The sequence below is a fragment of the Malus domestica genome, chromosome 08, assembly GCF_042453785.1.
Source record: "Malus domestica chromosome 08, GDT2T_hap1".
Classification (NCBI taxonomy): Eukaryota; Viridiplantae; Streptophyta; class Magnoliopsida; order Rosales; family Rosaceae; genus Malus; species Malus domestica.
This window is the reverse complement of record NC_091668.1, coordinates 11,451,052-11,521,317: the sequence shown is the minus strand read 5'-3', so window position 1 is coordinate 11,521,317 and position 70,266 is coordinate 11,451,052. Positions and strand designations below refer to the sequence as shown.

At 39.4% G+C, this 70,266-nt stretch overlaps 2 protein-coding genes and 3 long non-coding RNA genes across 14 annotated transcripts; 2 read left to right on the top strand and 3 right to left on the bottom strand.

Moving 5' to 3' along the window:
• The first annotated feature begins 485 nt into the window (after positions 1-485).
• On the top strand, positions 486-1,409 carry LOC139197971 (uncharacterized). Its single transcript, XR_011583402.1, has 3 exons — positions 486-658; positions 947-1,007; positions 1,121-1,409. It is a non-coding gene; the product is annotated as an uncharacterized lncRNA (long non-coding RNA).
• Positions 1,410-20,004: 18,595 nt separating this feature from the next.
• LOC139198369 (uncharacterized) lies at positions 20,005-21,317 on the bottom strand. Of its 2 annotated transcripts, none has more exons than XR_011583813.1 (4): positions 21,183-21,317; positions 20,769-20,880; positions 20,506-20,617; positions 20,005-20,436 (listed from the first exon to the last, which is right to left on the bottom strand). It is a non-coding gene; the product is annotated as an uncharacterized lncRNA (long non-coding RNA). The 2 variants fall into 2 exon arrangements; XR_011583812.1 differs by having other exon boundaries at positions 20,005-20,423.
• A 5,990-nt stretch (positions 21,318-27,307) lies between these two features.
• LOC139198183 (uncharacterized) lies at positions 27,308-28,746 on the top strand. The gene is made up of 2 exons (XR_011583450.1): positions 27,308-27,444; positions 27,719-28,746. It is a non-coding gene; the product is annotated as an uncharacterized lncRNA (long non-coding RNA).
• A 759-nt stretch (positions 28,747-29,505) lies between these two features.
• On the bottom strand, positions 29,506-35,042 carry LOC103410804 (putative disease resistance RPP13-like protein 1). The gene is made up of 2 exons (XM_070826452.1): positions 31,892-35,042; positions 29,506-31,528 (listed from the first exon to the last, which is right to left on the bottom strand). The coding sequence occupies exons 1-2, from the start codon at positions 34,840-34,842 to the stop codon at positions 29,779-29,781; spliced, it is 4,701 nt and encodes a 1,566-aa protein (XP_070682553.1). The 5' UTR covers positions 34,843-35,042; the 3' UTR covers positions 29,506-29,778.
• A 5,635-nt stretch (positions 35,043-40,677) lies between these two features.
• On the bottom strand, positions 40,678-61,793 carry LOC103424849 (uncharacterized). 9 transcript variants are annotated; one of them, XM_070826451.1, is made up of 11 exons: positions 61,543-61,793; positions 61,361-61,406; positions 61,122-61,170; positions 60,962-61,010; positions 59,504-59,574; positions 43,211-43,261; positions 42,494-42,551; positions 42,011-42,146; positions 41,872-41,895; positions 41,096-41,314; positions 40,678-40,829 (listed from the first exon to the last, which is right to left on the bottom strand). In XM_070826451.1, coding segments are annotated over exons 8-11 (270 nt in total). In that variant the 5' UTR covers positions 42,037-42,146; positions 42,494-42,551; positions 43,211-43,261; positions 59,504-59,574; positions 60,962-61,010; positions 61,122-61,170; positions 61,361-61,406; positions 61,543-61,793; the 3' UTR covers positions 40,678-40,828. The 9 variants fall into 9 exon arrangements, 1 of the variants encoding a protein (XP_070682552.1); XR_011583444.1 differs by lacking the exon at positions 41,872-41,895; XR_011583447.1 differs by lacking the exons at positions 40,678-40,829; positions 41,872-41,895 and adding an exon at positions 60,513-60,575 and having other exon boundaries at positions 40,929-41,314; positions 61,543-61,774.
• Positions 61,794-70,266: the final 8,473 nt, after the last annotated feature.

Sequence of the window (70,266 nt, the reverse complement as noted above, 5' to 3'; positions counted from 1 at the left end):
AAAAAATAAAATTATTTATGGAGTGAGGTGAAAGGAGAGAGGAGTGGGGGGAGGTGAAAAAAAATTTGATGTAGATGAGTGAGGTGAAAGAAGAGAAAAATTGACGGGAATATGGGAAAGAGGGAGAGAGAAAGAGATTGAACGGTTGAGTGAGAGAGAGTGTGTGTATGTGTGTGATGTGACGCATGGTCCTGCGAGTCATTATTTGTTGGTTTTTTATTTTTTATTTTTGTTATTATGTAAAACTTTTGTCCTTTTCATTAAAATTTGAATCTTTTTTATTAAAGTTTAAATCCTTTTTATTAAATAAAGTTAGTAAATGATTTTTGGTTAATTAAAAATTTTGAGAAACACTTCTCATTAAAGCTCCCTTTATTTAATATGTTTTACTTCGGATGAAATAAAAAAAAACCTTTTGTACGGTTTCTACAAGTTTCTACATATCTCATGTCATTTTCTCTCTGCTATTTTCTCAATTTATAATTTTGATCTTATCGTCTACGATAGAGATGACACCACCCTTGTGATCTATGAGGAAGTCAAGGCCTAGAAGAGTTCGAGAAGTTCAGGACGCTCCCAACCTGTCTTCCACTGATAACTACGAGTTCGAGCGAGTTCTAACAATCATCAGAGATAGCTTTAAAATGGACTCCAAGAGGTACTTTTGGTTTCGAATTTGTGAAAAAGTGTGGATTTGTTTTTCTCTATTTATTTTCTGCATATTTGGGGTCTTCTAGTTTTGATTATGTTGACTATTTTTGGGCTTTTGCAAATATTTTTTTTCAAGTGATTTTTTAAGAAGATGACATGATTAAGTGTTTGGAATTTTCTGGTTGCTTTTGATTTGTAGAACTTTTATTGTGCTAAATTAATAAATGAATTATTTTTGAAATGTAAAGATTGGTTGGGTTGCAGTAGAATTGAACATTTGAATCTGTTTTCACAGCTTGCTGCAAGAGAAGATAAATATGCAAGTCAAATTTGCAATCAAGAACGATGTCACCGAAGTACCATTTTTCTTCATGAAACTTAAGCATTCAATTTAGCTTTAAATATTTATTTTGTTTAATATTTTGATTTGGCCTATAATGCACTCTTATTGTCCTCTTGATTCCTGCAGCTAATTGGAAATACCCCGTTGGTATATCTCAACAATATTTGTTGTGGATGGTTGCGTAGCACGAATTGCTGCCAAGCTAGAGTCAATGGAACTCTGCGCTAGTGTAAAGGACAGGCATATTCACTTTTCCCTAAGGGATATTGATTTTGTTGTCCTTATACGAAAGAAATCAATACTCAAGGTTCATACACATTTGATCTTGAATTTGTATATGCAAGAGTGCATATTGTATGATCAAGGTTTTTAATTTTCAGAAATTGTCAATGTCCAGTTTAAAAAATAGTGATAATACTCGTGTTTAGTTTTCAGAAATAGTCCGTTTTCAGTTTCAGATATAGTGTAGTATCTATGCTAAGTTTCAAAAATAGTGCAGTATCCCAGATCAGTTTCAGAAATAGTGCAGTATCCGTGATCAATTTCAGAAATAGTGATAGTACCAATATTCAATTTAAGAAATAGTGCTATTACTCCTGGTCAATTTTTAGAAATAGTAAGGTCTAGTTTCAAAAACAGTGTAACACTCGTGTTTAGTTCAAAAATAGTTAGTGATCAGTTTAAAAAATAATGATATTATCATTGCTTAATTTTAGAAATAATGATAGTACATGTGTTCAGTTTCATAAATAGTCAGTGTTTAGTTTTAGAAATGGTGTAGTAGTTGTGTTTAGTTTCATAAATAGTAGAGTTTAGTTACAGAAATACTGTTGTCACGCCCCGATCCCGACATACGTCTAGGATCGACACGTGACATTACCAAATACCCGCATCTATCATACCCCACCTCCGGGATATGGGCATAGCACAATTCGATAATCGAATCGCATAATAATTTTTCTTATGCTTTATGACTGCATCTAACCTCCTTGTTAGACTGCCTACGTACCCTAAATAGGGATCAAGTCATTCGTAGTTCTTCATGCACTATAATTGACATATGTCATAGTCCATTTAAGCCGAAAGGCATAACATTTCTCAATCAATCAATAGAACTTGACAAACATGAAATTACTAGACTCAGGGTTAAATAACAAACCCACCTGAAAATCATGATTTTCCTTCCATCTTCTATATAAGTCATTATGTCGCAACTGTGAACACGAAAATTTCCTGAAACGAAAGCGACAAGAACAACGTGCACAAACAAAATATTTGTATTTGATGATTTTGGGTTACAATCTCTCTCTATTTTGATCCTCTAATTCGATCTCCGTAAGGTGTTGATTTGTGGATGTTTCGTTGATCCAAGGGCCGTCGAGGCTTGATTTTGGATGAACTGTTGGAAGTTTCTTCAAGGGCCGTGGGCTTGATCTTTGAAGGTGGATTTAAGCAAATCTTCAAGGAGCCGTTGGGGCTTGATCTTGAGGATGAGTGTTTCTTCAAGGGCCGTTGAGGCTTGATCTTGAATAACGGTGATGAGCGGATCTTCAAGGGCTTTTGGGCTTGATCTTGAAGAACGGTGGCTTGTTGATCCAAGGGCCGTCGGGGCTTGATTGGAAGAACGATGAACGAAGAACGAAGAACACTTTCTTCAAGGGCCGTCGGGGCTTGATCTTGAATTGGTGGATGATTGTTGATCCAAAGGGCCGTTGGGGCTTGATCTTGGAAGAACGATGAACGAAGAACGAAGAACGAAGAGAGCTTTCTTGATTCTTCGGGAACCTGGATGTTTGAGAGCTTTGGAGTTTCAGAGCTTTAGAACTTCAAGAATTTTGCCTAATGATTTTGGTTCCTTTAAATGAATGAATTAGCCTTCTATTTATAGAAATTTCCAAGGCCTAATTTTGAATATAATATTCCAGATGAAATAAGTCGTTTCTGCCAGGTGTTGACACGTGTCCTGTTTGATGACTTTTCCAACTTATTTTGATTTTGTGTTTAGACACACGCTACGTGTAAAATTTATGTAATACATGAGTGTTGAAACTTTGATTTATCGGTCAACGTTTATTTACTGAAATTTCGATGTCTACAAATGCCCCCACTTCAAGACGCATTGTATACATGTGCTTGTCGCATGTAGGAGATGCGTTTTGAAGTCCCTTAATGTAGATGTCGATCGAAGGGCCATCGAGGCTTGATCTTGAATTGGGCTGGAGATTTCTTCAAGGGCCGTCAAGGCTTGATCTTGAATTTGTTTGGAATTTCTTCAAGGGTCGTCGAGGCTTGATCTTGAAGGTTGAAATTGGACCACAAGGAGCTTCATGTGGTAAATGATCTTTGGCTTGGGTAGTGAATGAATCGGCACGTATTTGTTTTTTGCGCTTTGTTGACTTTCCACAGCTTTGATCTTGAACTGGGTTGGAGGATTTTCTAGATTCCTCCAATTGTTGATTTTCCACAGCTTATTCTTGAACTAGGTTTTGATTCAAGAGTGGTAGACACTTGATCTTGAATCAGACTTGTGATTTCTTCAAGGGCCGTCGAGGCTTGATCTTGAATTTGGCCGGAAACTTCTTCAAAGGCCGTTGAGGCTTGATTCTTGAAGGTTGACTCGAACACATGGCAAGCAGGCACGAGGTGAAGGTGACGACTTGTTGCTTTGTTCAATCTTTCTAATTCACACCTGAGCAGTTTGGTCAACGGTATGATCTTCAAGATTGATGGGCTCTTCTTCCAGTTGGTGACTTGATCTTTAATGATTTGATTCAAGGGTGGTGAAACGGCACATGCAGCCCACAACGCCTAGCAAGTCGACCCAAGAATTTGAGGGTCAAAACGAGTCCTCCACCAAGAGTGATTGCAAACCTGATGATATGAGATACTTTTGATTTTGAAGAAGTAGCGGATGAATCAGCACGTGTTTTGTTGTGCTTGTCTCCACATGCTTCAATGTATCATTTTCCCTTATCTTATCTATTCTTCTGGCAGAATGTAGCATCTTCTCGAGTTCTTCAACTCAGACTCCTTCTGCTGAGCTGACTGTGCAGCCTGCATTATTTTCTGCTTGTTTCTTTAGGCAGATGTGGCAGCTTCTTGAGTTCCTCAGCTCGGATTCCTTCTGCTGAGCTGACTGTGAAGACTGCATTCTTCTCTACTTGTTTCTTCTGCACGTTGTCTCCACATGCTGCAAGGTATCATTTTCACTTGCCTTATCTGTTCTCCAGGCAAATGTGGCATCCGAGTTTGAGTGGAGGTTCCGGCATATTGTTTTCTTTATCCTTGTCTTTGTAGGTAAGAACAAGGACAAAGGAAATGATAGGGAGAACGCATGATATGAGATACTCTTGTTTTCTACCCTGGTGATATAAGATACTTTTGCTTTGGTGTCATTTGTTTGCAGAGGTACCCCAAGGAATAAGAAACACTGAGTGACTCGAGAGGCTTCGTTGGGAAGGCATTCTTGGAGATGAAGAAAGGTTCTCGAGAGGCTTCGTTGGGAAGGCATTCTCGGAAATGAAGAAAGGTTCTCGGAGATGAAGAAAGGTTATGTATGTCTGCCTTGCTATGGAGGGTGAAGGTGGACAGTTTTAGGAAATTCTTTAATACCTGTAGAGGTACTATTCTTTTACTCGTGTCGGCAACCCATGCGTGATTGATCGGTATGGCTTCACGTGCCTTCTTCTTTATCAGAAATCTTCGACAAATTATCCATAATTTTTGCCAAGCTGAGTGTGCATGGGACATGTGTTAACGAGGCTGAAAAAGACTGGCGCCTCTTCGATATCTGGGATCGGCGCTTCGACAAATTGCCCGTGATTTCCGCAAAGCTGAGTTTGCTCGTGATGAGTGCTGACGAGGCTGAAAAAGACTGGCGTCTCTTCGATATCTGGGATTGGCGCTTTAACAAATTGCCCGTGATTTCCGCAAAGCTGAGTTTGCGTGTGACGGGTGCTAACGCGTCTGGAAAAGCAAAATGCTTCCCTGATTTCTAAGTTTGCCTCTTCGATTTTTGAATTGGCATTTTCGAACTCTGAGCTCACCTCTTCGATCTCTGAAATCCCGCCGAGTGCTGATTTTTATAGAGGCACGCAGTTCGTTTCAAAGCACACTTGAATTTTTTGCTTGTAGAAAACTCCCTTCTTGCACTTCTAAGATCTTGATTTGTCCGACCTTTTCTTTCTTCAACACCCTTTGAAAATGTCTGGACCCTCCGACCGTCGTTTTGATTTGAACCTTGGTGAAGAGGCAGTCCCTTCTTCTCCAGACAACATATGGCGCCCCTCCTTCATATCCCCTACTGGTCCTCTTACCGTTGGGGATTCGGTGGTGAAGAATGATATGACCGCTGCGGTGGTGGCCCGGAACCTTTTTACTCCCAGAGATAACAGACTACTTTCCAAACGGTCTGATGAGTTGGCTGTTAAGGATTTTCTGGCTCTCAGTGTGCAGTGTGCAGGTTCTGTGTCTAATATGGCCCAACGCCTATTTGCTCGAACCCGTCAAGTTGAATCATTGGCGGCTGAAGTGATGAGTCTCAAACAGGAGATTAGAGGGCTCAAGCATGAGAATAAACAGTTGCACAGGCTTGCACATAACTATGCTACAAACATGAAGAGGAAGATTGGCCAGATGCAGGAATCTGACGGTCAGATTTTACTTGATCATCAGAGGTTTGTGGGTTTGTTCCAACAGATTTCTTTCTTTGCACATGGTGCCTGATGCACCATCCATATATAAATATATTATTAAAATATTTTTTTTATTGTTTCTTTTGTATGGTGCCTGATGCACTATCCATTATATATATATATATATTTTTTTTTTTCGCTTTCGGTGTCGGGTGCACCATGTCTCCCTTTTTTTATATTATAATTTTTTTCATGCACACATACATACGTACATACATACATATATATATATAGGGTGCGGGATAAGAGCTTGGAGGAGGAAGAAGGAGGAGCACGGAGGAGGAGGATGCAGAGCTGGTGGCGACCGAGGGAAGACGAGGGAGTGGACGGAGGACAGGGCAGCTATGACGGACAGAGAGGCCATGGCAGGACTTCGAGGAGCTTTAAGATACTGGTGCAGGTACTGCTTGCTGGGATGATGGCTACCCACTGCTTGCTGGGATGATGGCTGTTTCCTGCTTGTTGCTGCCTTGCTTGCTCAGCCATGCTCCAGCCCACTCGATCGGAATCGACAGTAGGAACGTGATGAAAGTTGAGGAGACCCACCAGGTTGTTGCAGCAAGGTTTTGAAGTTTAGGAGGTTTTGTCTTCCGCTGCTGTGGACTGATGGAGACTCGAAACCTTCTGTTGGTCTCCCTCTTTGATAGCAATCTATCGCTTTCCATAACTGACTTATCACCTCTCAACGGCATTTCCATGGCCCTCCTTCTTGAGCTGTAGAATGACTTCAAAGCCAGGGCAATTAAGTCAAGGTGCCTGTTTCTGTTAGCATTGACGCAATTAGCATCGGCGGGGGCGTCGGGATACAACGCCTCTTCATGAACATGGCGTCTCGTCGTACGACTTCCAGGTTGCAGGAGCATGGAGAGGATCATGAAGGCACAGGCGCTGAGGGACAACAGCATGAGCTCCAGCATGTCAAGCAACAGGATGATGAAGATCAACCTGGACAAACGGAATCATGGACGAGCAGCGAGAAGTTTGGGAGAGGTCGTTGGGATAACGTTGATTCCGGTGATGGCGACGATGAAAGGCTGATTGTGCTGCATTTCTGTACTGGTCGTAGAGGTGCGGATGATGGAGAGAGATCCGATTGGGTGTTGAGGGAGAGACGGTGACGGTTCTGTCCCTTGATCCTTAGCCACCGTCGGCAAACCAGAAAGCAACGTTTCCGGTCGCCGGACCCGAGGGACTGGAATATGCAGGCTAAGCACTCATCCGGAAGATCGAAGATGAAATCAGACGCCACGTCGTCAACGATCTCAGAACGTTCCTCATCGGGCTGCATCATCGGGAAGATCGCGGCCGTTGCTTTGGACTTGGATCGATGGCTATGGTTGTTGCTGTCACGGCGGCTTGAATTTTACGGCCGCCGAGGACGATTGGCCCATTCACTGAACAACCCAGAAATCAATGGCTGAGCTCTACCAAGTCAACATGGTTAACCGTAGACAGCGTCGTAGAGGAGCCTCGCAGTGCTGGAGTTTAGTGTTGGTGGGTGTCGAAGCATTTACCTGGTCCTTCACTTCCATTGTGGTGGAGAGGTTGTTGGGTATGGGTGCGAAGAAGAAGACACGGATTGGGCTTTAAGAGCCGGGCCTGGGCCTGGAAGGAGAAGAAGCAGAGCCCCTTGCACAGCAAGCTCAAAACAATTGTGTGTTTGAGAAGGGATGGGCCTGGCATTTGGGCTCCTCTTTTTGTGGATCTCAATTTTCTGTTTTCTTTGATTGGGCACAGTCTTAAGTGTTTTTTTTTTTGTAAATACATAATAACATATGTATTCATTTTTTTTTCTTTTGTACTAAAATTGACTTTCTTTAATAAAACATTTATTTTTTATTTTGATATGACTGAACTCGAAATTAAATGTTCGAGCCGCCTACGTACCCTTCCAAAGAAGAGATCAAGTCATAACGTAGTTCAAATAGGTGATGAATTTAACAGTGATTTTGATGATGACTTTGTCGTACACAGTTTATGCTCTTGCGGGCCAGGAGCTTTGGTTCGTGCAGTTTAGGCTCGTGCGAACAAGGAGTGTTGATGCCGTTTGCAGTTTCAGCTGAGCGTTGGTGTTGCCTTTTATGCTCGTGCAAACCAGGAGTTGGTGTCGCCTTTTATGCTCGTGCGGACGAGGAGCTTTGTGCCATGCAGTTTAGACTCATGCGGGCGAGGAGAATTTGTGAATTTTGTCAAGCAATCCGGGAGAGTTGTTCCTCGCAATCTTCATAGCAAGGAGTCTTGACCGAGTGATTGAAGAAGTCTTCAGGAAAGAAATCGCGCATCGTGATGGGGATAAACGATCTATGTGTCGAAATTTCATCATCTTCAACACGTTCATGTTGCTTTGAAGGTTGACAAGAGCTGTTTTGCCCCCTTTTTGATTGGCGGACTTTTGGAAGAGACGTATGCTTCTTGTGCAATTTCTTAGGAATGACTTGAGACCATCCTTCAACTTTGCTTGTCTTGGAGGATGCCCTCAGCGGTTGAGGTAAAGACTTTGAGTCGAAAGAGCCAGAAGTGACGGTGGTATAGTTTGACTTCACCACATCGTCAAGATCTAGCTCGATGATTCCTTTCTGAGCCAGTTTCATGATGAGATCTTTCAGCACGAAGCACTTTTCTGTCGGATGACTGATGAAGCGGTGGAATTTACAGTATCTTGGACTGTCGGTACGATTCATCTCTTCCGGCCGTCTGCACTCAGGCAAGCCGATCACCTTCTTTTCCAGCAAGTCTTCTAACATGGCAACCACATCAGAGTCGGGGAATGGATAAGTCCTCTCCTCAAGCTCCTTCAAAGTGCGTCTCCACATCTTTTGATCACGAAAAGCTTCGGTTTGAATCGCCTTGCCTCGTGTAGGGATTTTGACGGGAGCTGTGTTGGCCGTCATTGCTTCCTTGGTGGATTTCCACGCAGCCTTCACCGCCTTTGTCTCAAGAACTTTGTCATTCTTGTAGTCGGCGATCAGTTCCTTCTTCCCATGATGGGCGATGCTTAACTCCATGTCATGGGAACGGGTGGCTAGCTCCTCGAAGGTCCGTGGTTTAATGCCTTGAAGGATGTATTGCAAACCCCATTGCATGCCTTGGATGCATATCTCGATTGAAGAGGTTTCCGAGAGCATGTCTTTACAGTCGAGGCTTAGAGTACGCCATCTGTTGATGTAGTCAATGACTGGCTCGTCCTTCCACTGCTTTGTGCTCGTCAGCTCTAGCATGCTCACAGTGCGGCGGGTGCTGTAGAAGCGGTTGAGGAATTCCTGCTCCAATTGCTCCCAGCTGTTAATGGACTCAGGCTCCAGGTCCGTGTACCACTTAAAGGCGTTTCCTTTTAGCGAGCGCATAAACTACTTGGCGAGGTAGTCCCCTTCGGTCCCTGCGTTGTTGCAAGTTTACACAAAGTGGGCAACATGTTGTTTCGGGTTTCCCTTTCCATTAAATTGCATGAACTTTGGCGGTTGATAACCCTTCGGCATCCGTAAGGCGTCAATCTTCTTTGAATACGGCTTCGAGTACAACTCGGATGTATTTGAGCTCCCTTCGTACTGTGCCTTGATGGTGTTGGTGATCATCTCTTGCAGCTGCTGGATAGAAAGAGATCCCATGAGTGCCGCTGCTTGGTCTGGCTCTGGCTTCACATCGATTCTCTCCACCGTAGGCTCATCTTCTAGGTTAGGGTTCTCGCTGTCCTGTGGCTCCAGTCGGCTGACGAGTGCAGCGATTTGTAAGTCTTTTTCTTCCACAATCTGTGTTAGCCTTGCAATCGCTTCATTCATTTGAGCCAGTTGTTCTTCGATGGAGGTAACGCCGATAGTCATGACTTGTGCGACCAATAGACGTGACTTTCCTTTAGACATCCAGGATGCTGATGAAGAACGTTGTTGGCTACTTTGGGATGTCATATTGTGTGCCTCAGCATCATGCTTCGGTGCCCCCAACGAGGTCAGGTTGATGACGGACTCACGCCTTTGATGCTCCCCTTGCTCCTTTAACGGCACAAACTTTGAAGTGGCATGTTGAGGAGTGGTTGTGGCGTCAATGGATTGTCCGTTTGCGGCAGAAGTGCTTAGGATCCTTCCCTCAGTGGTTGCGAGAACGGCTTGTCCCTTGCTTGATGCCATTGACTTTAAGGTGTGTTTGGTTTCCTTGAACGGAGAAAGAGATGAGGGGTAGAGATTATCCCACCGGGCGTGCCAATTTGTGAACACGAAAATTTCCTGAAACGAAAGCGACAAGAACAACGTGCACAAACAAAATATTTGTATTTGATGATTTTGGGTTACAATCTCTCTCTATTTTGATCCTCTAATTCGATCTCCGTAAGGTGTTGATTTGTGGATGTTTCGTTGATCTAAGGGCCGTCGAGGCTTGATTTTGGATGAACTGTTGGAAGTTTCTTCAAGGGCCGTGGGCTTGATCTTTGAAGGTGGATTTGAGCGAATCTTCAAGGAGTCGTTGGGGCTTGATCTTGAGGATGAGTGTTTCTTCAAGGGTCGTTGAGGCTTGATCTTGAATAACGGTGATGAGCGGATCTTCAAGGGCTTTTGGGCTTGATCTTGAAGAACAGTGATGAACGGATCTTCAAGGGCTTTTGGGCTTGATCTTGAAGAACGGTGGCTTGTTGATCCAAGGGCCGTCGGGGCTTGATCTTGGAAGAACGATGAACGAAGAACGAAGAACACTTTCTTCAAGGACCGTCGGGACTTGATCTTGAATTAGTGGATGATTGTTGATCCAAAGGGCCGTTGGGGCTTGATCTTGGAAGAATGATGAACGAAGAACGAAGAACGAAGAGAGCTTTCTTGATTCTTCGGGAACCTGGATGTTTGAGAGCTTCGGAGTTTCAGAGCTTCAGAACTTCAAGAATTTTGCCTAATGATTTTGGTTCCTTTAAATGAATGAATTAGCCTTCTATTTATAGAAATTTACAAGGCCTAATTTTGAATATAATATTCCAGATGAAATAAGTCGTTTCTGCTAGGTGTTGACACGTGTCCTGTTTGATGACTTTTCCAACTTATTTTGATTTTTTGTTTAGACACACGCTACGTGTAAAATTTATGTAATACATGAGCGTTGAAACTTTGATTTATCGGTCAACATTTATTTACTAAAATTTCGATGTCTACAGCAACATGATACCGCAATTCACAATATATATCATATCAAGGAACCGACGAAGCACAATACAATTCTCTAGCTACATTAATTAATTAATTTGCCCAAAATAATAACAACTATAACCATGTCTTCTAATTTCATACTTTATGAAATCATAATCGAATCATAGAAAATCCTGAAGGAGTCACCTAAACGTCCAACAGCTTTTCTAATTCAATTCACAAGATTCTCAAAACCATTGCTCACAAATATTCTAAAACTAAGGCTAGAGTGACACAGTTAAGCCAAGCCTACATATCTGAAGCTGATATCAAATCTAAGAAACCAACAAGTCAAGTGATGTAACTTTGGACCACTTAATGGAATCCAAACCAGGAAATGATTATGGACCATCACTCAACAGAATAGTGGAGTAGAAGGGATTCCGGATCATCACATAACAGAATCCAAACAAGGATACCCGGACCATCACTCAACGAAATCGCAGAGTAGAAGGGATTTCGAACCATCACTCAATGGAATCCAAACAAGGATACGATTCCGGACCATCAGTCAACGGAATCGTGGAGTAGAAGGGATTTCAGACCATCACTCAACGGAATCACTTGCACTATCAACTTCTCATGACCACTAACTATCTTATCATACAACCATAAAAGTTATACATAATACTTCTCATAAGATTCTAGGTTCACATCGTCCTAAAAACAATCATACACATCATACTGATAGACCTGTAAACGGGTCGGGTTTATTGGGTTTGGGTCGGGTTGAACCCAACCTGTTAATTTAACGGGTCACCCGAACCCAACCCGTTAACCTAACGGGTCACCCGAACCCAACCCGTTAAGCCTAATAAGTCACCCGTTTCACCCGTTAACACCCATTAACAATTTTTTTTGTTTTTTTGTTTTTTTTTTAACATTTTGCATTCCAATACAAATTACACATCTTTTACCCGAAATTACAAACATTATATATATATATATATATATATATGAAGTCCAGACACTCTGCAAATGTTTTGCACCGTGACTTGAAACCGAGTAACCTACTTCTCAATGCAAATTGTGACCTTAAGACTTGTGACTTTGGGTCTCATAACTGAGGTATATACATCACCAAGATGTATTATATATATATATATATATATATATATATATATATATATATATATATATATATATATCATACTACAATCTTCCAAATCAACTAATTAATAAAACTCCGTAAGGGTTTTACAAAATGTGAAGCATAGCTAGACGTCATGGGGCAATGCCGTATTCAACATCACCAAGATGTACCTTTAGCCTTTAGCCTTTCTCTTTGAAGGACTTGGTTCACTTGTTGTACCTTGCGTATCTGTTAGATTGAATGTTGACATTTCCATAGCCTCAGTGTTCTCTTCATCATTATCCATCTGCATTCATCATAAACGAAAACTGACGATAAATAACAATAAGTATGAGAAAATGGGTTAAAAAGTAACTCACACCCGTGCATGAAAGAACTCACACCCGTGCACGAAGGAACATAGTGAAATCAATGTCATTCTTCTAAAACGAAGGAACATAGTGAAATCGATGCTAAGAGATTAGAGTTGAGAATAACCTACAGATGAAAAACCAAACAGAACAAAATAGATATGCTCAATTGCAACAATAAATTCGACATCAACTGAACCCCAAAGATCATAATGGACGGTGCAATCAATACAAACCAAAGGTAAAGAATAGGTTCAGATGATAACAAAGGGTTTATATAATCTACAAATAACAATCTTCTGCAACTCCATAAACTTAGACTAAAAATAGTGAATATATTTGTAGGCTTATAATCCGTTAAACTTGAACTAATTACTAATCACAGCAGAGTGCATCACATCCCATTTTAACGCACTCAAACCAGCCACAACGAGAGACAGACAAGTCCATCTAAAACTTATTTCAAATTTGAGTCCAAACTTGCCGATAACAAGTACCCGACTGGAACCATAAACCAAAACCGAAGACACAATTTCCAAAGAAGTCAATCTAGATTTCCTTCCAGGAAATCATTCATCACATTTGACCGAATCCGCTACGCAATATTCTGATTTGTGGACTCAACACAAATGGGAAATCTTGTAAAGAACTCGTATACAGTTGTTTTTAGTTTTAGTTTAGCTGATCTCAATCATTTCACTCGTCAATATCATCACTTCTAACCTGCTTCCTAGCTTTCCACCATCTCTCCCTACTATCGCTGTTCCAGAAACCATATCTCCTTACTCACCCCTTATACATTTTTGTAATAGTCTTAACGATTAACGAAATCCAACTCGTACTGTGATGGAAATTTAAGAATCAGAGAAAAATAAATCAACTTTCCGACATCCATATTTAAAAGCTACGAAATTCTAATAAAAAGTACGAAATATACAGAATCTACGAAACCAAGAACCAAAGCAGGAGAAACCGATAAACAATCGGAACCCATTCGTCAAACCTGACAAACTAAGGATACCCAGAAACTAAAACGATGAATTATTGAGAAATGTAGAAAAATCGGAACCCATTCTTCTAACTTACCGGAGAGAGGGTGGCAGAACTTAGTGAACGGCAGCCAACTTTGAGGAAGAAGATGAGGGAGAGAACGGCGCCACTCAGTCGGGTTCGAACGTGAGAGAACACAGAGAGTTAGGTTTTCTGTTCCAACTATAAAATTACACAAAAGTCCTTCTTAACGGGTGTTAACGGGTGCTAACGGGTTTCGCGGGTTGACCCAAAATGACCCGTTACTTAACGGGTGACTAACGGGTTGACCCGTTAACAACCCAACCCGTTAAACACTTACCTAAATACTAGTTTTAACGGGTCGGGTTCAAAATGCCAGCCCTACATACTGATCATACATATCTAACCACATTTCATAAACATTTCCAAGCTACAGTCGAATCACAATTAATAAACATAGATCGATGCTAAAAATAAAATAACACTTCAATAGAAAGCACATTTAATTAACAAGTATAACTCAATATGATGCCACTAATACATATATCGAGACACACGTCAACCGAGAACCACACGTCATCGTGATGAGCCAACTAAGTTCCATCAAGCCTCAACAACAAACTAGAGATAAACGACACTCTAGAGTATAGCACGTTGACTAGAACGTCCACTGTCGATAAAGTAAGTCCATTAAGATCAACAATCTAAGGTTATTCAAACCGGAAGATCTGCACATCGGATTTCCGATCCGTAAGTTCTCAAAGGTCCAACAACTGATAACTAAGGTGCTCACAAAATTGTACGACAATCCAACGATCGGATTGTCGTCAATCATACAAACAAATGGTGGTCCAATTTGATCACCACATCAAACAATTGAATTTCGGGAAACCGCGCTAGACATAGGTTCATAGGGTCACTAAAAGGTATTTAGTACTTAGACAACACTCGTGGACGGTCCCACGCACCGCCACACTCGGTGGTAGCCAAGTTGGAGGGTTTTGAAAACTCGAATTTTCAATATTAACTAAATGAGTTCAAATTTACATGGTAGTTAGAGCTCAACAAGGGAAACACTTTTCACAACTAGGCCGACGATAAATTCTAACAGGAAGCTGTCCAAATTCACCGAAGAAAACCGGATTTCTAGGGTTCTAAACACCCAACACTAAAATGAATACGAAAGCACGAACCAAGCATACCAACTTGAAGCTTATGAAGAGTAGATGAAGTTTCATACCTGTGACTAAGGCCAATTTGGCCGAGAAACACCTCAATTCATGATGAACCCGCCGGAACCTTAGAAATTTGATGTGCTTCAATTCGACCTCCTTGGTGTTTTGTCACCCTTACAACTGATTGGGCTTTGTTCCAGGGCTCAAGGGGAGTCCAATGGCGGTGGAGATCGAAGGAAATCGTTTCCAAAATGGTGGATTGAAGACAAGGAACCCTCGCACCCACCGGTGCGAGTTTCACCAAATTCAACCCAATTTTCGTCCAATCTTGAATGAATATCGAAGGAGAAGGAATGTGGTGGTGATTTCAGGTGATGATTGGGTGAAATTCGCCTAAAAATGGCTAGAAATCCACCGAAATTAACCGGATCGACGGAATGGGTATGTGTGTGCGGAGAAGGGTCTGTTCCCCTTTTTTTTTCTTCTTTTCTCTCGCCACCAGTGTGGCTTTCTTTACTTCTTTTTTTTTTCAGCCACTCCCGTGGCTTTTTCTTCTCTTTTCAATTTTCTGTTTTTTTTTAGCAACAACTTCAAACATTTGTAACTATACCGTTATAATCCGGACTTGCAAACGGCTTTAGCCATTGCGTTCGTGATCTCGATATCTATTCAACAATATAAATTGTGACCTCAAATGGTCTACTGAGTCCCGAAAAAAATAATATAAAATCTCTATAATACCAATACGTAAATTATAATAATGAAATTCAGGAACGAGATTTCACAACTGTAGTACCCATGTTCATTTTTTTAAATAATCATTTTAAAAATAGTGAGGGAGAGAGAGTGTGTGTGTTTAAGAAATAGTCAGTGTTTAACTTATAAATAGCTTATATGAAATTTATATTAATCTTACTTTGATTCTATAAATATTTCAATAAGCATTTAACATGATTTTGATTTTGAATCTTCCTCAGGCTAAATTCTTCTTAATTCAATTCCTCTAATTTCTTACTAATTTATAAATTAGTAAATAAGCAATCCTTCTTTCTCATTTTAGTTCCTCTATTTTCCTTGGAAGTTGAGACCAATCGAGATTTAATCAATTCAATTTTAATTATATATGATTAATGTTTTGCAAGTAAAAGAGTATATGGATATGGCAAACAAATGAGGAAGATGTTGACTGGGCTCTAAATTTAATTAGTAAAAGATAGCATATAGGATGAGGAAGAAAGAACTTCTCACTTCACATCACATGCATTCAAACCAAAATCAGACACTAAAGAGAGGAGATGCAGAGAGAAGCAATTTGTGCCGTGCTCAAAAATACATGACAATAAACCTGCGGTACATGCCATACACTTTTCTCTCTCGGTTTCGATTTCTTTTTCAGGTTGTGTCGGAAATCGGGTTAAATGAAAGAATGTTGAGTAAGAAGAAAAAATGAGTGAAGTTGCTATTGCTTTCTATGGTGTCTTTAAGAAATGGGAAAGATTGGTGTACTTGAAATTTAATATGCTATTTTGTGGTGGATATACTTACATATATATGCCTAATTATAGTGCTAATAAATTAATAATTAAAATAATAACAACGAGTAATAATTGGGGATGAAGGTTCTAATTTTTAAGATTAGAGAAGGCAGTGGGGCATGTGCTAAGATACTGAGAAACGAGAGCGCAGACACGACGCAACCAAACTAATATTTAATGGGAGTGTGGCCCCGACAAACCTTTCATTCAGTTCAAACCTGGGAAAATTCAATTTTCTGATGGAATTGGACTAACGGAATGGAGTTTCCATCAGGGGTATTGGTTGGAATAAAAAAATTTGGTTTTGCATGTGGGCTTATTTCCTACCTATGAGGCTTTAGTTTTAGTTTTTGTTATATTGTATTTTGTCATGTTTATTAAATTTCAAGCTTCTTATATTATAGGATGTTTTTTTGGTTAAAATTAACTTAGTCCAAACCTTTTTTATTAAACTCTTTTTTTTTTAAATGGTTATGTCTGAAACTGGACACATGTACTATTTCTGAAACTAAAAATGGATACTACACTATTTATTAAACAGACTATTTCTGAAATTAAATACGAATACTACAATATTTCTTAAACTGAATACTGACTATTTTTTAAAACTAAACACAGATACTATCACTCTTTCTTAAACTGAGTATTAATATTATCACTATTTCTTAAACTGAACACTAACTATTTCTTAAATTGACTATTTATGAAACTAATGCAAGTACTACACTATTTGTTAAACTCACTATTTATGAAATTGACATGGGTACTACACTATTTATTAAACTGATTGATTATTTATGAAACTAACACATGTACTACACTATTTATTAAGCTCACTACTTATGAAATTGACATTGGGTACTACACTATTTATTAAACTGACTGATTATTTATGAAATTGATATGGGTACTACATTATTTATTAAAATGATTGACTATTTATGAAACTGACACAGGTACTACACTATTTATGAAACTGACATTGTCACTCACTATTTTTATTAAACTGACTGATTATTTATTAAACTGACTGACTATTTATTAAACTGACACATGTACTACACTATTTATTAAACTGACTGACTATTTTTTAACAGAACCAAAATAACTCATCCTAATAAGTAACATTGAACGCAATTACGACAATGACTTTAATTATAATTAGACTATTAGTCAATTAGGCAACCAGAAGTTGGATTTCCAAATTAGCTAATCCTAACCCACCACGCTCACGACAAGTTATCTTAGTTATGTGTGCTATGCTGATGCTATATATATAAATATCAAACAAGTAACAAGCACGTTTAAGGAAATTTGGATGAATGGCTCACAGGTACTATAACAAATAACAATGCACTAGTACTACTAGTGTTTGCCAGCATTGTGGCGCAGGATGGAATGTTAATGGTGGGTGCTACTCAACAAGATCTTTTATTATGGTCTCGTTTCTTTGAAACTTTGCTTTATATATATAGAACAACATCCAAACCAGACTTTTCTTAGTACAACATCCAAACCAGGGCTTTTCATATGGATTTTCTTCCTTGGAACAAGTTGCTTCTTCTCAGCCCTCATCGATGCATTCTGAGTGGAACTGAGACAAGCCATTTCTCATCTTCTTCGTCGCACCATCAACCAGCTTATTGCCAAAAGATGCAGCCTCCTCCCTTCCCCTTTTTCGTTCCATATACACATACTTTTCAAAGTTGCTAGAGGCTTGGCTATATCCAAAACGAAATGCATCTTCTTTCTCACACAAACTTTTATAAGAGATTAGCACGGTGAAACGCAAATCACCGTCGTAACTAAAAATCAAGAAGTCCCAGCATTCTACGTAATGGTCTATCACAAATGTTAACCACCCATGCAGTGGCAAAGCCACGTGAGGGCGAGGAGTGGCGGCCGCCACTCCCTTTGCCGAGAAACACCACTGTAGAGCTAGGTTCGCCACTCCCCTCCTCTTCGGAAAACCCACTGGTTCATCCTCTGTTTGTGTTGTTGAGTGATCTGTTCTGCTGCGCACAGCAGCAGCAGATATGCAATTTTTTTTTTGGAGTAGGTTGCGATGGGATCGATGAAGGGTTTCGACTTCGAGTTTGCAGATTTGCCATGGCAAGGGTAGTGGTAGGAGAAATGAGGTGTTTGGTTATCAACATAGTAGTACTGACTACGGCTCCGGGGCTGCTATCCCCGAAAGTTGTGTCTCCTTCATGTCTCCTTCTTTATTTGTTTGACGGAAATGAGGCAGGATGTGGGCGCACCTGGGTTCGAAGAAAAAACATTGAAGACGTCATCTGCTTACAGGCGGGTTCGCCATTGACGGACAAGAAGAATCCATATGCGATAGATTTTGTCACCGGCCATGGAAATGGTGGCTCAAAGCTTTGTGAAGAAAGACCCGAACTAACGTTGAAATCAAGCAGAGACACCACCTCACCCACCGCTGACAAGCGGTGATGCTTTCTTTTCCGCTTCTTCTACTTCCTGGAAAGAGAATTTTCAGTTTGTTTCTAGGGAAAATTGGGATGGAAATTTGGAATTTGATCTTTCATTATGATTTGGGGTCAATTGTTTTGTGTTTTGCAAGAACCGAGGGGATTCTACCCCTAGTTTTAATTTACTTTTTATTATTTAATTGTTAACTTATTAAAAGTTAACAAAGTTATGTTTAACTCTCACATTATTTATTTAAGATCCATAGCGTATTTATCTTAAACTTTCATACTATCTATAAATATTGTACTAATTTTTTAAAAATAATATAAATATTGTTTAATACTTATTTTACGATATAAAAAATATATTTAAATCCATCTAGGCTCCTACTTAAATCTTGTCTAGGCGCCTAGCTGCTAGGTCTCAGTCCATAGCGCCTAATATTTTTTTAGAATCTAATCCTAACCAATTTAAGCTTCTTACATGGCTTTGATATTACCGCTTACAACCGTTGTGGTGAAGAGACTGTTTTCTGCTATGAATATTGACTTAAAACTTTGCACTGTCCAATATAAAAGCAACCGCTTCGATTGAAACCTTGCATTCTTTTGAATTTCGCCCCTCCCCTCGACAAATTCTGGCTTCACCACTGCACCCATGATGCAAGAAAAAAACCACCATTCTGTTGAATCAATTCAATCCTCCACGCACTGCCGCTAAGGTCGAACAAAAAAACTAACCCAGTTATTCTGCCTTCCATTTTTCTCATGAATCTTTTTGGGATTTTCAATCTTTCGGAACTCAAATCAGCATAATAAAACGCAAAAAATGAGGGCTCCTCACATTCTGAGCTTCCTCCATTGAAATTAACTCTGCAAGTTTCAAACTCTAAACAGAAAACAGAATCTCAGTGAAATTTTCTGAGCAACCAAACAGGTCCTAACATTTTTCCCTCTGATTTAAAATTAATGAAGCAAGAACGAACAAAATTCAAGATGAGATTTGTGATCGTATAAATTATTGGGGTTTTTTTTATCAATATTTTGTTTTTAATGAGGAAGTGGCATACTTGTAAAAAAGGAAAGTCTATTTCTAACTGGAGTGGCTGACGGAGTGGGGTTCCGTTAGGGGTAAAAGCTGGAAAAAAAAAGTATTTCGTTTTGGGCTTTTAATTCAGCCCATGTGTATTCAAGGTTTATAGGGCCTGATATATAATAGTTTTGTCCTTATCATAAAATATAAAGCCGTTTTGGTTAAATAATAGTATAGGATGATTTTTGATTAAAGTAAACTTAACTCAAGCCCTTTTCATTAAAGCTCTCATGAATATAATAGTAGGAATGAAATTAGCAATTTCTAATGCATTTAGAGACTTATTTTACCCAAAAAAATAATTCAGGGATCTAATTTTCACTGAGGTGATAGTTCAGGGACTAAATCGGCACTTCGCCCAAACATGAATAATAAGTAACATTGATGATAATAGCTTATTTTTGTATTTATTTAAGAGTCAAATCACTTAATGCTACAATTAGGGACGTTGTGATAGGAGAATTCATGGAAACTTTCAAAATTTTCATTTTCATATAATACAAGCACTTTGCGGGTTTCAAAACCGTTGTAAACGTGTAAAATGCAGGGCATATATACGTGAGAAAATATGTCCCAGAGAGTAAAAAACCCCAAGATGGATTTAAGCAAAACCCATATCAGATTCTAAGTGGGTTTACCCTTCCTTATTTTTTGTTATTTCGTAGATGCCATTGGTATCCACGTGTTGATGTTAGATGCCTCTCGAACACTCCAGTCTTGCGTGTGTTTAATTAGGTCTCCTCTGGAATTGCTGCCACGTTTAAAAAGATATGGCGTGGTGCTGCCACGTTTTAAGGGAGATTGATATCAAGGGAGCTCTCAACCTCCGACTGCAGAAGGAGCACCGCCTCACCTCACCAACCCTCCACCTGCCTCGATTGCTGCAAGCAAAGACTGTAACAAAAATCACAGATGCAGAAGAGGGAGAGAGAGAGAGAGAGAGAGAGAGAGAGAGAGCGAAACCATGTCTAAACGTCAGAACGACCTCGATCTCCTTCCTTCTTTTAAAAATGGGGTTTTGGAAACCCCTCTTGGTTTCTACTTCCCATTCGCCAACCCATCACGTTAAATTTATCTGAATATTTAAACAGAGGTGCACCAGAAAATTATAAAACTTAAAATTAAAAAACCCCAAGATGAATTTAAGCAAAACCCATATCAGATTCTAAGTGGGTTTAAGAAAAATAGTATTAATCAGAGAGAGAGAGAGAAAGAGAGAGCGAAACCATGTCTAAACGTCAGAACGACCTCGATCTCCTTCTTTCTTTTAAAGATGGGGTTTTGGAAACCCCTCTTGGTTTCTACTTCCCATTCGCCAACCCATCACGTTAAATTTATCTGAATATTTAAACAGAGGTGCACCAGAAAATTATAAAACTTAAAATTAAAAAACCCCAAGATGAATTTAAGCAAAACCCATATCAGATTCTAAGTGGGTTTAAGAAAAATAGTATTAATCAGATATCAACACAGTAAATAAATAAATTGAAATTTCCTACCTTTAAGTTTCAAGGTTTTTACTTTAGAATCCAAGGAAACCCCAAATCAGATTCTAAGTGGGTTTATCAAAAATAATAATCTAATAAGAAAGTAACATTGAAAGTAAATAAGAAACGGAAAACAAAATTGAATTTTCTTACCTTTAGTTTCTGGGTTTACATTGTGGAATCCAATTGAGAACTGAAGGATGAGACTGGTGATGGTTTTCGGTGTTTCTGGGTTCGTGGGTGCTGGGTGGGAAGAGAGAGCGAGAGAAAGAATGACGTTCACTTAAGAGGAAAAAGAAGATAAAAATGACGGACTGATTTCTTATCACAGTGCCCCAAATAAATGGACGGTCCAGATTCAATTAGATTTACATCGGAGTAATATATTGAAATTACACAATTAAGGCAGGGGCATTTTCGAAATTACACTGTTCTTATGAACAGTAAAACAGTTTGTTTTCAGCTTTAGTATAGATTGAATTTGGGCTTTGAGGAGGTGGTGACATACTTGTAAATAAAGGAAAATTTATTTCTAACGGAATTGGGCTGACAGAATGACATTTCTGTCAGGGGCATGGCTGGAAAAAAAGGATATTGCATGTTGGGCTTTTTAATTCAGCCCATGTCTGTTACTGTTTGCAGGACCTAATATAAGTTAGTTTGTTCTTATAATTAAATATGAAGTTTTTTCAGTTAAATAATAATTTATAGGGAGCTTTAATGAAAAGGGTTTGAACAAAGTTTAATTTAACCAAAAACCACCATATACTATTATTTAATCAAAAGGGCTTTATATTTAATTATACGGACAAAACTAATCTATTTCAGGCCCACAACCATTAAACCCACATGGGATGAATTAAAAGCCCAAAACAAAATAATTTTTTTTCCAGCCTCGCCCCTAACAGAAATCCCATTATGTCAACCAATCTATTAGAATTAAACTTCAATCCTGAATCATTTCTTGAGGTCAACGGGGGTGTTGAATTTGATTAGTTCGAGGTTGGTGCGTCATCACAGGAGAGGGTTTGTATTTCAATTTGGAGGGAGGGAGGTTGATTCGGTGGAACTGGATTTGTCAAAGTGGGTGATTGGGGGCTCCGCCGATGGATTCGCAATGGCAACAGAAACTGATTCCCCTTTTCAGCCATCCCCTCGATCAAATAAAACTTCCTATCTTTTTTTTTCTTTTCCTCCCATGAAGACAAAAAAATTACTTTGATGCAGATGGAATCAATGCCCCTTGTTGTTTTTTTCTCGGACAGAGAGTCGCAGACCTTTCACCTTCCTCACTCGAAAAAAAATCTCCTTGTTTTTTGGTTTTGCAATTTTGGACACGGTGGGGTTGATGATGGATTGTGCACTAGTGGCGTTGGTAGGTGAAGACTAGGTAATGGTCTGCTATTTTCCTTTCTTTTCTTTTTTCAGAGTTTTTATTTGGATAGTTAACAGTGTTATATTGAATCAATTGAGGGACAAGTGTAAATTTTGAGGGAAGCCAATGAGAGGTCACATATAATTTTCGGTGCAGAAGATCTGCACTCCTGATTTCTACTTGACTGATTAGTTTAGTTAATTTTGGATTATTGTGTTGGAAATTGTGATGTGTTCAAATTAAAAGTTACGATTTTTAATATAAGTTTGGTGGTGGCATATGCTTTCTTGATTTACTCAACATGTTGTATGTTTCTACTTTATTCTCACCAAGGAAAAAAATGGTACATTGTTGTATTTGGTATATTTGAAGTTTCATAAATAGTACTCGTGTTTAGTTTTATAAATAGTATATGTGTTCAGTTTCATAAATAGTTTTCGTGTTTAGTTTCATAAATAGTACTCATGTTTAGTTTCATAAATAGTTTTCGTGTTCAGTTTCGTAATAGTTTCCGTGTTCAGTTTCATAAATAGTAATCGTGTTCAGTTTCATAAATAATACCCGTGTTTAGTTTCATAAATAGTTTTCGTGTTCTGTTTCATAAATAGTACCCGTGTTCAATTTCATAAATAGTACCTGTGTTTAGTTTCATAAATAGTTTCCGTGTCCTATTTCATAAATAGTAATCGTGTTCAGTTTCATAAATAGTACCCGTGTTCTGTTTCATAAATAGATTATAAAAGGTTTGTATTGGCCTCTAATTTCATAAACTAAACACAAGTACTGTCACTATTTCGTAAACTAAACACTGACTATTTATCAAACGAACACTAGTACTATCATTGTTTCGTAAACTAAACACTGACTATTTCTTAAACGGAACACTAGTACTATCACTATTTCGTAAACTAAACATTGACTATTTATCAAACGAACACTAGTACTATCATTGTTTCGTAAACTAAACACTGACTATTTATTAAATGGAACACTAGTACTATCACTGTTTCGTAAACTAAACACTGATTATTTCTCAAACAGAACATTAGTACTATAACTATTTCTTAACTGAACATTGACTACTTCTTAAAATGAACATTATTTCTTAAATTAAACACTGACTATATCTTAAACTGAACATTAGTACTATCACTATTTCATAAACTGAACACAAGTATTGTCACTATTTCGAAAACTAAACACTGACTATTTATCAAACGAACACTAGTACTATCATTATTTCGTAAACCAAACACTGACTATTTCTTAAACGGAACACTAGTAATATCACTATTTCGTAAACTAAACACTGATTATTTTTTAAACGGAATACTAGTATTATCACTGTTTCATAAACTAAACATTGACTATTTCTCAAACGAACACTAGTACTATCACTGTTTCGTAAACTAAACACTGATTATTTCTCAAACAGAACACTAGTACTATCACTATTTCTTAACTGAACATTGACTACTTCTTAAAATGAACACTATTTCTCAAATTAAACACTAACTATATCTTAAACCGAACATTAGTACTATCACTATTTCATAAACTGAACACAAGTACTGTCACTATTTCGTAAACTAAGCACTGACTATTTATCAAACGAACACTAGTACTATCACTGTTTCGTAAACTAAACACTGACTATTTCTTAACACTAGTACTATCATTGTTTTGTAAACTAAACACTGATTATTTCTCAAATAGAACACTAGTACTATCACTAGTTCGTAAACTAAACACTGACTATTTTTAAAACCGAACACTAATACTATCACTATTTCGTAACTAGAACTATCATATTCGTGTTTGTTATTTGACATTTCTCTCAATCAATTTATTTGACTTTCCTTTAATTTGTTTTTCCACACAAAATGAGCTTCTCTCTCCATTTACGCATACAAAAATACCCACATCAGTTTTGGTCGCCCACAACCCAGACCAAATTGAACCTAGCCCACCCCTTGTAAACCCACCGAGATGCGAGTTTGAGAGAGTCACAAGAATAACTTTAGCAGAATTTGTTAAGAGTTTTACATGCTAACATTGTAAACCCACATCAGTTTTAGTGCATTGAGTGCCCTTTAACTCCACATCACCTTGCCAGCGAATCAGTTTCTGTTGCCATTGCGAATCCATCGGCGGAGCCCCCAATCACCCACTTTGACAAATCCAGTTCCATCGAATCAACCTCCCTCCTTCCAAATTGAAATACAAACCCTCTTCTATGATGACTCACCAACCTCGGACTAATAAAATTCAACACCCCCGTTGACCTCAAGAAATGATTCAAGATTTGGAAGCAAACGAGAAGCAATCAGGGATTAGAAAATCAAATGACAGATGAATAAAACCCAGAATTTATATGTGTTCTTCTCTCTCTCCTCTCTTTATTTGCGCACTAAATCAGTTTCCCATCATCAACTTGAAAAATCGAAGTGGAGTTGCAGATAGAAAGTTAGAGAGAGAAAGTGAGAGAGAGAGTGGGAGAGCGCGAGAGGGAGCTCGTGGGATTTATGGGTTGTTGGGGGTGAATATAAAGAATCGTGACTTTTTCAGCTCTCTGACAGGGGCAAAAGTAAACTGACAGAATAAAACAAAATTGACTTAACCTAAAACGTTAGGGGCAAAATCGACAAGTAATGATATTATTTTGGTTAGGCCATTGTAGTTGGACTTCTTTAGTATTGGGCTTTGTACTAACCATTAAATAAAGTTGTAACATGGTTTTTGGTTAAAATCCAAAGTTTCTAAGTCAGTTTCATTAGTTTTCCTTAATTTATAATGGTTTTTGATTAAATTAAATTTAGTCAAAACTTTTTTTATTAAAGCTCATTTAATTAAATTGGCAACACAAATCGAATCGATCGAGACAACTTGCATACAATGATAATGAGCCTGGAGCTGGAGTACTAACCAAACATACTAAAAAAAATAGGAAACTTTAACGAAAAGCTCCCGGTACTGTTTATTTTAACGAAAAATCATATTTTTACACTAAAAAATCAATCCTGGTACTATTCACTTTACCCTTTATTTTGTCCTTATCATTAAAACTCAAAGTTTTCAAACCCTTTTCATTAATTTTCCTAAAAAAATAACCATCAGAAACGTATCCAACTAAAGTGTTTTGGGATGACGCGAACAGTCATGCTGATATATATTTTGGGGATGTGAGAAATCTTGGGCCAATCTTCCCGGAATCGTTCTTTTAACAGTGGACACCTCCGGATTTCCAGTCGAGAAAGAGATGTGGGAAGCCATTCTCTTGGCAAGCACCCGATATTAGGGCAATCCAAAATAGTCAAGCTTTTTAGAGATTTGGGCGCTTCTTCTGGAAAGCCCTGGAGCTCCGGGCATCCTTTTATTGTGAGGTGTTGAAGAGAGGTGAGTTGTCTCAAAACCTTGCCTTGGATGGTTGTAAGATTTGGATGAAAGCTGATGGAGAGACTAGTGAGAGTGGCAGGCAGCAAACCCTCTTCCAGAAACGAACATCCCATTTCTTCTCCACCTTCTTCACTGAATCTGATGTCCAACCTTCTAAGAGAGTTAAGTCTTGTTAAACCCCACAGTGGGCGGTTTGCATCGAGTTTTCTACAACACTCAAGACGAAGGACTCGTAAATTTGATGGCAAGCCTCCATGAGGAAATGATTCCACTTCTGGACAGCCGAATACTCCTAATTTCTGAAGAGACTGTAGAAGGGTATGCATTTGTTCTGGCAACGACCTCAACTTTTTGCATCAAGAGATAAGCAGCTCCTCCAATTTGGGCGCATCCATCCCTCCATCTGGAAAACATACAAAATTTGGGCAGTTGTCTATTCCCAAGTGAACGAGGGAATTAGGAGTATTCGGCTGTCCAGCGTCTTGAGTGTTGTAGAAAACTCGTTGCAAACCGCCCACTGTGGGGTTTAACAAGACTCAACTCTCTTAGAAGGTTGGACATCACCAAACACTATGAGAGTTCAATCATAAAGCTTAAGCTTGTAGAATCTCTTAATACTCTAAAAGAAGCAATCATGTCTAAGATTAGGTCAAAAATTGAAAAAGAAAAAAAATTATGAAAACAGAAGTCAAGCAAAGCTAAAGCGCAACTTTCATCCTAAAATGTAACAATTGAATGACGACCTCTAATGAAATTTTAATATCAGAAAAACTAACAAAAATGACTTGAAAACTTTGAGTTTTAACGATAAGGACAAAATAAAGGGTAAAGTGAATAGTAGCAGGTTTGACTTTTTAGTGTAAAAATGTGGTTTTTCGTTAAAATGAATAGTACCGTGGACTTTTCATTAAAACTCCCTTTAATATTCATGTCCAAATAAGAATTTTTTCTGTATAACAATAATTATCACCAAAGTTTAGAGGTGGGACCGATATAAGCTGAGTATATATATCCGGGCCCATGCATCATAAGCTAATCCCCCAATTTAACTTTGAGACCCTTAAAACTACATGTCGTCTAATATCAGTCACGACTCACGGTTAAAACGACAACCAGTGAGTTAGTTTCTTTCAGTCAGAAGTAGACCTGACATTTTGGATCCGACCCGTTAATATTAGTATTTGGGTGGATGCTTAACGGGTCGGGTCGTTAACAGGTGAACCCGTTAAATAACAGGTCACTTTGGGTCAACCCGTTAGCACCTGTTAATTGAGGATGTTTTAGTAATTTCAATAAAATCTTAACAACAAAATATAAACTCTATGCAAAAAAAATAAAATAATAATAACTGTTAATGGGTGAAACGGGTGGCCCGTTAACTTAACGGGTCGGGTTCGGATGACCCGTTAGATTAACGGATTGGGTTCGGGTGACCTGTTTACGGACTCAGAAGTACACAGCCTAGAAAGCGAGGGAAAAAATGGCAGCGGAGTCGTTTAGGTGGCTACTGCAGCTGCACAAGGACGTGCCAAAAGCCTCCCGGTTCAATGCGGAAGGGTTGGACTTCACCGTTAATGTCTGCACTATTCGATGGGCGGATCTACGGTTCGGCTCACTCAAGCTTTCCCTCATGCAATCCCCCAAGTAAACTATGTCTTTCTCCTTTCTCTGAGACTGGGTGCTCGATGTACACCAGGTGTTTGATGATTGGTCTAAACCAGATTTTTAGACACGACAAATTATACTGCTTGTTCTTGTTTTTCGTAAATTGAAAGCGTAAAACTTCGAATTTCTTGGGTTTTTTCGGTTTTATGATTCCTTCTAGTTTTTGGTAATGTGGTTTTATTTTAGTAGTAGTTGGATTTAAGCTTTGTGCTTTGAATGAAATTGGGATCTGCTAATGATTAAAGTTTGACAGGGATCATGTAATGCAGAATGGAAACTCTTCACTTTTGTTCTTCACGGTGCCAGACATTAATCAAACAGTGACGAACTTAATGGCATTAGGAGGAGCTGAACTTGATGGCCCTATCAAACATGAAATGAAATCGGCTGGATCGAGACAGCATGATACATACAATGACAATGAGCAAGGTTATATAGTCGAATAGACAAATTAACGAAATCAAATTTGCACTTGTTTTAGCCTAGTAATCATGTACATAGTACTACTCCATCGCAAAACAACAAGGGCTATACCAGCTCCCCCCTATGTTGTTGTATTAGGAAGGGTTTGTGGCAAATTCAACACTGCACAACAAGTATTGTGCTGCGGGATATACACATACACCTGAGAGAGACAGAGAGAGCCAATTTCAAGAAGATCTATAATATATACACGCGGGGATGTGAGCAACCTTGGGCCAATCTTCCCCCGTCTCTCTGGAATCATTGTTCTAGCAGAGGACACAAATGGATTTGCAGATAAGAAAGAGACGTGGGAAGCCATTCTCCTGGCAAGCACCTGAGTTTAGGGCACCTCGTAATAGTCAAGCTTTTTAGAGACTTGGGGGCTTCTTCAAGAAAGCACTGGAGCTCAGGGCATCCGTCTATTATTTGGTTTTCAAGAGAGGTGAGTTGTCTCAACACCTTGCCTTGGATGGTTGTAAGATTCGGAAGATTGTAGATGGAGAGACGATTGACAGCGACAGTAGAAGGGTATGCATTTGTTCTGGCAACGACCTCAATTTCTTGCATCGAGAGATAAGCAGCTCCTCCAATTTGGGCGCATCCATCCCTCCATCTGGAAAACATACAAAATTTGGGCATTCATGTATTTGTAAGTAAGTGAGGGAGAGAAAAAATGAGAGGCCAAGACCCCCACATGTATGGAACGTATACATCGTGATTGGTGAGTATGATGTCATGCCAGCTATTTTATTTCCTTTATTTCTTTTACCAAAAAAAACTTCCCTATCTAGTATTATTTGCAACAAAAGAACCAAACAAGATATCGTCAAACCATTTTAGAATAATATTGTCATAATTTCAGTGTTCAAAAGAATTATTGAATAATCGTTACATGAGCAAAAACTTTTGAATGCATTTAGCTTTTTGTAGAGATGGTTTTTAAATGATGACCTAAAGATAAACAGTTCAAATCATCGTGCAACATTGTAGGATGAGAATGAAAATAATAAGATTTCCAAATTGATTTGTATAAAAAAAAAATAAAAAAATAACAAGGCCACTTGTATGGGATATTGCTACTATGTAATTTTAATTTCATGTGCTGGTTTTGTTTTGTAGTCGAACTATAAGATTAATTTGATTTTATTCACGCTGCTTGATTATTAAGATGCATTCCTATTTAAAACATTAAAAATAGGTAACATTGATGATAATAGCTTATTTTCGTATTTATTTAAGAGTCAAATCACTCAATGCTACGATCAGGGACGTCCTGATGGGAGAATTCATGGAAACTTTTAAAATTTTCATTTTCATATGATATTTAGGTTTTAATGAGGTAGTGACATACCTGTAAATAAAGAAAAATTTATTTCTAACGGAATTGGGCTGGCAGAATGAAGTTTCTGTCATGGGCATGGCTGGAAAAAAAAAAATATTGCATGTTCGGCTTTTTAATTCAGCCCATGTCTTTTACTGTTTGTAGGACCTAATATAAATTAGTTTGTCCTTACGATTAAATATGAAGCTTTTTAGTTAAAAAAAAATTTAAGGTGATTTTTGATTAAATTAAACTTAGTTTAAATTATTTTCATTAAAGCTCTCTTGATTAAACTGACCACACAAATCGGATGGATCGAGACAGCTTACATACAATGATAATGAGCCTGGAGCTGGAGTACTAACCAAACATACTAAAAAACATAGCAGTAAAAAACATAACCATCAGAAAAGTACCCAACTAAAGTGTTTTGGGTCATTCAAATGATTTGTATATATACATATAGACACACACACCTGATTGAGAGAGAGAGAATTCGGCAAGTACTAATCTCAAGGACATCTATTCTATATATATATATGGGGGATGTGAGAAATCTTTGGCCAATCTTCCCCTGTCTCTCTTCGGAATCGTTCTTCTAACAGCGGACACCTCGAGATATACAGTAGTGAAAGAGATGTGGGAAGCCATTCTCCCGGCAAGCACCCGATATTAGGGCACTCCAAAATAGTCAATCTTTTCAGAGATTTGGGCGCTTCTTCTGGAAGGCCCTGGAGCTCAGGGCATTCTACTATTGTGAGGTCTTCAAGAGAGGTGAGTTGTCTCAACACCTTGCCTTGGATGGTTGTAAGATTCGGATGTTTGTGGATGGCGAGATGAGTGAGAGCGGCGGGCAGGAGCCCCTCTTCCGGAAACGAACATCCCATTTCTTCTCCACCTTCTTCAGTGAAAACGATATCCAACTTTCTAAGAGAGTTGAGTCTTGTTAAACCCCACAGTGAGCGGTTTGCAGCGAGTTTTCTACAACACTCAAAAGAAAGGTCTTGTAAATTTGAGGGCAACCCTCCTTGAGGAAATGATTCCACTTCTGGACAGTCGAACACTTCCAATTTCTGAAGAGACGGTAGAAGGGTATGCATTTGTTCTGGCAACGACCTCAATTTCTTGCATTCAAAGATACACAGCTCCTCCAATTTGGGTGCATCCATCCCTCCATCTGGAAAACATACAAAATTTGGGCATTTACTTATTTCTAAGTGAGTGAGGGAAAGGAATTGAGGGCATTCAGATTGCACATGTGCAAGTGAACCACTGAAGGATTCCAGATCCCACAATTCTACCCTTTCAAGCCTTGGCAGCTTCTCCAACGGTACTATCTCAGTCAGCCTGGGACAATTGTGCAGTTGAAGCTCACGAATATTAGGAAACAGTATTGTGGTGTTGCCTCTGCTTCCATCGTAATATGATTCCACTTCTGGACAGTCGAACACTTTCAAACGCTGAAGAGACGGTAGAAGGGTATGCATTTGTTCTGGCAACGACCTCAATTTCTTGCATTCAGAGATACGCAGCTCCTCCAATTTGGGTGCATCCATCCCTCCATCTGGAAAACATACAAAATTTGGGCATTTACTTATTTCTAAGTGAGTGAGGGAAAGGAATTGAGGGCATTCAGATTGCACATGTGCAAGTGAACCACTGAAGGATTCCAGATCCCACAATTCTACCCTTTCAAGCCTTGGCAGCTTCTCCAACGGTACTATCTCAGTCAGCCTGGGACAATTGTGCAGTTGAAGCTCACGAATATTAGGAAACAGTATTGTGGTGTTGCCTCTGCTTCCATCGTAATATGATTCCACTTCTGGACAGCCGAACACTTTCAAACGCTGAAGAGACGGTAGAAGGGTATGCATTTGTTCTGGCAACGACCTCAATTTCTTGCATTCAGAGATACGCAGCTCCTCCAATTTGGGTGCATCCATCCCTCCATCTGGAAAACATACAAAATTTGGGCATTTACTTATTTGTAAGTAAGTGAGGGAAAGGAATTGAGGGCATTCAGATTCCACATGTGCAAGTGAACCACTGAAGGATTCCAGGTCCCACAATTCTACCCTTTCAAGCCTTGGCAGCTTCTCCAACGGTACTATCTCAGTCAGCCTGGGACAATTGTGCAGTTGAAGCTCACGAAGATTAGGAAACAGTATTGTGGTGTTGCCTCCGCTTCCATCATAATATGATTCCACTTCTGGACAGCCGAACACTTTCAAACGCTGAAGAGACGGTAGAAGGGTATGCATTTGTTCTGGCAGCGACCTTAATTTCCTGCATCCATTGATAAACAGCTCCTCCAATTTGGGCGCATCCATCCCTCCATCTGGAAAACATACAAAATTTGGGCATTCACTTATTTTTAAGTAAGTGAGGGAAAGGAATTTAGGGCATTCAGATTCCACATGTGAAAGTAAACCACTGAAGGACTCCAGACCCCGCAATTCTATCCTTTCAAGACTTTGCAGCTGCTCCAACGTTAATATCTCAGTCAGCTTGGGACAACTTATCAGTTCAAGCTGACGAAGATTAGGAAACGTTATTCCATTTGGGACAGCTTCTGGACAGCCAATTACACTCAAATGATGAAGAGACGGTAGAAGGGTATGCATTTGTTCCGGCAACGACCTCAATTTCTTGCATCCACTGATGTACAGGTCCTTCAATTTGGGCGCATCCATCCCTCCATCTGGAAAACATACAAAATTTGGGCAGTTGTCCATTTTCAAGTGAGCGAGGGAGAGGAATTGAGGGCATTCAGATTCCACATGTGAAAGTGAACCACTGAAGGACTCCAGACCACACAATTCTACCCTTTCAAGACTTTGCAGCTTCTCCAACGGTAATATCTCAGTCAGCTTGGGACAATTTTTCAGTCCAAGCTCACGAAGATTAGGAAACATTATTGTGGTGTTGCCTCTGCTTCCGTCGTAATAGGACCACTTTTCCCACTCCAACATACCTTCCAAGAACAATTTTTGTAGAGATCTAAATGGAGTAATCCCACAAGTATTGTTACCGTAAAACTCGCTACCAATCTCAACCACGTTATTCATCCATAGAACATGAAGCTCTTTGAGGGAGGGTAGTTGCCCAAGTGGTGGCAATAAGCAGCAATGTTGGCAAACTACGAGTTTAATACAAGATAGTTTAGAGAAATATGGATCTCCTAACCAACCTGGAAAACTTACACCCCCGTAAGATATAATCACAAGTTGTTTGAGGTTTGTATGAGGTTGGAGCTTGTTGAGCACTTCTCTGTCATTTTCTGGATCATGATCATCATCGCCTCTTCCATCTCTCAAAATATATACTCCCAATTCCTTTTCGTGAGCATGTCGATCTCTTCCCCATATCAAAACAAGTTTGTCCAGATGCTCCTTGTTGCTCATGATATCTGCCTCCAAAGCATTCCCCTCATGGTCAATGTTACCAACTCCTGAGATTGTAAGATCTCCGCGCAAATGCTGAAGCTCTTTTAACTCTCCAATCCTTTGAGCTGTTTGTTTCTCCACCACAAAATGGCTTAATGTTTGGAGATTTTTCATATTACACATCCCTGCAGGCATCTTTTCAATATCTGTGTATCTGATATTGAGATGGCGCAAGTTGATTAGCCTTCCCAAATTGGATGGTAGTTGAATCAGTCTACGACAATCAACCAATAACAAGGTCTGTAAATTGTACAAGGTGCACACCGTCTCAGGTAATTCTCTTATTGAAGTGTACGACATGTCCAAATGCCTTAATTGTTTTAAGTTGCCAATTGAGCCAGGCAACTCATCAATATGAATATTTGACAACTTGAGCACTCTTAAACATGGTAGATTTGGTAATAAATCACCAAGTGTGTAGTTCAATACCAACTTATTGCAGTCTTCGTAGTCGCTTCCAAGTTGTAGAAAGGTGTGCAAGTGCTTAGCCTCATCCAGCGCCTCAAATTTCTGAATGCCATGACCTCCAAATTTCATGAATGAAAACTGACGAGTTTTCCACAAATTTTTGTCGGGCCGCTGATTTTCCTCCAATCTCAAACAAAATTCTCCAGCTACAAACTTTGCTAAATCATTCATAAGGTCATGCATGGTGAAACCCCATGTGTTACTCGAATGTTGAAAGAAAGACCTTGATAATAGAATATCAAAGTAATCACTTCCCACTTCTTCCGGATCCAATACGCCCTCCTCGTTTGATTGTAAGAGGTCTTCGGCCATCCAAAATAAAATCAGCTTTCGTTTTCCAAATCTGTAATCTTTTGGAAATATCGAACAATAAGCAAAACAACGCTTGAGATGCGGTGGAAGATAATGGTAGCTTAACCATAAAGCCGGCAAAACCTTATCGTTCGACAACTTCCATAAGTCACTCTTCAATATCTTTTCCCATTCCTTTGGGTTTGAATTAGAGTGTAATAGACCCCCTAATGATTTTATAGCTAAAGGAAGGCCTTGACACTTCTTAACAATTTGTCTTCCAATGACTTCAAGCTCCGGATGTGCGCCAACAACACTGGCATTTGTGAACGCATGCTTTGCAAATAACAACCAAGAATCGTCCTCAGATATTATCTGTAGATAATGTGTTGAAAGAGTCCCCGTGATAGATGCTACGCGTCCGAGGCGTGTTGTGACAATGATCTTACTTCCATGTACTCCGCAACTATTGAAGTGAGTCATCAACTTATTCCAAAGCTCATAATCTTCGCTCCAAACATCATCAAGAACGAAGAGGAACTTTTTTCCTGTCAAAACCTCCTCCAATTCTTCAGAAAGCAGATCCAGATCTGTGATCGTGCAAGGTTTTTTCGTGATCCTCCCATATATTGTTTGCGCTATTTGAAGAATATCAAGTTCTTCTCCGACACAAACCCATGATTGGACATCAAAGTCATCCTTGACATCTTTGTACACAAGTTGAGCAAGGGTGGACTTTCCGATCCCTCCCATGCCCACGATGGGAAGCACACCTATCTTAGGGCCAGCAGTATCATTCGAACGCAATGATTTAAGAATCGTTTCTCTGTCCTTTTCCCTTCCGAAGACGCCAGACTCATCGACCCGAGAAGTAGTTTGACGAGTTCTGTCTTGTGGTCTATGTTGAACTCCTTCTTTCAGACCAAGAGCGTCTCTTTCCTTGAGAATGAGGTCTAACTCGCGCAGAACCTTTGATATCTTCGGTTCAAGAGAGTTGTAAAATTCATCGGACGCAGAAGAAGACTTGAATACTGATCTCATGATCCCGCTTGTGCTGCTACTAGCTGCAGGAGAATGGTTATCGTCACCTTCCAGCCGGCGTCGAAGAGCTTCAGCGTTGATCTCGTCCAGCAACTCTCCTACACAGTAGATAGCATCTTTGAGATCGTCGAGCCACTTCCTCACAGTCGGGCTTGTCAACTGCTTCTCCTCCGCATCGTCAACCAGCTTGTTAGCAGTGAGCAACTTGATCTTCAACTCCTTCATGGGCAGCTCGTTGTCGTTTTTCTTCCCAGAGATGAAATCGAGGACGGGAGGGGAAACCATCCGATCGAACAAAACATTGAGGAAAGAAGAGAGAAAAGCTCCGCCCACCAACTCAGCCATGGTCACAACTGAGCCGTCGACGGATAGGAATCTGAAAGATGAAAGAGTTTTTTTTTTTTTTTTTTTTTTTGATCAAGGATGAAGAAAGAGTCTGGATTGTGGGGATGAGCTAGTTTTGCTTTACTACTAGTTGAGAGCTTTCAGATCATTCAGATCTCCGTCAACTTTTTCCACATGGGATGTTTCAATGAGTTTTGTTATGATGCAACGCGGTTTATGGGGTCCTCCAGTTGGGACAATAATATACAACTGCTATTCTTGATTGAAAAAAATGACTTTACCACTTGTCTCGGATTCCCTTCAATAATTGACCATCCAGATTTTTAACTAATATTTCATGTCATTTTATTTTATTTTTTATTTTTATTTTTAATTTTTGATCAAAAAGTATGATTAGTTTTTAAAAATCGAACCCTGGGTGACGAAAAATGTGATCCATCCCTATAATGTGCTTAGGACACTATGAGTTAGCTAAGCAATTAAGCATAACACAAGCCTTTGAGGGAAACAGAGTTCAATCGTTAGGCTTGTTTTTGGAGCTCTAGTAAAACAAGTTGAGTTGAGATATGATTACTGTTTTCTAAACTAGTGGTGCTTCATTTGATCCGATAATCAAAAAATGAAAACACTGTGTGATAAGTAAAAAAAGGTGAGTGATAGCACCACCTTTCAAAACGATCTACCTGCAGCGATAGTGTGAGTCGCAATGGGATTTTTTGTTTTTGGGAGGTGGATTAAACAAAAAGAAGAGAAAAGTTGGAATTGTTGGGAAATTTTGTTTTTCTTTTTACTTGTATTGCTTTTGGGGCTAGTATAGAAATTAAAGGGAGTTTTAACGAAAAACTCTCGGTACTGTTCATTTTAACCAAAATCACATTTTCACACTAAAAAGTCAATCTTGGTACTATTCATTTTACCTTTTATTTTGTCCTTATCGTTAAAACTCAAAGTTTTCAAGCTTTTTTCTTTAATTTTCCTGAAATTAAATGAAATTTCTTAAGAAATAAGTCTGCAAATCTGAAAAGAAAGAAAAATAAAGGGAGAGGAGATTGCTCAAATGGTTCACTTGAAATTTTTTGTAAATTCCTATCATTTCTATAAATGGTGTATCGTTCAAATTTTTGCTCGGGGCCTCATGACTATCCCTGTTAAGTAGTTCATGAGAATCAGATGGGTGTGAGCTGACAAAGATATCATGGAGAGAGCGGAAGTGAATTAGAATGTAAGAGCTATCAAAGTCTAAAATGGCCTTGGTTAAAATGATAGTACAACTTCAGATAGATCAAGACAGCAAGATACAGATTTCAAATGGTAGTCAGCAGGTGAAACTTGGTGTGGTAGGTGTAGATCGAATGCATCATATCATAGTTAGCAGGTGAAACTAATAACTAGTTTTTTTCAAGTGCATTCTCGATGACTAATAATTAATTTTTCTTCAACTGCATTCTCGATTAGTAATAACTAGTTTTTTTTTTTTTTCCGTACACGCTCTCTCGTATAGAGGTCGCACTTGTTGTGATGGCAAGTGTCTTCGTCCATGAGCGGTAGGTCTCGGGTTCGAGACTTGGGAGCAGCCTCTCCATAAATGGGGGTAAGGCTAGCCGACATTCACCTCTCCCAGACCCTGCGTAAAGCGGAAGCCTTGTGCACTGGGTACGAACTTTACACGCTCTCTCGTATACAAGTGCATTCTGGATGACCAATAACTTATTTCTCTGCAAGCACTCGCTTGCTCTCTCATGTGCAAGGGGCTTTTTCAATCACATGCTTCTTTTAAGGTTGAATTTCCTAAACTAATTTCAGTAGTGGAGCAATAATGGAGTTTATTATTTTAATTTTGTAATTGAGCAAAAGAAAAAGTGTTTTCCATTGTGTTCAAAATTATGGCAAAGCAGTCCAAATTTTCAAAAGACAAAAAAAGTAATTCAGATGATGAGTTTTATGGGCTCTGTCACCTCATATTTCGGTTGTTTCCCAAATAATGCTAAAGAGATCAAATTTTTAAATCAAATTCGCAAACCAAATGACATAGTACCAATAGAAAGTAAGCACGTTGATCAATAGTTAAATAACAATCCAATCATCAACAATTATGTAATTTGGTTTGCAAATTTGGTTTTTCTAGCATTATCCTTGTTTCCCACTCGCTTGTCCTTCTTTAATTGCATTCTTGGTTTTCCTTCTTCAACTTCATTCGGGATAACCAATAACTAATATTTTTACCCGCTCTTTCTCATCTGCAAGTCCATTTTCAATAACAAATAACTAGTTTCTTTGCGCACACACTCTTCTATCTACAAGGGACTTTTTTTTCAATCATACGCTCCTTTTAACGTTGAATTTTGTAAGCTAATTTCAGTAGTGGAACAATAATTGAGTTTATCATTTAACTTATTCAAAGGACGAAAAAGTAATTCAAACAAAAGAAAAGTGCTTTTCCTTTGTGGACAAAATCATGGCACATCCCAAATTTTCAAAAGACTAAAAAAGTAATTCAAATAATACGTTTTATGGGCTTCGACACTTCCCAGTATTTCCCACCAACTTACCTTTCCTCAACTGCATTCTCGATGACTAATAACTAATTTTTTTGCACGTGCTCTCTCATATGCAAGTGCACTATCAATAACTAACAACTAGTTTATCAGCACACATTTTCTTCACCTGCAATTGGCCTTTTTAAATAGGGGAAAAGCATTGAAGAGTGGAGGAGCCCATAAAACGAGTGGGAAACACTGAAGAGTGGTGGAGCCCATAAAACGCGTCGTCTGAATTACTTTGTTCGTCTTTTGAAAATTAAGGATGTCTTTGCGATGATTTTGTCCATAAGAGAAAAGCACTTTTCTTATGCTCAAATACAAAATTAAATTAAACTTTTTAACTTTAAAGCAATGCCCCTAAGAAAATGACAAATGAAAAAAAAAAAAAAAAAAAAAAAAACACTATGAATTAGTCTTAGTAGCAAAAGCAAAGTAAAACTCATACCTACACATTGCCACTAGAAAGTAGGAACACATTCAATTTCGGCAATTTGTATATTTGAGGTTCACCTGCTCGTTGCCACTAGAAATTTGTATTTTGTTATCTTCATCCATCTGAATCGTACCATCATTTTAATCAAGGTCATTTAGACTTTGATAACTTCTTACGTTCTAATTCACCTCCATTCTCCTCATAATATCCTCGCCTTCTCACCAGCAGCCCGTCTAATTCTTATGAACTACTGAACATGGCCAGTCCTAAAGCCCCAGGCAAAATGTAAATGATACACCATTTATAGAATTGATAGGAGTTCTAAAAAAAAATTCAAGTGATGCAATCTCATCTTCATTTATTTTTTCTTTCTTTTTCGATTTGCAGACTTATTTCTGAAAAAACTTCATTTAATTTAATTTCTATACTAGACCCAAAAGCCATACCAGTAAAGCAGACAACAAAACTTCCACAAATAAATAATTTAACTAATTAATAGGGATCTGGAAGAAAGAAAAAAAAAAAGAATCCTGAAAATTCAAAACTTTTCTTCAGCTTGAAACTTCCATAATGCGATCATTAGGTTGGATCCGACTAGAATGCTTATAAACTCCATCAATTATAATAGGTTTAATTGGATTAATAGTACCCATGATGATAGAGTAGTTGGAAGATTGTCTCTGTGGTAAAAAAAAAAAAAAAAAAAACTAGGATTTAAGACTATGTGGTAAAGTCTGTTAGGATTTATGCTTAAAATTGAAAATTTCGTCAACTTTCTATTAATTATTAACACGTGAGCCAGCCCGTTTTAGCGTAATATGTGTATGAAGAGTTCTGTTTTAATTTTGGGCATAAACTTTACCTTAAACCCTAGTTTTTCTACCACATGAGCTATCTTCCAACTACCCTGTCACCACGAAGACTATTAATCCAATCAGGCCATTATAATAACTTCCACATTGTTGATAAAAAATAATTTGTCCGGACGAGATCGCTCTCTCAAGTGCAAGGGTATTTTCAACCACTCTTCTTTTAACATTGAATTTCGTAAGCTAATTTCAATAGTGGAGCAATAATGGAGTTTATTAATTTAATTTTATATTTGATCAAAAGAAATACTTATTTTTAGCTACGTTCTTTAAAATTTAATTTTGATATCATTTTATCGTCTGTAACTCAAAATCAACATTTTATTCTCAAAATTCTTTCTTGAATTGTGGTTTCCTCTTTTCTCTCAAACTCAAAAGTCGGCCCTTAAACATATGTGGAACCCACTATTCAATTGCATGTGCCAATGAAATAATGTGTCAGCATCCAACAATCCAAAAATATTAAAATTGAATTTTATAGAGTAAAATGATGAAATTAACATAATTAAAGCGACGTGGAATGAATTTTGAGTTTTATAGAGTAAAATGACAACTTTTGACTTTTAAGGAGCAAAATGGGATCCAAAATCAAATTTTAGGGTGCAAAGTCGAGCAAATTTTGAGTTTTGGGAAATAAAATAACAATTTTTGAGTTAAATGGAGCAAAGTAAAATTAAAATCAAGTTTCAGGTGGCGTTGTTAAAAATAAGCCCAAGAGAAAAGTGTTTTTTCCTTGTGGACAAAATCATGGCAAAGACGTTTCAATTTTTCAAATGACAAAAAAATTAATTCAGACGAAGCGTTTTATAGGTTCCACCACTCTCCAGTGTTTCTCACCTATTTTTCCTTTTGTAACTACGCTCTCGATAACTAATAACTAGTTTTTTTTTTTTCCGCACACGCTCTCTTATATACAAGTGCATTTTCAATGAGTAATAATTAATTTTTCCTCAACTGCATTCTCGATAACTAATAACTAGTTTTTTTCCGCCACTCTCTCTTCATATACAAATGCATTCTAGATGACTAATAACTAATTTCTCCTCACATGCTCGCTTTCTCATGTGCAAGGCTTTTTCAATCACATTCCTTTTCATATTCAATTTCGTAAGCTAGGTTCAGTAGTGGAGCAATAATAGATTTTGTTAATTTAATTCGTATTTTAGCAAAAGAAAAGCGATTTTAGATAAAATAGTTTTAGATTCTAAAAGCACTTGAACCAATTATGTGTTTTTTTTCAAAAAACACTTTAAGTGTTTTTCCAAGATTCATTTGCATTTTTATTAAAAATTGGTTCTAAAAACAGTTTCAACAAAAAAAACTTTCAATCATTTTAAAAGCACAGCCAAACGAGCTCAAGATCATGACAAAAACTTCCCAAATTTTCAAAAGACGAAAAAAAGTAATTCACAAGACTCATTTTGTGGGCTCCGCCACTCGTTAGTGTTTCCCACCCACTTTTCCTTCTTTAACTGCATTCTCGATAACAAATAACTAGTTTTTTCGCATGCGCCTTCTCATATACAAGTGTTTCCCACCCGGTTTCCTTCTTTAACTACACTCTTGGTTTCCCTTTTTCAACTGCATTCTCAATAACCAATAACAAATTTTTTTGCATGCACTTTCCCATCTGCAAGTCCATTCTCAAAGACAAATAACTAGTTTATTCAGATACACGCTCTTCTGTCTGCAAGAGACTTTTTTTTCAATCAAACGCCCCTTTTAACATTCAATTTTGTAAGCTAATTTCAGTAATGGAGCAATAATTGAGTTTATCATTTAACTTATTCATTGCATTAATGATTGAGTTTATAAGCATTGTAGCCGGATTTTGTCGAAGTTTCAAGTTGAAGATAAGTTTTAAAATTTCAGGCTTTCACTTTAGACTTTATCTATTCAATATAATTAGTATCTTTTTCTTTTCTTTTTCCAAACCCCTATTAATTAGTTATATTATTTCTTTGTGGAAGTTTTGTTGCTCTCTTTACTAGAATTGCTTTTGGATCTAGTATAGAAATTAAATGAAGTTTCTTCAGAAATAAGTCTACAAATCTGAAAAGAAAGAAAACAAAAAATGAAATGAAGAGGAGATTGCTCAAACTATACGATGCTTCACTTGAAAACTTTTGAAAAATCATATCATTTCTATAAATGGTATATCATTTAAATTTTCGCCGAGGGCCTCAGGACCGGCCCTGTTCAGTAGTTCATGAGAATCAGATAGGTGGTGAGATGGCAAGGATATTGTGGGGAGAACAGAGGTAAATTAGCATTAAAGTTGCAACGGTTTGGTTTTGACCAAAAAATTAATCAGAATTTGCCGAGTATCATCTGGTCATAGTGTTGAGGGAGGTTCATCAAGGTTTTAAATATCACTTATACTGGCAGCAGTAAGCAAGTAAAAAGGTCACCAACCAGAAATAATACCTTTCGGTAAGCTCATAGTTCGCAAGGCATCCTCTGCATAGAAGAGGGTAGTTGGACCTTCCAATGTTCCCTTTTCCTTTTTGTTCATGGATGATATATTTGGACCGCTTTTTCTGGGTTGACACACTGGCCATGCTACCACACTGACATGATTTGGAAGCACGGGAACAAGCTCTGCATATTTAAGCTTCACAACAACCTTACTGCAAAAGGAAAATAACGTTCTTCAGGATGATGGAAACACATTTACTTTTGAGGATATATAATCATGCCTGCTACCAATATGACACTCAACCACACAAACTCATACAAGAACTCTAAAAGGGACTGGCAAGGAATATGAATACGCTGACATATAGTTACGAAGATGTTTGGCACATCAAAATATTATTCCACTGATACATAAATATCCAAAAAACAGAGTCTATGCAGGGGAACAAAAGCACCAACGAACCAAAATCAAGTTTGGAAAAGACAATTAAGTTGTAGGGAAGGGCAAAATGAATTTCTTTGATCTGATTCCCATATAACTCCTTGGCAAGCCTAACCTACACGACAATCAGTGAAGTTGTAACCAATTAAACAAATAGCTATAATGGAACAAAGCTACAGTACCCACCCATCCCCAATCCCGCGTCTCTAATTTGCACATCTCATCCAGCATATAGCTAGCTCTTCAACATTTGGCAAAAAGGCATTTAACCCAACCATATTTTAGTAAATACAAACTCATTTTTGTTTACATAAGCCAGCAGCATACTTGTTCCCTTCTGTCCACATAAGCCTGTAAAATCTCACCAATGTAATCTATAAGTTTCTGAAAGCACATCAAGGATAAATAATCAGAACAGGTACTACAATATTGAGTCAACAAGGCCAATGCACGAACCCAATCATACCATAGCATTGGAGGAAAGAAGACCATTTTCCACTTCTCGTATCGGCAAAAAGTACGGAATGTTGTGTTCAAGAACTGTCATCTTCTCAAGAAATGACTTACTCTCAAGCACACAATGGTATAAGTCACAAGTTCTCCTGCGTCAGATACAGATAAGTCAGAATCCCCACCGCTAAAGGCCAAAGTGATTGACCGCGTTACAGCCTTATAGCACATATTTATTCCCCAAAAAAGTATTTTTCTGTAACCTATATTGTTCAATGTGTTACATATTGGAGGCTGATCCAACTGTTACACCAATCTTGAACAAATAGAATTATCAACTATTAACCTTCAGTTTGCTTATGGAATATTTCACACGGCAGACAGTGATGTCAGATAGAACATGACCTTTTTTTAGATAGAAAAATGAGTCAAATGACATGATACCATACAAGACACATAAGATACTAACTAATTGAAAATCAATTACTTCACAGCATACCAGCATAAGATATCTCATAGAGTTTGCCAATTCTTGCCCCTTCCAAACAAGAAGTCACCTGCATTCAGGAAACTTCTCACCAAAACAATACTCAATAAGTTTATGAAATCAAGATTACCATATGTATATGCTACATCTATAACCAAATAATCTTGAATCCTGGCATCAATGTTTGTATTTATGTTCACTCTTAGTTAGAAACTGCATCTACAAGAAATTATTAAGACATGTGCAAAGAAGGCCTATTGACGCTCCGGTTCGAAGATGTGACTACGGGACAGAGGTTTAGGGCCTAAGGGGTAGAGGAAGACCTAGGAAAACTTTGGAAGAGACCCTAAGAAAAGACTTAGAGTACTTGGATCTAACGGAGGACATGACACAGAACCGAGCGCAATGGCGTTCTAGGATTCATATAGCCAACCCCACTTAGTGGGAAAAGGCTTTGTTGTTGTTGTTGTTGTATCTACAAGAAATTATTAAATTATCAGGAATGAGTGGACAACAATGCAGAGTTATTCTTTGACCAGAAAGACTACTTTGCTGGCATAGGGAGGATCCTCCTGTTAATGATTGAAACAAACTTCTCAAATTACCTTATTTCCGATTTTATACGTAATTCTTGGGGTAATTTGAGTGATTGAAATAAAGGCAAATTCTAACATCAAAAGTTTAAGCCCACAGTAATCTCAATCACTTTAGTGTTGAAAGGAACCATACCCGCTCTCTTATTGTAGCATGTCGTCCATCGTTCACCATCCAAATAATTCTCTACAAAAGATATATTTCAATTCTTAATCAAACCAGAAGATAAACCAAAGTCTTCTCATAAGTTAACCCAAACAATACACAACTCAGGGATGGACACATGTGAAGGCTCCCTTGGGCTGTAGCACAAGTTAGTTGTAGGAAGCCAAGCCGAAAATCATGCAATAGCCCACCTTACTAATTAATTGTGGTTTCAACCATTGTATGAGAAGTCTACACCAGCGTAACATCGTTTTAATTTTAAGAAATTCAGCCAACTATTCATCATATAAATGCAAAATAGAAGACCAAGTCCCAAAACAACCCAATAGACACAAGCTCTCTCATCTTCTCTGTTATCATAATATAAAAAACAAGAAAGTGTAAAGGAAGAAGAGTTTGGGGGTTGATTAATATGCTTGGTTGACAATAAGTAGTTCATTTTCATTCTTTTGTATATATTTATTTTTACTCAATACTCAAAAGGGTTACGCTTCAACGGGTCAAGACTTGCGCCTCACCTTAGAAAACATTAAAAGCTTTGCTTTTCACCTGCATTTTAAAACATTGATTAAAACTAAATTGTTGTCAAGTTTAATTTATTGTGAGGAGTTGCTCTATAGATTTAATTTTTTGGTTTAAATGCTACTGGAAATAAAAAAATAATTCTTTTGAGTGGTAGCCTTACAACAACAACAACAACAACAACAACAACAACAACAAAGCCTTTTCCCACTAAGTGGGGTCGGCTATATGAATCCTAGAACGCCATTGCGCTCGGTTTTGTGTCATGTCCTCCGTTAGATCCAAGTACTCAAGTCTTTTCTTAGGGTCTTTTCCAAAGTTTCCTAGGTCTTCCTCTACCCCTTCGGCCCCTTCGGCCCTGAACCTCTGTCCATTAGTCACATTTTCGAACCGGAACGTCAGTAGGCCTTCTTTGCACATGTCCAAACCACCGGAACCGATTTTCTCTCATATTTCCTTCAATTTTGGCTACTCCTACTTTACCTCGGATATCCTCATTCCCAATCTTATCCTTTCTCGTGTGCCCATACATCCCACGAAGCATCCTCATCTCCGCTACACCCATTTTGTGTACGTGTTGATGCTTCACCGCCCAACATTCTGTGCCATACAACATCGCTGGCCTTATTGCCGTCCTATAAAATTTTCCCTTGAGCTTCAGTGGCCTACGACGGTCACACAACACGCCGGATGCACTCTTACACTTCATCCATCTAGCTTGTATTCTATGGTTGAGATCTCCATCTAATTCTCCGTTCTCTTGCAAGATAGATCCTAGGTAGCGAAAACGGTCACTTTTTGTGATCTTCGCTAGATTGCTCCGGTCATTAGTGTGGATAAGTATATAAATGGATAGAGATAGGAAAGCAAACACAAGATGTACGTGGTTCACCCAGATTGGCTACGTCCACGGAATAGAGGAGTTCTCATTAATTGTGAAGGGTTTACACAAGTACATAGGTTCAAGCTCTCCTTTAGTGAGTACAAGTGAATGATTTAGTACAAATGACATTAGGAAATATTGTGGGAGAATGATCTCGTAACCACGAAACTTCTAAGTACCGGAGTGTGGTATCATCTTGACTTTCCTTATCTCGTAACCACGAAGCTTGATTCCAAGTGCTGACTGATTGCTCTCTTTCTCCTTGTCTTGCAGGTAAGAACAAGGCCAAAGGAAAAGACAGGGAAAAAGTATGATATGGGATACTCTTGCTTTTAACCCTGATGATATGAGATATTCTTGCTCTAGTATAGCTTGTTTACAGAGGTATTATTGGGGGGAAAGAAAGCTGAATATTTCGAAAGGCTTCGTTGGGAGTGCCCTCTCAGATAAGAGGAAGGGTTGAGCATTTTTGCAGGTCTGCCTGTCCGTTGGGGATGGAGGTCGACATATATAGGAGTCTCCCTAACATCAAGTAATAATGCTATTCCTTTACCCTGCTTGGTCATAGCACGGTAGTGGGAGCTGCCAGCTTCACAAGTTTTAACTCTGTCAGAGCACTTTAAAAAAGTGGTCTGTAGTATCTGAAAAGCTGATGTTGCGTGTGAAGATTACAGACAAACTTTATCCAAGGAGATCCAGCTCTTGAAGTTGGGAAAGTGGTGCCTCTTCGGTTTTCGAACAAGCAATCCTGTCGGGGATCTGGCTCTTGAGATTCGGAGAACGATGCCTCTTCGATTTTTGAGAAAGCAATCCTGCTGGGGGTCTGGCTCTCGAGATTCGAAAAGCGGTGTCTTCGATTTTTGAGAAAGTAATCATGTTGGGAGTCTGGTTCTCGAGATTCGGAGGGCGGTGCCTCTTCGATTTTGGAGCAAGCAATCTTGTTGGGAGTGTTTTCTCGAATGTGAGTAAAGGTTGGGCATGTTTGCTAGTCTACCTTGGCACGAAGCACAGAGGTTGACACACAGGGACTTTCCAATTATCCAGCAGTGGTACTGTTCCTTTACCCTCTCTTCGATTTTTGAGAAAGTAATCATGTTAGGAGTCTGGCTCTCGAGATTCGGAGGGCGGCGCCTCTTCGATTTTGGAGCAAGCAATCTTGTTGAGGGTGTTTTCTCGAATGTGAGTAAAGGTTGGGCATGTTTGCTAGTCTACCTTGCCACGAAGCACAGAGGTTGACACACAGGGACTTTCCAATTATCCAGCAGTGGTACTGTTCCTTTACCCTCTCTTCGATTTTTGAGAAAGTAATCATGTTGGGAGTCTGGCTCTCGAGAATCGGAGGGCGGTGCCTCTTCGATTTTGGAGCAAGCAATCTTGTTGGGAGTGTTTTCTCGAATGTGAGTAAAGGTTGGGCATGTTTGCTAGTCTACCTTGCCACGAAGCATAGAGGTTGACACACCGGGACTTTTCAATTATCCAGCAGTGGTACTGTTCCTTTACCATTGTGGGTAATAATATGGTAGCTACAAACAACAACAACAACAACAAAGCCTTTTCCCACTAAGTGGGGTCGGCTATATGAATCCTAGAACGCCATTGCGCTCATTTGTGTCATGTCCTCCGTTAAATCCAAGTACTCAAGTCTTTTCTTAGGGTCTTTTCCAAAGTTTCCTAGGTCTTCCTCTACCCCTTCGGCCCCTTCGGCCCTGAACCTCTGTCCATTAGTCACATTTTCGAACCGGAACGTCAGTAGGCCTTCTTTGCACATGTCCAAACCAACGGAACCGATTTTCTCTCATATTTCCTTCAATTTTGGCTACTCCTACTTTACCTCGGATATCCTCATTCCCAATCTTATCCTTTCTCGTGTGCCCATACATCCCACGAAGCATCCTCATCTCCGCTACACCCATTTTGTGTACGTGTTGATGCTTCACCGCCCAACATTCTGTGCCATACAACATCGCTGGCCTTATTGCCGTCCTATAAAATTTTCCCTTGAGCTTCAGTGGCCTACGACGGTCACACAACACGCCGGATGCACTCTTACACTTCATCCATCTAGCTTGTATTCTATGGTTGAGATCTCCATCTAATTCTCCGTTCTCTTGCAAGATAGATCCTAGGTAGCGAAAACGGTCACTTTTTGTGATCTTCGCTAGATTGCTCCAGTCATTAGTGTGGATAAGTATATAAATGGATAGAGATAGGAAAGCAAACACAAGATGTACGTGGTTCACCCAGATTGGCTACGTCCACGGAATAGAGGAGTTCTCATTAATTGTGAAGGGTTTACACAAGTACATAGGTTCAAGCTCTCCTTTAGTGAGTACAAGTGAATGATTTAGTACAAATGACTTTAGGAAATATTGTGGGAGAATGATCTCGTAACCACGAAACTTCTAAGTACCGGAGTGTGGTATCGTCTTGACTTTCCTTATCTCGTAACCACGAAGCTTGATTCCAAGTGCTGACTGATTGCTCTCTTTCTCCTTGTCTTGCAGGTAAGAACAAGGCCAAAGGAAAAGACAGGGAAAAAGTATGATATGGGATACTCTTGCTTTTAACCCTGATGATATGAGATATTCTTGCTCTAGTATAGCTTGTTTACAGAGGTATTATTGGGGGGAAAGAAAGCTGAATATTTCGAAAGGCTTCGTTGGGAGTGCCCTCTCAGATAAGAGGAAGGGTTGAGCATTTTTGCAGGTCTGCCTGTCCGTTGGGGATGGAGGTCGACATATATAGGAGTCTCCCTAACATCAAGTAATAATGCTATTCCTTTACCCTGCTTGGTCATAGCACGGTAGTGGGAGCTGCCAGCTTCACAAGTTTTAACTCTGTCAGAGCACTTTAAAAAAGTGGTCTGTAGTATCTGAAAAGCTGATGTTGCGTGTGAAGATTACAGACAAACTTTATCCAAGGAGATCCAGCTCTTGAAGTTGGGAAAGTGGTGCCTCTTCGGTTTTCGAACAAGCAATCCTGTCGGGGATCTGGCTCTTGAGATTCGGAGAACGATGCCTCTTCGATTTTTGAGAAAGCAATCCTGCTGGGGGTCTGGCTCTCGAGATTCGAAAAGCGGTGTCTTCGATTTTTGAGAAAGTAATCATGTTGGGAGTCTGGTTCTCGAGATTCGGAGGGCGGTGCCTCTTCGATTTTGGAGCAAGCAATCTTGTTGGGAGTGTTTTCTCGAATGTGAGTAAAGGTTGGGCATGTTTGCTAGTCTACCTTGCCACGAAGCACAGAGGTTGACACACAGGGACTTTCCAATTATCCAGCAGTGGTACTGTTCCTTTACCCTCTCTTCGATTTTTGAGAAAGTAATCATGTTAGGAGTCTGGCTCTCGAGATTCGGAGGGCGGCGCCTCTTCGATTTTGGAGCAAGCAATCTTGTTGAGGGTGTTTTCTCGAATGTGAGTAAAGGTTGGGCATGTTTGCTAGTCTACCTTGCCACGAAGCACAGAGGTTGACACACAGGGACTTTCCAATTATCCAGCAGTGGTACTGTTCCTTTACCCTCTCTTCGATTTTTGAGAAAGTAATCATGTTGGGAGTCTGGCTCTCGAGAATCGGAGGGCGGTGCCTCTTCGATTTTGGAGCAAGCAATCTTGTTGGGAGTGTTTTCTCGAATGTGAGTAAAGGTTGGGCATGTTTGCTAGTCTACCTTGCCACGAAGCATAGAGGTTGACACACCGGGACTTTTCAATTATCCAGCAGTGGTACTGTTCCTTTACCATTGTGGGTAATAATATGGTAGCTACAAACAACAACAACAACAACAAAGCCTTTTCCCACTAAGTGGGGTCGGCTATATGAATCCTAGAACGCCATTGCGCTCATTTGTGTCATGTCCTCCGTTAAATCCAAGTACTCAAGTCTTTTCTTAGGGTCTCTTCCAAAGTTTTCCTAGGTCTTCCTCTACTCCTTCGGCCCCGAACCTCTGTCCCGTAGTCACATTTTCGAACCGGAGCGTCAGTAGGCCTTCTTTGCACATGTCCAAACCACCGGAACCGATTTTCTCTCATATTTCCTTCAATTTTGGCTACTCCTACTTTACATCGGATATCCTAATTCCCAATCTTATCCTTTCTCGTGTGCCCATACATCCCACGAAGCATCCTCATCTCCGCTACACCCATTTTGTGTACGTTGATGCTTCACCGCCCAACATTCTGTGCCATACAACATCGCTGGCCTTATTGCCGTCCTATAAAATTTTCCCTTGAGCTTCAGTGGCCTACGACGGTCACACAACACGCCGGATGCACTCTTACACTTCATCCGTCCAGCTTGTATTCTATGGTTGAGATCTCCATCTAATTCTCCGTTCTCTTGCAAGATAGATCCTAGGTAGCGAAAACGATCACTTTTTGTGATCTTCGCTAGATTGCTCCGGTCATTAGTGTGGATATAAATGGATAGAGATAGGAAAGCAAACACAAGATGTACGTGGTTCACCCAGATTGGCTACGTCCACGGAATAGAGGAGTTCTCATTAATTGTGAAGGGTTTACACAAGTACATAGGTTCAAGCTCTCCTTTAGTGAGTACAAGTGAATGATTTAGTACAAATGACTTTAGGAAATATTGTGGGAGAATGATCTCGTAGCCACGAAACTTCTAAGTACCGGAGTGTGGTATCGTCTTGACTTGCCTTATCTGTCTCATAGGTAGATGTGGCATCTTCTCTGGAAGTACTCTTCCTCCATCCAGGGGTGGTATCTGTAACTGGTGGAGATGCACAAGGTAATGTATCAATTTCACTTGAAGCTTACTTGTAGTTTCATGCTTGGTCAAGCGAGATACAAACCATGTAGTAGGAGTCCCCCAAGTCGCCGAGCTGGGGGATCTGCTGAAAGAGGTGACAGACAAGGTAAGCAATCAGAGCTCTGGCTGATTGTTCACATTCTCCCTATCTTGCAGGCAGCATGAAGGATAAAGAGAAGAAAAATGAGGAGAGATGATATGGGATACTTTTGCTTTTGAAGAAGTAACTTTCCACAGGCTTATTCTTGAACTGGGCTGGAGGGTTTTCTGGTTTCCTCCAGAGTATAAGGCCGACTGAAGAATTTGAGGGTCAAAACAAGTCCATCAAATCTAGAGTACGTTCGACCCTGCTGATATGGGATACTTTTGCTTTTGATAGAGTAGTGGATGTATCGGCACGTGTGCTGTTACACTTGTCTCCACATGCTTCCTTGTATCCTTCTCACTTGCCCTATCTGTTCCTCAGGCAGATGCGGTATCTTCCCTGGAAGCATAAGATGTTGAAGATGAGTACTCGAGAGCAATGCCAGGTAAGTAATCAGGTAAGGGGTTCCAGGCAGTCAGTTCCTGGCTGGAAGCTTGATTCCAAGTGTTGACTGATTGCTCTCTTTCTCCTTGTCTTGCAGGTAAGAACAAGGTCAAAGGAAAAGACAGGGAAAAAGCATGATATGGGATACTCTTGCTTTTAACCCTAATGATATGAGATATTCTTGCTCTAGTATAGCTTGTTTACAGAGGTATTATCGGGGGAAAAGAAAGCTGAATATTTCGAAAGGCTTTGTTGGGAGTGCCCTCTCAGATAAGAGAAAGGGTTAAGCATTTTTGCAGGTCTGCCTGTCCGTTAGGGATGGAAGTCGACATATATAGGAGTCTCCCTAACATCAAGTAATAATGCTATTCCTTTACCCTGCTTGGTTATAGCACGGTAGTGGGAGCTGCCAGCTTCACATGTTTTAACTCTGTCAGAGCACTTTGAAAAAGTGGTTTGTGGTATCTGGAAAGATGATGTTGCGTGTGAAGATTACAGACCTGTCGGGGGTTTGGCTCTCGAGATTCGGAGAACGATGCCTCTTCGATTTTTGAGAAAGCAATCCTGCTGGGGGTCTGGCTCTCGAGATTCGGAGAGCGGTGTCTTTTCGATTTTTGAGAAAGTAATCATGTTGGGAGTCTGGCTCTCGAGATTCGGAGCGCCGTGCCTCTTCGATTTTGGAGCAAGCAATCTTGTTGGGAGTGTTTTCTCGAATGTGAGTAAAGGTTGGGCATGTTTGCTAGTCTACCTTGCCACGAAGCACAGAGGTTGACACACAGGGACTTTCCAATTATCCAGCAGTGGTACTGTTCCTTTACCCTCTCTTCGATTTTGAGAAAGTAATCATGTTGGGAGTCTGGCTCTCGAGATTCGGAGGGCGGTGCCTCTTCGATTTTGGAGCAAGCAATCTTGTTGGGAGTGTTTTCTTGAATGTGAGTAAAGGTTGGGCATGTTTGCTAGTCTACCTTGCCACGAAGCACAAAGGTTGACACACAGGGACTTTCCAATTATCCAGCAGTGGTACTGTTCCTTTACCCTCTCTTCGATTTTTGAGAAAGTAATCATGTTGGGAGTCTGGCTCTCGAGATTCGGAGGGCGGTGCCTCTTCGATTTTGGAGCAAGCAATCTTGTTAGGAGTGTTTTCTCGAATGTGAGTAAAGGTTGGGCATGTTTGCTAGTCTACCTTGCCACGAAGCACAGAGGTTGACACACCGGGACTTTCCAATTATCCAGCAGTGGTACTGTTCCTTTACCCTTGTGGGTAATAATATGGTAGCTAGACCTTCAAAATTTATGTGTCTAAACTTTGTTAGTGTTGTTTCTTTGCAATTCTTTTACCCTTCTTGGTCAGAGTGATGTAGTGGGAGCTGCAAGCTTCACGTGTCTCAACTTTGTCAGAGAACTTTGGCAAAGTTATCTGTGGTACCCATGAGCTACTGTTGCGTGTGGGGAGTGGGTGATTGAACAGTACGATTCATGTGCTTTTTACTTCGCCAAAAATCTTCGACAGAATGCCCATAATTTCCGCAAAGCTGAGTGTGCGTGTGACAGGTGCTGACAAGGCTGGAAAAGTAGGTGCCTCTTCGATTTCTGAAATCGGCCCTCGTGGTCTCTGAGCAGCCCAACTTTTGAGAAAGCAAGCCTCTTCGATTTCTGAGATCAGCCTTTGTGGTCTTTGAGCAGCCCAGCTTTTGAGAAAGCAAACACCTCTTCGATTTCTGAGATCGACCCTCGTGGTCTCTGAGCAGCCCAGCTTTTGAGAAAGCAAACGCCTCTTCGATTTCTGAGCAGGCGCCTCTTCGATTTCTGAAGCTTCGTCGAGTGCAGATTTTTATAGGGGCTGACATTAAGTTCCAAAGCACACTTGAATATCCACCAGTAGAAGCTCCATTCTTGCACTTCTAAGATCTTGATTTGTCCGACCTCTTCTCTCTTCAACACCTTTGAAAATGTCTGGCCCCTCCGACCGTCGTTTTGACTTGAACCTTGTTGAAGAGGCAGCCCCGCCTTCTCCAGACAACATATGGCGCCCATCCTTCGTCTCCCCTACTGGTCCTCTTACCGTTGGGGATTCCGTGATGAAGAATGATATGACCACTGCGGTAGTGGCCAGGAACCTTCTCACTCCCAAAGATAACAGACTACTTTCCAAACGGTCTGATGAGTTGTCTGTTAAGGATTCTCTGGCTCTCAGTGTTCAGTGTGCAGGTTCTGTGTCTAATATGGCCCAACGCCTATTTGCTCGAACCCGCCAAGTTGAATCATTGGCGGCTGAAGTGATGAGTCTCAAACAGGAGATTAGAGGGCTCAAGCATGAGAATAAACAGTTGCACCGGCTCGCACATGACTATGCTACAAACATGAAGAGGAAGCTTGACCAGATGAAGGAATCTGATGGTCAGGTTTTACTTGATCATCAGAGATTTGTGGGTTTGTTCCAAAGGCATTTATTGCCTTCGTCTTCTGGGGCTGTACCGCGTAATGAAGCTCCAAATGATCAATCTCTGATGCCTCCTCCTTCTAGGGTTTTGTCCAGTACTGAGGCTCCGAATGATCCCCCTCCGGTGCCTTCTCTTTCTGGGGCTCTACCGACTGCTGAGACTTCTCCTAAGCAACCTTTGTGAAGGCTCCCTCTTGTTTGTTTATTTTGACTCAAGTATATGTACATATTTGTAACTTATCGGGGATATCAATAAATAAGCTTTCCTTCATTTCAACGTATTGTGTTAAATACACCAAAGCCTTCTTCGCTAAGTTCTTTGAATTTTCTTTTGTTGAAGCTTGTATGTTGAAGCTTTGTGAGTGGAGCATATAGGTTGAGGTAGTGTTCCCTTAATTTCCCGAGTGAGGAAAACTTCTCGGTTGGAGACTTGGAAAATCCAAGTCACTGAGTGGGATCGGCTATATGAATCTTAGAACGCCATTGTGTTCTGTCCTGTGTCATGTCCTCCGTTAGATCCAAGTACTCTAAGTCTTTTCTTAGGGTCTCTTCCAAAGTTTTCCTAGGTCTTCCTCTGCCCCTTCGGCCCTGAACCTCTGTCCCATAGTCGCATCTTTTAATCGGAGCGTCAGTAGGCCTTCTTTGCACATGTCCAAACCACCGTAACCGATTTTCTCTCATCTTTCCTTCAATTTCGGCTACTCCTACTTTACCCCGGATATCCTCATTCCTAATCTTATCCTTTCTCGTGTGCCCACACATCCAACGAAGCATCCTCATCTCCGCTACACCCATTTTGTGTACGTGTTGATGCTTCACCGCCCAACATTCTGTGCCATACAGCATCGCCGGCCTTATTGCCGTCCTATAAAATTTTCCCTTGAGCTTCAGTGGCATACGGCGGTCACACAACACGCCGGATGCACTCTTCCATTTCATCCATCCAGCTTGTATTCTATGGTTGAGATCTCCATCTAATTCTCCGTTCTTTTGCAAGATAGATCCTAGGTAACGAAAACGGTCGCTCTTTGGTATTTCTTGATCTCCGATCCTCACCCCTAACTCGTTTTGGCCTCCATTTGCACTGAACTTGCACTCCATATATTCTGTCTTTGATCGGCTTAGGCGAAGACCTTTAGATTCCAACACTTCTCTCCAAAGGTTAAGCTTTGCATTTACCCCTTCCTGAGTTTCATCTATCAACACTATATCGTCTGCGAAAAGCATACACCAAGGAATATCACCTTGAATATGTCCTGTTAACTCATCCATTACCAACGCAAAAAGGTAAGGACTTAAGGATGAGCCTTGATGTAATCCTACAGTTATGGGAAAGCTTTCGGTTTGTCCTTCATGAGTTCTTACGGCAGTCTTTGCTCCTTCATACATATCCTGTATAGCTTGGATATATACTACTCGTACTCCTTTCTTCTCTAAAATCCTCCAAAGAATGTCTCTTGGGACCCTATCATACGCTTTTTCCAAATCTATAAAGACCATGTGTAAATCCTTTTTCCCATCTCTATATCTTTCCATCAATCTTCGTAGGAGATAGATTGCCTCCATGGTTGAGCGCCCTGGCATGAACCCGAATTGGTTGTCCGAAACCCGTGTCTCTTGCCTCAATCTATGCTCAATGACTCTCTCCCAGAGCTTCATTGTATGACTCATTAGCTTAATTCCCCTATAGTTCATGCAATTTTGTACATCGCCCTTATTCTTGTAGATAGGCACCAAAGTGCTCATTCGCCACTCATTCGGCATCTTCTTCGTTTTCAAAATCCTATTGAAAAGCTCAGTGAGCCATGTTATACCTGTCTCTCCCAAAACTTTCCACACTTCGATTGGTATATCGTCTGGGCCTACTGCTTTTCTATGCTTCATCTTCTTCAAAGCTACACCCATTTCTTCCTTCCGGATTCTACGATAAAAAGAGTATTTTCTACACTCTTCTGAGTTACTCAACTCCCCTAAAGAAGCACTCCTTTCATGTCCTTCATTGAAAAGATTATGAAAATAACCTTTCCATCTGTCTTTAACCGCGTTCTCCGTAGCAAGAACCTTTCCATCCTCATCCTTGATGCACCTCACTTGGTTTAGGTCCTTTGTCTTCTTTTCCCTTGCTCTAGCTAGTTTATAGATATCCAACTCTCCTTCTTTGGTATCTAGTCGCTTATACATATCGTCATAAGCCGCTAACTTAGCTTCTCTCACAGCTTTCTTCGCCTCTTGCTTCGCTTTTCTATACCTTTCACCATTTTCATCGGTCCTATCCTTGTATAAGGCTTTACAACATTCCTTCTTAGCCTTCACCTTTGCTTGTACCTCCTCATTCCACCACCAAGATTCCTTTTGGTGTGGGGCAAAGCCCTTGGACTCTCCTAATACCTCTTTTGCTACTTTGCGGATACAACTAGCCATGGAATCCCACATTTGGTTAGCTTCCCCCTCTCTATCCCACACACACTGGGTGATTACTTTCTCTTTGAAAATGGCTTGTTTTTCTTCTTTTAGATTCCACCATCTAGTCATTGGGCACTTCCAAGTCTTGTTCTTTTTTCTCACTCTTTTGATATGTACATCCATCACCAACAAGCGATGTTGATTAGTCACGCTCTCTCCTGGTATAACTTTGCAATCCTTACAAGTTATACGATCCCCTTTCCTCATTAGAAGAAAATCTATTTGTGTTTTTGACGACCCACTCTTGTAGGTAATCACATGTTCTTCTCTCTTCTTAAAGAAGGTGTTGGCTAAGAAGAGATCATATGCCATTGCAAAATCCAAGATAGCTTCCCCATCCTCGTTTCTCTCCCCAAAACCATGGCCACCATGAAAACCTCCATAGTTGCCTGTCTCCCTGCCCACGTGTCCATTTAAATCTCCTCCTATAAATAACTTCTCCGTCTGAGCAATTCCTTGCACCAAGTCTCCAAGGTCTTCCCAAAATTTCTCCTTCGAACTCGTATCCAACCCTACTTGAGGTGCGTACGCACTAATCACATTGATAAGTTCTTGTCCTATTACAATCTTGATTGCCATGATTCTATCTCCTACCCTCTTGACATCTACAACATCTTGTGTCAAGGTCTTGTCCACGATGATGCCAACACCGTTTCTCGTTCTATTTGTGCCCGAATACCATAGTTTAAACGCTGAGTTTTCTAGATCCTTTGCCTTACGACCAACCCACTTAGTTTCTTGTAGGCACATAATATTTATCCTTCTCCTCACCATAACTTCTACTACTTCCATAGATTTTCCCGTCAAGGTTCCTATATTCCACGTTCCTAAACGCATTTTGCTCTCTTGAACTCTACCCTTCTGTCCTAGCTTCTTCACCCTTCCCCGTCCAATAGGATCAAAGTACTTCTTTTGTGTGTCCCGTGTAAAGTTGATAGGAGCATATGCTCCCAAACAACTTTGAGTGGAGTCGTTCGAAAAGAAGTTTCTATAGCCCCCTTGCTCATTTAACACTGTATCCGGGTGCCGATGGAGATACAGCGACCCTTGCTCACTTATCACTGTGCTCAGGCCACACAGCGCGCCACTTACGGGTGACGCCCTAGCTTTAGCGCGATTTCGTTCTGGATTCATTTTCATAAGGATTCGACGTGATCATGGAGTGCCGGCTGTCGACTACCTGACGCCCTCCCCCTCCTCCTTTATCCGGGCTTGGGACCGGCAATGTAAGATAAACTTACACGGCGGAGTTAATAATATGGTAGCTAGACCTTCAAAATTTATGTGTCTAAACTTTGTTAGTGTTGTTTCTTTGCTATTCTTTTACCCTTCTTGGTCAGAGCGATGTAGTGGGAGCTGCAAGCTTCACGTGTCTCAACTTTGTCAGAGAACTTTGGCAAAGTAATATGTGGTACCCTTGAGCTACTGTTGCGTGTGGGAAGTGGGTGATTGAACAGTACGATTCATGTGCTTTCTACTACGCCAGAAATCTTCGACAGAATGCCCATAATTTCCGCAAAGCTGAGTGTGCGTGTGACAGGTGCTGACAAGGCTGGAAAAGTAGTGCCTCTTCGATTTCTGAGATCGGCCCTCGTGGTCTCTGAGCAGCCCAACTTTTGAGAAAGCAAGCCTCTTCGATTTCTGAGATCGGCCTTCGTGGTCTTTGAGCAGCCCAGCTTTTGAGAAAGCAAACGCCTCTTCGATTTCTGAGATCGACCCTCGTGGTCTCTGACTAGCCCAGCTTTTGAGAAAGCAAACGCCTCTTCGATTTCTGAACAGGCGCCTCTTCGATTTCTGAAGCTTCGTCGAGTGCAGATTTTTATAAGGGCTGACATTAAGTTCCAAAGCACACTTGAATATCCACCAGTAGAAGCTCCATTCTTGCACTTCTAAGATCTTGATTTGTCCGACCTCTTCTCTCTTCAACACCTTTGAAAATGTCTGGCCCCTCCGACCGTCGTTTTGACTTGAACCTTGTTGAAGAGGCAGCCCCGCCTTCTCCAGACAACATATGGCGCCCATCCTTCGTCTCCCCTACTGGTCCTCTTACCGTTGGGGATTCCGTGATGAAGAATGATATGACCGCTACGGTAGTGGCCAGGAACCTTCTCACTTCCAAAGATAACAGACTACTTTCCAAACGGTGTGATGAGTTGGCTGTTAAGGATTCTCTGGCTCTTAGTGTTCAGTGTGCAGGTTCTGTGTCTAATATGGCCCAACGCCTATTTGCTCGAACCCACCAAGTTGAATCATTGGCAGCTGAAGTGATGAGTCTCAAACAGGAGATTAGAGGGCTCAAGCATGAGAATAAACAGTTGCACAGGCTCGCACATGACTATGCTACAAACATGAAGAGGAAGCTTGACCAGATGAAGGAATCTGATGGTCAGGTTTTACTTGATCATCAGAGATTTGTGGGTTTGTTCCAAAGGCATTTATTGCCTTCGTCTTCTGGGGCTGTACTGCGTAATGAAACTCCAAATGATCAACCTCTGATGCCTCCTCCTTCTAGGGTTCTGTCCAGTACTGAGGCTCCGAATGATCCCCCTCCGGTGCCTTCTCTTTCTGTAGCTCTACCGACTGCTGAGACTTCTCCTAAGCAACCTTTGTGAAGGCTCCCTCTTGTTTGTTTATTTTGACTCAAGTATATGTACATATTTGTAACTTATCGAGGATATCAATAAATAAGCTTTCCTTCATTTCAACGTATTGTGTTAAATACACCAAAGTCTTCTTCGCTAAGTTCTTTGAATTTTCTTTTGTTGAAGCTTGTATGTTGAAGCTTTGTGAGTAGAGCATGTAGGTTGAGGTAATGTTCCCTTAATTTCCTGAGTGAGGAAAACTTCTCGGTTGGAGACTTGGAAAATCCATGTCACTGAGTGGGATCGGCTATATGAATCTTAGAACGCCATTGTGTTCTGTCCTGTGTCATGTCCTCCGTTAGATCCAAGTACTCTAAGTCTTTTCTTAGGGTCTCTTCCAAAGTTTTCCTAGGTCTTCCTCTACCCCTTCGGCCCTGAACCTCTGCCCCATAGTCGCATCTTCTAATCGGAGCGTCAGTAGGCCTTCTTTGCACATGTCCAAACCACCGTAACCGATTTTCTCTCATCTTTCCTTCAATTTCGGCTACTCCTACTTTACCCCGGATATCCTCATTCCTAATCTTATCTTTTCTCGTGTGCCCACACATCCAACGAAGCATCCTTATCTCCGCTACACCCATTTTGTGTATGTGTTGATGCTTCACCGCCCAACATTCTGTGCCATACAGCATCGCCGGCCTTATTGCCGTCCTATAAAATTTTCCCTTGAGCTTTAGTGGCATACGACGGTCACACAACACGCCGGATGCACTCTTCCACTTCATCCATCCAGCTTGTATTCTATGGTTGAGATCTCCATCTAATTCTCCGTTCTTTTGCAAGATAGATCCTAGGTAACGAAAACGGTCGCTCTTTGGTATTTCTTGATCTCCGATCCTCACCCCTAACTCGTTTTGGCCTCCATTTGCACTGAACTTGCACTCCATATATTCTCTCTTTGATCGGCTTAAGCGAAGACCTTTAGATTCCAACACTTCTCTCCAAAGGTTAAGCTTTGCATTTACCCCTTCCTGAGTTTCATCTATCAACACTATATCGTCTGCGAAAAGCATACACCAAGGAATATCATCTTGAATATGTCCTGTTAACTCATCCATTACCAACGCAAAAAGGTAAGGACTTAAGGATGAGCCTTGATGTAATCCTACAGTTATGGGAAAGCTTTCGGTTTGTCCTTCATGAGTTCTTACGGCAGTCTTTGCTCCTTCATACATATCCTGTATAGCTTGGATATATGCTACTCGTACTCCTTTCTTCTCTAAAATCCTCCAAAGAATATCTCTTGGGACCCTATCATACGCTTTTTCCAAATCTATAAAGACCATGTGTAAATCCTTTTTCTCATCTCTATATCTTTCCATCAATCTTCGTAAGAGATAGATTGCCTCCATGGTTGAGCGCCCTGGCATGAACCCAAATTGGTTGTCCGAAACCCGTGTCTCGTGCCTCAATCTATGCTCAATGACTCTCTCCCAGAGCTTCATTGTATGACTCATTAGCTTAATACCCCTATAGTTCATGCAATTTTGTACATCGCCCTTAATGAATAGGAAAACTTGGAAAAAAAACATTCAGAATATTCGATGAGTTATATTGTTTAATTCTAGCTTAATATCACAACAGTTAATTATAAATTCAGCTTAAGTTATCCATTAGAACCATAACTTTGAGCAATACAGTAGTTCCAACACAGGTGAGCCATCAAGACAGCAAACTAATTTGTCCCTTGTGGGACTGGGGACATGACAGTCTTCCCCTTTAGTCACTGGTATCCTCATCAAGAGAAGGTTCAATCACACTCACAAAGTTAGCCATGACAGGCTTTTGGTTAACATAAAATACCACAACCCGATAGTGATTGGGTTCCTTAGACATGTATATACCAAGGATCCACAGTGCACAAATGATGGACTTGAGGTATCACACCAGTACACCACAGATGTGCCTTAGAAACCCGTGGGGAAAAGATAAAGTAACTTGACATGATGCAAAGCTAGATTCTACTGATTACAATTACAATTGAAATGAAGCATTAAACGCAACACTTTTTCAAAGATACCTTGAGTTTGTGAAGCCCGTGCATCTTCAAATTCCTTCTGTAGACGCTCATAAATTATCTTGTTGGCATCCCTGTTAAAACAATAGAATCATAAAGGCATTAGTAGTAGTAATATACAAGTCCATCAACAATTATGATACTATTTCTGTTATGTATCAACATGTTTACAGGCATGACCAAGATACACAAACCAAACACATACTGAAATACAAGGTGCGAAGCACAACAGCACAATTAGCAGAAAATGCATGACCAAGATATACACGCCAAATACATGAAAATAAAAGGTGCTCTGCAATGTACAATTACAGTAGTCTAACTGGAATAATGCTGAACAAGGGCTCCTTTTTCTTTGGAGGCACTCGGGCACATACATAAAATCGTCTTCAAATGCTGAGATATTTTATTAAGGCGCATATCCACATTTTCATAAATAAATAAACAAAGAAAAGTGCACTTGCCGAGTATTTTATTTTCACTGGTGTATTTAATGTGTAAGCATGTATGTACGTATGCATGTGTCTGCATATATATGTATGCACATATATCCTCACACATACAAGATAAATAGTACTAAACCTATTTGCAAAAAGATTAGACAACCCCTTTACTACAAAGTCAGTTAAGACATCTTTAACATTTAATCACAAGAAGCCCTACAACCATAATGCGGGTTTTTTATAATATTCAGAAGGCTGAAACTTTTTATTCAAGTTTGAAATGGCCCAAATGGGTGCTTAAAATCACGTATCATTCATCATATTCATACCTACCATTTTATTATACTAGACAAATTCTTCTGGATATTTCAAGAACACAAAATTGAATTACCAATTCCAGAATCCACAAGTATCTCATTGTCCCAAATTCACAAAAGGCATAGGACACCATCAGGTTATTCAGAAAACTTGTTAGTCTTTTTCGGAAGGTTATTCGGAAATTCACTGACATATGAATCACAATCAAATACACTCAAAATGGAAAGATATGAAGAAACAATGCTACGCACATTTTTTAGATAATCAAGGAACAACTGAACTCCATTTGGGTGAGGCCAAAGCATCTAAAATGCCTGCATTTATAAACATAGACATACAATAAGAATTCTAAGTAGATTTGTTACTTCCTTCTTCCACTCTTTGATGATATTCCTTTTTCCTATTTCGTTGCACACATACTCTCTAAATACGATTTAGTAAGTGAAGCTCTAGGAAAGCAGGTATGAGAAAGAAAAGGAAAACAAAGGAAACAAAGTTTACAAAAACCATGAATCATTGAGCCTAAAGGAGCGTCGCCAAAATAGGCCTTGTATTTGAAGTCACTCAAAATTATTTCTCAAAATACAAGCACTCCATAATATTTGAAAGCGAGAACAGTTCCATAAAATTATACTATGATCTCAAAATAACCAAAAACATGGTGAATGAAGACTTAACAATTGCTCCACGAATACTTTACCTAGAAAGACGCTCTGCTAACTCGCTATGCCTTTGGAGAACATTTGTCCCTGTCAAGCACAAGAAAAGCTTCGATGGTTTCACAACAAGCAACAATTCTTGTGAACATTTGTATAAAAGAACAAGGACGAATAAATATGAATACGAAAAATGTTGCTTACATCAAACTCGTATGGGGTCTAACGAAATATCTTCGTCTTGCATATAACTCTGTTACAAAACAACACAAAAGTATAAACTTTGTGACAAAAACATACAAAACACCAAAGCACTAATAAGTAACAACAATTTTACTGTGCCAATCACAAAAAAAAAAAAAACACTTCAATTAACTAAAAAAAAAATTGAAATTTAAAAATAACACACTGCAAAAAAAATTAAAAGAGATAATAACTATTACCATTTCGCCCATTAGGGTATAGGAACGTCCTCTGCGATTCAAATTGCTGCATTATTTAACAGAAATGGTGAAGGAATTCATATAAAATATGAAGTAAGAAATCGAAAAATCCAATCAATTTCTCAGCAAAAGTAACAAATTACAGTAAAGTTAAATGGAGAAATAAAAACGGAAAAACTGACCCTCCGAGATACGCCATCTTCCTCGGTCTCCGCTTCAAAAGCTCTTCTGCATCGTCGCTGTAACCCATTCCTCACAGAAGAGAGAGAAGAAGCAGCTCTGATTGGGTCGGACTAACCCGGAATCAAAAAAATTAGGGGTTTGTTGAAAGCGGTTTAAAAATACTCGACTCGAACCCGAGAATAAAGTCGGGTAACGAACTGGGCAGCCAAGTTAAACTTCCATATCCTTCGCTCGCAGACATGGCCGCTGCGAAATTCACCTTATTTTCTTACCTCCGTTTAAAGAAAATATAAATATTTTCTCAAAAAAAAAACATTTTTGTTTTGTCGAAAGGTAGAATATATAAATATGTTTTTTTGTTCAAAACTAAGTTTTCTTTTCTAAAAGGAAAAATATCCAATCCTATTGGATTAGGAATGTGATTGTTTAAATTTTATCATATCTGGATATTCTTGTGGAATTATGTCATATCTCTTAGACTAAATATTATCTTATTAGGGTTGTAATCCTATTAGGGTAAGGATTTGATCTTTCCTACCATTATAAATAAAGACACAATGTGGTGAGATAATACACATCTTACAATTACGCATCTCTCTATTTCCCTCTACTATGTCACACCCCTCTATCTATCCTTTGTATGATTTAGTAAATTAGGCTTATAACACATTATCAGCACGTTATTGACGTTGCGCTAAAGAGATTTTATTTTTCAATTAGGGGAGTATTACGTTTTAATCATTTTTTATGATTAATTTATTATTTTATTGAATTGATTTACATGCTATTAATTCAATTTAATTTTTCTTTGTTGAACGTGATACAATGCATTAGAGATGCAATTTTGGCTTTCAGGGAAGGATCTTCTACAAATTCAAAGGCTCTTTTATTTTCTGCCAATTAGGTTCTTTTAAAATAAATTAAGATATTTGAAACGACCACGAAGCATGAAAACATTCCCATGATGCATGAACCCCTATATTTATATTTTCCTTCCTTTATATATATTGCATATGTTTTCATATAATTATCAATATATATATACACACACACATTCATGCATTACATAATTATAAAACGCTATGTGAAATTTGTGAGTCAAAGAATTGAAAGAAAATAAAAGCAAGTTTGGGTTTTTCCAAACCCTAGAAATTAGAAGAAAAAAAAAGAAAAAATATATAGGCTTGCTGCACGTATGACAAACCAGGCCAAACATCTAGGTTCTTCATGATTGGGCATGCAGCCTCAATTCGTGCCAGCCTCATAAGAAGCCAACTTTGCTGGGCTTCTGCCTTCAGCCCATACTCGGCCTGCTTCCCTTTTATCTCTATAGCCTATAGCTGCATCCCTAGATCCATGTGACTCGTCACAATCGCTGCTCCTCTCCATGCAACAGCCTGCATCAATCCGGCCTTGGTTTTATTTTCTCATTTGCTGCTGGGTTGTTCCTCTCGGCCCGTGACATCGCAACAAGCATGCAGATTGCTTTGCAAGTTATTGGACTGCCCAATGCAACCATCATGAGCCCAATTTGGGCCTTTTTTTAGGCCTGCACCTAGCTGGTGCTGGGATGCCTTTTTGTCCCATCAGCCCATCTCATTGCAGCCTGCAGCTTGCATAGTACACTTGGGTTGCCCGTGTGACCTGCCCAAGCCCAATATGGGCTTTGTTTTGTCAAGGTCCTCAACACAGTTTCTTAGGCCTATTTTTTATGTGGCTTGCCCACATTAAATCACATATGGGCCTAGACAATTTTTTATTTTGCTTCTACGATTGACCTTGTATGGTATGATCTATTGAATTAATTAAAGTGACCAGCAGTCCACTAATCTGACAAGACAACTAAAATTATTGGCTTGAAGCCCACTTTTGGACATTAACGATTCAATATTTTATTTCTTTTCTTTGAACCGTTGACTCCCTTTCGTAGTTCCGAAGCACTCACACTTGAGTTCCTAAAGCAACCCAAATCCACTACACCTAGTTGTATGCTGTATTCTGTGTTCTTACAGGTATCTCCTTTTTATGAACCGGAAGTTCATAACTAAACTCAAACCTATATTTTTGAATTTAGTGCCTTTGAAACCCAAAGTTTTCATAAAATAATACACCCATGAAAAACCTATTTTTTCATGTAAACCATGTCTTAGAACCCGAATGTTCTAACTTTGATGCTTATAGATATTTTATTTTCTATAGCACCAATCACAATCTTGTTCCCTCCATTCAGTGGATTGTCGTACCATAACAAGTTTGATTTCACTAATTTGGACATTTCTTGACCGAAACTACTTTATGTGGGTACAAGACCCGAATCTCCACTTGCCTATCAAGAAGCTAAGTAACCATTGAAGCAAACAATGATATGGAAGAGTTGAATAAGTCTTCGCCATAATCTTCACTCGAAGACTTATGCCCCAAGCATTACCATTGGAAATACCTTCTGAATGAGGATTTCATGGCTCTTTGGCTTGCTTCTACGACCCGTTTAATCATGAACGATATTACCTGAAGTACACCATGATTACGTTTATGAATGAGTACAACTTTGAAGTTTAATAAATCCAATCGAATTTGGCTAGAGAATACTTTTCTCGTCCTTCCATGCTTCTAACTCGCTCCTGAAGCAGCAATGTAGAGAGCGAAAGTTTACCAAATTCTAGGATCTAATTACTACCACAGATATGAAAGAACGATATAGACTCAACTTCGGCTAGAGTCTACTGAATGGTGGTGCCCTGCTTCGATAGGGATGCATCGAAGGGCATGCTCTGCTTCGACAAAAGTGCACTAAATGATATTGCTCTATTTTGGCATAGGCCTACTGAACAAACCCCTCCAGCTTCGGCTGGATCTTACTGAACCTAAGTTTGGGTTTGTCTTTCTCACAATCCAAATTCGAGTTTATTTTTTACAACGTATAGTAGAATCAGGGCCAAGCAAAGTGTGGCATCATGCCTGAGCATGATCCTTGGCACCTAAGACCTAAAACTTCGAATAAGGGATAATATTCCCGAACCTCAACCTTATAGAATCTACTTCTGTCTCAATGGAATAGATTATTGATTATGCACCTGTTTGTGCCCCTACCAATGTTGTTAAGGAGTACCATTCTAGGAGTCAATATGTGAGACTAATTTTGCTCCACTGAACACGGTTGGAAAAGCAGACTTTTGACATGAATGGTCTCGTTGGCCAAATCCTCTTAGTAAACCATTTATTTTGTGAACATTTTTTCATGTTCTTGGATTCAAGTTTGGTGTTTATTTTTTTGTTATGGATAATCTTATTGATATTGTCCTCGAATATGAGTTAACTGAATCATGTTTCTTAATACATGTGACCAAATTCAATTAAACACGTGATTAGGTACGAATGTAGGAAAGCTAGTTGTCTGGATGAATGCGATATTATGCACACTAACTTTATACCTAAATTACATCTTTAACAGCGACTTCAAGTCTATATAACATGATTAAGAGCATTGGCACAATCTATGTTGTATGAATGGTACTAAATTACTATTTCAGAAACTTTATATTCTCCCTGTTCCAGAAGAAGTTCATTGAGTCTTAAGGATATTCGTGATGACAATAATTATGAATGAAACCACTGATGAAAAATAGAGTGAATATCTTTGCACCACCTCCAAAAATGAGCCTGAAGCTTTGCTTTAGGGCCAATGGGTTGCCTCCCAACTGGGAACACGCCACATGTGGCCGGCCTAGAGCCTAGTGATTGAGCAGTTTACTTGCTTTGGCATGACCATTTGGGACACTTAGGTCGAACAATGATGCCATGTCGCATATTCTTACCCCGAAGTAAGGATCATGTTCTTACAAGCACACTTTGCCAAAATTGCTCATTTGGGAAATTTAATTTCTATATTATCCCTAGCAAAGATATGAAACAACCTTTTTTTTCACAGTGGATTCAAGGGAATAAATGTGGACTAATCCAACCAAAATGCAGACCATATAAATATTTATGGTTTTGGTTAACGAATCGACAAATTGGTCACATGTTTGTACATACACATTGCTGCTAAACCTCTTGGTCGATTATAAGGGTTCACCATCCCAATAATCCTATAAAGTCTACAAGATTGGATAATGTCAAAGAGTTTATATCGAATGTTTTCGATAAGTTTGCACATCTTTTGGGTTTATAATTGAACATCAAATTCCCATGTTCACTCCAAAACAGCCTCATAGAGTGATTATAAAGTGCAATATAAATGATCACCCAAACCTTGGTGAATGCACCAAGCTTTCAGTTTCTACTTAGGGCTATACAATCTTGTACACAGCTATGTTAGTCTGCCTTGAGGTCTATTGCCACCTAACCTATTTGACGTTACAGTTGGTTACTGGGTATGAACTTGACATTTCATACTTATGCATCTGGGTGTGCATTCCATGTGCCAAGTTGCGCCGCCGCAACGTACCAATATGGTCCTCATATAAGGATGTGAATCTTTGTTGATTACAATTCTCTTTCACATTAGCTCCCTTAGAGCCCTTGCAATCGATCTATTTATTACTCATTTGCGGATTGTCACTTCAATAAGACAGTCTTCCCACCGTTAGGGGGAGATAAGAACATCAAAAATCCTGTAGAACTGCGCAAATTTGTGTGCACGTTGCCACTATGTCTCATCTCGATCCTGTATCGCACAAATGTGATAAACAAGTGCGATGTATTCTAGCTTTCAGAATGTTGCTTTAGATGTATTCCTCTGATCTAGCTAAAGTGACGAGATCATATACCAGCTGCAAACATGTCTGCAATGATAAACGTACTAACGGACGTCGAGTTAACATCCTCAAAGGATGTGCCGCCCCTAAATGACGGTTTGACAACCTCTGTTGGACGGTCTAGTACACTGACGGATAGCTAATTAATCTGTCTCAGCTTGAAGCACGATAGATCACTCAATTCATAGGATTCACTTCCCTAGAAGACGAAGGTCACGGCACAAATGAATCCATACTCGATCGTTATCTCAAATCATTTCCATCTCATAAGATTAATCTGGATTACTCCTGAGACTTGAAGTTCTTAGTCCAGTATACTAGTTTGGATGAGATAATGGAATTGGAATAAGATTATCATCGATGATATTTTCACTTATACGGTAGTTACTGACATAAATGAAAAGCGACACTATCGAACCATGTTCCATTGATTAGTGACAACATATAACTGATTGGACAACTGAAATTACAATCCAAGTTAAATTCCTTACCAAAGTGTGTTTGGACCCGTAGTTTCTACACTGCCCAAGGTAATCCCGTTGTGTTATAAGTGGGAAAGGAAACATAATGAGATGAATGAAATAGTACGATATGATGCACGCATTATGGCGCAAGGTTTCTCTTAAATGCTCTGTGATTGATTGCAACATTATGAAATGTGGTTAGTGTTTCTCTATATGGGATATTGATACAAAGATCTACATGTAAGTTCCCAAAGAATTACATGGACTGGTTCAAATAATTCCAAACCATGGAACACTTTATCAACTCGTTTGAGGTGTTCACTTACGGATTGAAGCAATCCGGCGGATGTGGTATATCTGTCTAAGTGATTATTTGATCAATTAGGGATATAAATTATGCCCTTGCGTGTTAAACTATAAAGTCTTATTCTGAATTGCTAGAGTTACAGTTTATGTCAAATGACATGAATCTACTAAGACTCTGGAAGAGCTTGAGAAAACTGCCTCACACTTGAAGACGAAATTTGAGATGAAGGATCTTGGGAAAACTGGTTTATGCCTTGACCTGAAGTTCAAGTGTTGTTCTGACGATACTTTGGTCTACTAATCGAACTACACCCCGAAGGTGTTACCTTTTGAGTATACCTATGATATTCCATACGTTATATGCAAATGAGACCCTTGAAGAGGTTATGGAATCCGAAGTTCCATAATTGAGTTCAACTTTGCGCTTTGTTGTACTTAGCTTATTATATTAGATAGGACATCTCATTTGATGCTGATTTATTAGTAAAGATGCCGTATCGCACCTACACACATTGTTAAACCCCACCCCCAAATTTATATGTAATTTTATAAATTCCCACAGTTTTATTGAAATCAAATATTTTTATTTTTACTTTCTCCTCCACTCCCTAGCTGCCACTTGGCAACTGATAGACACGTATTTATTACAATTGTTACCCTTATATTTATATTTGTTAGTGCTTGATTCTGATTATTTGGAGTAAATTACTTTAGTTTTGTAATTTATACGGATTATGAGGTTTATTGATAAAAGTGGAATTTAACATGGTCATAATATATCCTATATGTTTTAGTCTTCCTAATTACATTGGCTTCATCCATTTAATTAAATGTTATTTTATTCTTAGGTTAAAGACCAATAGGCGGGGGAGATATTTTGGAGAAAAGAATCTCAATTTGATTTGAATTCCTATTTTTAAGGAAACTTGGAATAGGGAGGCAGGGATAAAGAGGAGGATAAGCAGCGGAACAGGGGATTGGGACTCCTTGGCTTCTGGCATGAAACAGAGAGAGCAGCAACAATTTGGTTTTTTTTCCAAGTTTTATTTTATGCATATTTTCCATAGGACTACGATGAATCCTTCGTTCATGGGGTTCTAAACTCTTAGCTAAGGGTAAGAGGAAGCCCTAATTATGATTACTCTAGTTATTTGATTGTTCAATTTTTGAATTTCAGATTGATGATTAGTTTTCATTCACTAGTGGAATTGCAATTTTGATATTGGGTTCTTTGTGCTTGACCATAGCCTAGGATTTTGATATTGAAATTATTTGCATATGAATTTATTTCTGACCATGAATTGGATTCTATCGATGCTTTGTGAATGAGAATCATGAACTTATATTTTGATCCGATCGTAGACGAATATTGGTTTGTGTGGCTTCCTAGAAAATTAGTTATTTGTTTGACGTGACCAAGTTGATAAGTGGTTAATTTGTTTCTCACTTTGCTTAATTGGATTTCTACATGTTTGTGTATATCGGACCATGGATATAGAGACTGTAGGAATAGTTGAGTTTAAGTCTGACCACGGTAAAATTCACAACTATTTGGGAAATTATTGGCATGTGTACCTGACCACGGACATATGCACGGAAGTTGTTTTCATTAATTTGATCATTCATAGGTTGACAATTGGATATTAGGGTATGACAATTAGTGGTGGAATCAAAGCCTTAGTGTTTTCTTACATATGTTCTCAATCATTGTTAATTTTAATTAATCTTTGATGCAACCCAATCTTTAATTCAATTTGTTAAGTAATAGTTATAGGATTAAATTGTTGAATCAACTCCGGTGGATTCGATATCGTATTTACATATTTCCACTACAACTGATTCGTGCACTTGCAAGTAAATTTGGTTTGAATTAATCTATTTATTAGGTTAGTTTAAATTCACATCAGCAACACCTAACTCCCCATTCTTTTCTTCCCTCTTCCCCCACCTCATGACCTTCCTTCCCATTTCCTGAAAGTCTCGAACTTACCTTCTCTATAACACCGAGAGAGAGAACCCTAACTTCCACACAAATTTCTTCACAAATCAAACTCCAAACCAATATTTTCAAGATCATTGAGACTCAGGGAACCTGATTATGGTCTTACATGCACCATCAGTGCACTGCGAGTGCGATGACCAGTGGACCCGAGAGCTTGAGCTCTCTCGAAATGTGCTATCTCAAGTATATTTAGATTGTCTCATTTGTTTGGTGTTGGTTATGGTTAACCTAAGATAAAGTTGGATGTGATTTTGTATTTTAAACCTGGAATGCATATAATTTTGTTCTTCCAGACCCGACATGAAAATCTGGCGAGCTCTGGGACCAAACTCGGCCAATCTTGACCCCAATTGAGTCTATTTGTGGTAAAATCTTGCTTCCCTTCTCTCTCAACATCATTTTTATGTTTTAACTTCCTATTTTTACTTAGTTTTAGGTCCAAATCAGAATCGGGACGAATCTCGATCAAACTTTCTGGTGTTCTTCCCCGATCACCAAGCAGGCCTTCAAGCCGTTCAGAACACCAACGGGCCTTAGCCCGTTTTAGACCAGTCTAATACCCTGGCCTGCACATTTTCTTTAATTTTAATTACTTTCTTTTTAGAAACCCAAGTTACACTAGGGCCTTGGGCCACCTCATTTTAACTAGGGCCTTAAACCCATCCCTTTTGATTATTAGGCCTGCAGGCCGAGTGTGTGGGTGTGTGCGTGTGCTGTGTGTGCACGATGTGTGTGTGTCCGTGTGAGTGTGTGTGGTGCACGTGTGTGTGTGTGTGTGTGTGTGTGTGTGTGTGTTGTGCCGTGCACATGTATGTATGTGTGTGTTGTGGTGTGTGTGTGTATGGGGGTTTGGGCTTAAGCCCAAACCACCCATTTTCACCCTAACTCTTTTTAACCAAAAACCCAAAATCTCTCCTAGGCCAACTTCGATGTTCTAAATCCGTTTTTGGCGTCCATTTCCTGGAATTCTATCATTTGGACATAGTTTGATAAATTGTACATTTTTGTGCTTAGGTGAAGTTGCTAGTAGGGATTTCCTTAAATTTCTTTTCCGCACAACTCTGCTGCTACAGAGTATCTGTGAATGGACCCCTTCTAAAATTACATGATTTCATAGTTTAATTGCATTACGAGTTTATGAACTGATTTTATGTTAAGCATGTTTATGGAATATGTTGTTTATCGTCTCGTTTT

What these genes read in the sequence shown, in the direction of transcription:
- LOC103424849 (XM_070826451.1), bottom strand. Translation starts at nt 42,036, where the DNA reads ATGGTCTTCTTTCCTCCAATGCTATG. An exon ending in TTCTTTCCTCCAATGCTATG is followed by an intron (nt 41,896 to 42,010) that starts GTATGATTGGGT and finishes GAGATTTTACAG; the next exon opens with GCTTATGTGGACAGAAGGGA. An exon ending in ATGTGGACAGAAGGGAACAA is followed by an intron (nt 41,315 to 41,871) that starts GTATGCTGCTGG and finishes TTCCTTTTGCAG; the next exon opens with TAAGGTTGTTGTGAAGCTTA.
- LOC103410804 (XM_070826452.1), bottom strand. Translation starts at nt 34,842, where the DNA reads ATGGCTGAGTTGGTGGGCGGAGCTTTTCTCTCTTCTTTCCTCAATGTT. An exon ending in AGTGGATGCAAGAAATTGAG is followed by an intron (nt 31,529 to 31,891) that starts GTCGTTGCCGGA and finishes CAGGAAATTAAG; the next exon opens with GTCGCTGCCAGAACAAATGC.